Below are 72,089 nucleotides of genomic sequence, written 5' to 3'. Positions count from 1 at the left end.
TTGGAAAGGTAAAGTAGATGGAGATATACGGAAAAATTAGGAATAGAGTGGACCCCTTGATGAGTGGCATTTATGCCACGATTAAGGTTCATTTTGATGGTCATTTTCCCACATTTGCGGCTTGTTTTCATCCTTTTCTTTGAACTTAGTTCCCTTCCCTTTATGAATCTTCTTTCCTAAATTTTTCCCTCTTCTTACTCTTTACTTTGACCTCCATGCTTATGCTTTATAGGAACCACCGAGGTCTTCAAGAGGAGGAAGCTAAGCTCAAGGAAAGCTGAAGGAAGCAAGATTCAGGAGAGGTTCGGTCGAACCCCCTAAAGGTGTGGTCGAACCAGGGTGTGGTCGAACCTGCTCAGTGGTCCGGCCAAACAGTTTTGGCAGTTTCAAGTGGCATTTTGGCGAATTTGCAGGAGTGGCCGAACCTCAAAAGTTCGACTAGACCAAGATCAGGGAGGTTCGACCGAACCTACCCATGGTTCGGCCGAACCTACCCTATAGTCCGGCCGAACCTTCCCAGTGTTCGGTCGGACCACTCCTCTATTTCAGCTGGCTGTGTACGGACTGTATAAATCCCACTTTAGAACGTTTTGATGTAATTAGATTAACTTAGTTTTAATTTTCTGCATTTTTTAGCTTAATCTAGAGAGAGAAACACTATTAGTCTTCATTTGTAGAGAGAGAAAGTGTGGATTTCTTCATTGATGAACTTGGATTTTGAAGAAGAAGCTTGTTTAATCTTTTGTAGATCTTCAACTTCAATTAATGAGCAATCTCTTACTCTTTCTCTTTACTTTTGCATTTAATTTTTTTTGTTTACTTTGATTTTCCTTCTTGCTTATTAATCATTTTGATGCTTATTGATTTGGTGATTGATATTGTTTTCAACATGATTTGTGAGTAGTCATTTAGACAAGGGTGTGGGGATGGTGTAGTTGCTAATTGTTCATGCTTATAATATTGGGATTAAGTTAATTGTGATTAAAATCTTTGCATGCTTGATATTCTTTGATCTTCTTGCAAATGCACATTGTTGGTTGATTAAAGGTGAATCTTTGCTAACAAGTAACGGAAGTTGACTTAGTTAAGGTTCATCACTATCGATTTTTCTGTGATTGCACCTCCCAATATATGGTTCTAGTATGGAAACATAGAGGCTATGTTAGGAGAAACCGATTAACCCCGGAAGGCGGTTAGGTTGGACCTTATTTCGATATTCATGCATGTTTAGTTCACTATTACACTACTACATAAACGAGAAAATGCAACCCCTAAAAACCGTTACAATAGGGCCAAAAACCGTTGAAATAGACCTACTGCAACGGTTAGAGGACCGTTGCATTTGCAGCCATTGCACTAGGTCTAATGCAACGGTTCATTTAACCTAATGCAACGGTCCTATACCATCAACCATGAACCGTTGCATCAGAACCTAATGCAATGGTCCATGTAACCTAATGCAATGGCTATTTCAAACTCCTATATACCGTTGCAACAGATCTAATGAAATGGTCTTTTAGTTCTAGTGCAACACCCATAACATCCTATAGAACCGTTGCATCATCATCATCATCATCATCATCATTATTATTATTTTATTTGTTGTTTTTCGCTAAAATTGATAAGAAACCAATATATAAATATAAACTTAGATATTTATATTAATAAATGCTTGTTATATTACATTTTCATCCAAAAAAAACATTATTACAATGAGTCAATGAGTAAAGTAGGAGCATCTCAATTACAGAACAGTAGCAGCATCGAAGCTGACCAACAGCAACATAGAAGCACGAGCAGCAGCATCAATGAGGGTAAATTTCCATGGTAACAATCTTCCTCATCCCTGCATCATACATGTTTCTCAAGGCATTGGTCAACTCGTCACCATTATTGTAACTTGAGGAAAACGATGAGTACCCAAAGAGGAATTTGATGTAGTCATCCGTGCCCAAGGAAAGGTAGAATATTGAGGAGCTCATGAATTGGTGTGCTTCTTGTTCACCTAGTTTTAACTGCAGCAGTTGAATTGGATAGTCTCAAATGCTTGCCTTTCCTGCTGGTTAAGGGACAGGAAATTTGGGATGTTCGCAAATGGGAGGATAGTGGCTTGAGTTGATCTGTAGTTGATCCTGCTGAGAATGTTGGTGTGTCAGTCGTCTTGGCTGCATATACATGTCACTCAAATGTTACTTTAAGTATCGGAAACTACCAAAAAAATGAATTCAGATGAAGATTTCATGGTACAAAAGTACATACATTGAGACATTTAATGAGTTAACGAGTTATTAGACAGCATATCAAATGATCAACAAATCCAGAAACCAAATTTTACCAAAAAATCACAACTAAAGGTATTAGCACAAAATAAGAAGTCATTAGAAATATAAAGACCTTCTATACCAAAATAGAAATCACAATTTATTTATATATATTTTTTTTTTTAGAAATAACGTCAACAATTATAACAAAAGTGAACCTTTAATCAAAATATTACCAAATTCAATCAAAACTCAAAAAGGACAAATCACTATGTACTACAATACATTATCACCAATTTTTAATGTGAGATCTATTATTAAATCAGGAAAAAAAAAATTATGCATGCATGATCATTAAAAGAGTAAAAAAAACAGCAAATTTGCATAATTTAATTTCATCAAACCATCCAAAACAACAACTAAGACAGCATAGGCAAGGTGCATAAAGATGCATGAAACAGTCTGCAAAGTGGAGCAAAGAAAGAAACTACTAACAGTGCTTACATAATGCCCCCTCCCATTCAGCTCAAACAAATTCCATAATTTCCAGAATATGACTAAACCGTATGTAGTATATATCAATAATTCTTTTGTTCCAACACACTCCATTACTCAAAAATCTCCCTGGAGCCAAATGGGAGACAGATTGTAGGATAACTTAATTGAATTAGCATACTCTAGAGCCAGGTACCTGCTGACACTAGAGAAAGAAGAAAATGAAACCATGATTTTTCTACTAGTGTTCATTCTCATTCTAACCCAAACAAGTCATCAAGTATGAACACTAGCCAAAGAAAGGTATATAAGGTGTACATTAAATAGAATGGATATGGAACATCGCTCATCAAACCATACAGTTCTGTTCATTCACCTTATAAAAATCTAAAAAAAGAAAAGATCAAAGCCACTAATAATTAATAACTAATTAATTTATATAAGGGCTAATTAGTTCCAATAAGTACCTTATTAAAAAACAATCAATCAATCAATTAAAGCCTTAATCCCAAAAGTGGGGTCGGCTAACATGAAAATAAGAAATCCTATAAATTGAAATCACAACTACAATAAGTTCAAATAAGTTTTGACAAGTTTAGATAAAATTAGAAGCATTTATGTTCTTTTCACCTTACAAATATTAAATTAAATAGAAATAAGAAAAGTTTAAAGCCAATAAACTTAGGCCAATTGGTTCCAGTAAGCTGTTGCAACGTACCCTTGACTAAAAACACAACGTGATATGTAGAGATATTTGAAAAAACAGATGTAGAACAAGGAAGATTAACTATTGTCTAACTCTAAGTCTCTAAAATATTAACTCGTCATAAAGATTTGACAATGGTGCACACAAACAATTAAATATTGAAAGAAAAAATTCAAGCACGTACACCCAACTAGAAACCATCACAAAACCTTAAAAATCAGAAAAGTAACTGAAAGATAGAAACCTTAAAAATTAAAATTACTCAATGATTCAATCACATTCCTTTTAAAACTCATCATAATGTCTTACACAAGATTTCGTGAAAATTAAAAGTTAAGCAAAATACTAGCATGCAAAAAAGAATCCAAATTCAAGCATACATCACAATCATATAAAAATTAAAGACCTTATAATTAAACAAAATAAGAACATTAAAATTAAAAAATCAACAAATTTGCAAAGCTATAACAACCATAATTTTACCCCTCAAAAATGCAGAGCTATAACAAGGATTCCATCATTCTACTAATATCGAACTCATGGCATTACTTAACCCTTCAAATTTGCAGAACTAAAACAAGAATAATTTCAAAATTGCTGACAAATTAAAGTGAAATTACCACAATATTACAACACAAATTAAACTGCATAAGTATAACTTTACCCTAATTTCTTGTAGCTAGTGCAAATTCTGGGATTTTTCAATCTCAATCAAAATAGCTCTATGGAAATTCCCAAATACCAACTTCATGTTATTCAGAAAATTCAATTTTATACCTATTATTATACAACCAAAAAATTAACCATCAAAAGTGAAATCCAAAACCCTACAAAAACTTGAATTAATTGAAAAACGTTCTCGTGTAAAATTAACCAATTCTAGAAGTAATTAAGCAATAAAATTCTAGAAGTAATTGACGCAAAGCTAAATAAATCAGATACCTAACCTCAAATTTCTTATTTTTGGTTCAAATAGATTTGAATTTGTTGTTGTTGAAGACGCACACACATCGAAATGAATCGATTAAACGCACCTAGAAACCCTACCTTCATTGTTGTAGATTAAAGACAGATACGGCGGCGGCGACGATGGTTGTCCTCAGTTCGAATTGATGCTGGTTGTAGGAGGGTAGCGATGGTTGTCGTTGTAGATTCCCCACGTACTTCTGCGAAGAGAGAGTTAAAAAAAATTAAAGAAAGATCTAGAGAAGAATGAAAGAGAGAGTGGGGCGGAGGTGGATGCGGCGACGGTAGAGTAGAGAATGATATAGAGATCTATATGTGAGAAAGAGAAGGCAAGGCTGAAGGAGATAGATTAGATGAGAGAGGAGAGCTGGAGAGATGAGAAAGGAGAGAGAGTATACAAAGACGTGGCACATGCTAATGAGTTATACGGAGTAACTAATGCAACGTTCATTATAAAGCCGTTGCAATAGGCCGAAAATACGTTGCATATGAAGGCTACTGCAATGGTTATTTTAACACCCTTATGATAGGAAAATATTTTGCATTAGCTTTATCCGTTGCATTAGACCGTTGCGTAAGATTTAACCGTTGCATTTGACCGTTGCTTTTGCTCGTTTATGTTGTAGTGTAATTAATTTGCTTTTATGTTATTGCATGATCAAGAAGCACCTACATCTACCCATTTCCCTTGGTGTTTAGTTATATTTATTTTAACTCGTTTTATCTTTAGTTTAATCTCTTAGTCATTCCTATCCTTTGTCCCGAGATAGCTTAAAGTCTAGTGATGAATGCGGTGTATATGTGCTTCTCCCTGTGGTTCGACCCCTCTTCTTGCCATATACTTGTATTATGATAAGTCGAGTGTTATAAATTGTATTTGATTTAGGGGTAGTTGTCTAAGGACGCGATTATTCCTTTATCAAATTGGCGCCGTTGCCGGGGAGACGGCTTCCATTGCTATTTCATTGCTTGTTTGAGACTATCTCACCTTTTATTTGTTAGTGTTTGCTACTTTTGTTACTTGTCAGTGCTTACGTTCTTCTTAGCTTTGTTGTATGAACAGAGGACAAACCCGCTCAAGGTGTTTGATTCTCATCGATCAAGAGCTAGAGAGGTCTTTGTCCCTACTTCGAAGAGAAGCAAGAGCAAGGAGTAGAAATTCTCACACCCCGACGAGAGGAGTAAGAGAATTAGAAGATACTCCACCCTCTTCACCCTCAAGTGAAAAATTAGATAGCCCTTACTCATCATCGAGTCCGGAAATTAACCCTTTCTGAACCTATAAGTTCGAGAGTGAAGACGGTCCTAAAATGGGAGAGAATACACCTTTGAGTCGTCTTGGGGCTCCCAAAGCCTTTAGAGAACAAAGTGGGATCTTAACTCCTACTACTCAAGCCAACAATTTCGAAATCAAGCCCAATTTGATTTCTTTGATAGAGAGGAAACAATTCTCGGGTGGGAAATTTGGGAGTCCCCATGAACACTTAAAAGAGTTCGAGAAATATTGTGACACAGTAAAGGTCAATGGAGTGACTCAAGAGTATATTCGCCTCAAGATGTTTCCATTTTCTCTAATTGGGAGAGGACTAGAGCGGCTAGAGAAGGAGGTTCCCCCTAATTCCCTCACAACATGGGACCAAGTCACTACTGCTTTCTTGAGGAGATTCTGTAACCATAGGAAGACCGCCGAGGCTCGGTCTTCAATCCAAGGTTTTCGCCAAATGAGTGGTGAGTCTCTAAGTGCGGCATGGGAACGATACAAAGAACTTCAACGTCAATGCCCACACCATGGGATACCCAAGTATCAACTCATTCACACTTTCTATGGAGGTCTCACACCTCAAGGAAGAACAAGCCTAGACGCCGCGGCCGGCGGTCCACTCATGAACAAAGGAGAGGATGAAGTGGAGTGTATTATAGAGAAGGCCGCAAAGAACTATGATGATTGGTATGAAGGATAAAGGGATGCTACTTCTAGTAAGGGTGTTTATGCATTGGAGCAAGCCAACGCAATCAACAACCTCTCTACCCAAATCTCCAAAATGACCAAGCAAATGGATGAATTAATGAAAGAAAGGTCCAATCCTCATGGTAATACCTCCTTTTCAACCAAGGGAGGCAATGGTATGGATACTTCCTCCCCCTCTTATTACAATACAATGCCCTAAGGATGCATGTTTTATTCTAATTGTGAAACCTATGATCATGATACCTCTCATTGTGTATATCCTTGTGAAGTTCAACCCCTTCCCCATGAACATGATGATAATATGGAAAATGTCAATGTCATGAATTTCGCTCCTAGAATGGGGAATGTAGGGAACTTGAGGCCAAAATCCAATCAAATGGGGAATTGGAATCAAGGTGGAAACTGTGGTTGGAACCAAAGTGGTGGTGGTTATGATAACTAATACCATGGTGGGGGAGGCCCTTCCAATTTTAATGGAAGAGGCTACTCTAACCAAAGGGGGTATGGTAATCAAAACCAACAACCTAATTCTCGATACCATGACCATCAAAATCAAAATTTTAGTGATCAAGGTAACATGGGAAACAATCAACAAAGCAATGTTCCTAACCAAGGCATAGAAGGCAATAGGGGTCAATATGTTTCTAACTATGCCCAAACTAATAGGCCTCCGGGTTTCCATCAACCCCAACTTCCTCCACCTCAACAACCTCTTCAACTTGAAGCCCCTCCAAATGATCCCATGATGGCTAAGTTAGATGCTCTATTGAAAATGCGTGAGGAGGATCAAAAGAGGCATGAGGAGGAACAAAGGAGATATGAGGAGGATAAAAAGTGAACCAATGCTCATAAGAAAATGATTGAGACCCAAATTGCTCAACTTGCATCTATTCATCCCCTTCTTCTTCTTCTTCTTCTTCTTCTTCTTCTTCTTCTTCTTCTTCTTCTTCTTCTTCTTCTTCTTCTTCTTCTTCTTCTTCTTCTTCTCACATTCCAAGTCAAGGAGTCAACCCAAAACCTTTGTATGTCGTGACAACTAGGAGCGGGAAGGTAGTAGGGAGTGACCCTTTAGTTGAGGAAAAACCCCAAGAGGAGGTTGAGTTAGAGAATGAGGGTGAGAGAACCAATGAGCCATTAAGTGTTGAAAAGGAAAAGATGTTGAGGTGCCAAAGGAAAAAGAAGCCACCCCCTTTCCCCTAAATCGCCAACCTAGACAAGAGAAGCTACCCTTTCCACAACGATTCATGAGAGCTAAACTTGATGCCCAATTTGGGAAGTTTTTAGAAGTCATTAAGAATTTGCATGTTTCCGTTCCTTTTGTTGATGCTATGAAGCAAATGTCCCACTATTCCAAATTCTTGAAAGACCTTTTGAGTGGGAGAAGGGAGTGTGAAATAGTGAGCTTGACCGCCAATTGTAGCGCAATTCTTTCCAACAAACTTCCTACCAAATTGAAAGATCCGGGTGACTTCTCCATCCCTTGTTCTATTAACGGCATTGAGTTTGATAAAGTCTTGTGTGATTTAGGAGCAAGTGTGAGTCTCATGCCCTATTCCGTCTACCAAAAGCTTAGTGTAGGAACCTTCTCCCCCACTAACATAACTCTCCAACTAGCAGACCGTTCCATTAAAATCCCCACGGTCAAGGTTGAGGACATTCCCCTTAGGGTAGGAAAGTTCATATTCCCCGTGGATTTCTATGTGCTAGAGATGGATGAGGACGAGAGGATTCCTATAATTTTGGGTAGACCATTTCTAGCTACTTCTAGAGCTATCATCGATGTTAAGGAGGGTAAGATATCCTTGAAAATTGACAATGATTCCATTGAATTTGATTTGAATAGTGTCATGCAACAACCCTCCTCAAGTGGTGAATGCTTTAGAGTAGATGTTCTTGATACTGTGCTTAATGAATTTTCTTGCTCCCACTTGCATGCTACTAATGATCCTCTTGAAAGTGTGTTGTTGAATGAATCCATAGGTACTCAAAAAGAAGACATACATTTCTATGAGGATTTTCTTGAGGAAATCAAGAGGGAGTGCAAGGATGCGAGCATGGAAAAGGAGACTCCTTACATTCATGACCTCTTTCAAGTTGAAGAAAGAGAAGAGAGCCCCAATGGTAAGGGAGCACCAAAGGTAGAATTTAAACCTCTACTTTTGGGCTTGAGGAATACATTTCTTGGTTCCAATGAGTCTTTCCCCGTGATTGTCAATTCTAACCTAACGGAGCAGCAAACCTCCCTCTTGATCAATGTTTTGAGAAAACACAATAAGCTTTGGGTTATATCATTGATGATATCAAAGGAATAAGTCCATCTTTATGCATGCACAAAATTGTTCTAGAGGGAGATGCCAAACCCGTTAGATAAAGGTAAAGAAAGCTTAACCCTTCTATGCAAGAGGTTGTGCGGAAGGAAGTGGCTAAGCTTCTTGATGCGGGAACTATCTAACCAATTGCTCATAGTGATTAGGTATCTCCCGTACAAGTTGTGCCTAAGAAAGGGGGCATGACGGTAGTGAAAAATGATCATGATCAACTAGTGCCCACTAGGCTTGTTACCGGTTGGCGCATGTGTATTAACTATCGCCAACTTAACACAAGTACATGCAAAGATCATTTTCCACTACCGTTCATTGATCAAATGTTGGAAAGGCTTACAAAGCATTCCTTCTATTGTTCCTTTATGGTTACTCGGGATTTTTCCAAATCCCGATTGACCCCAAGGATCAAGAGAAGACGACCTTCACATGCCCCTACAGTACTTATGCGAATCGTATGATGCCTTTCGGGCTTTGTAATTCCCCCGCAACATTCCAACATTGCATGATGTCAATTTTAAGTGATATGATTGAGGATGAGATATAAGTCTTCATGGATGAATTCTTCGTTGGAGGAGCCACCTATGAACATTGTCTATCCAATTTATCTCGTTGCTTAGAAAGATGTGAGAGGGCCAACCTTGTGTTGAATTGGGAAAAGTGCCACTTTATGGTGGAAAGTGGGATTGTTCTTGGTCACAAAATTTCCCATGCCGGCATTGAGGTAGATAGAGACAAGGTAGAGGTCATTGAGAAACTTCCTCCCCCCACTAACGTGAGGGAAGTGAGATCCTTTCTTGGCTATGCCGGGTTATATCGGCGTTTTATAAAAGATTGTTCATTCATTGCTAAGCCTCTCACATCCCTATTGCAACAATATAAGGAGTTTGTATTTGATGATGCTTGTCAAGAGTCTTTTTGTAGGTTGAAAGAAGCCCTTTGCACCGCTCCTATTGTCCAAGGTCCGGATTGATCTCTTCCATTTGAGCTTATGTGCGATGCAAGCGACGAGGCTATTGGATCGGTTCTTGGGAAACGAAATGATGGGAAACTTCATGTCATACATTATTTGTCTAAAACTCTCAATGATGCCCAACGAAACTACACAACTACCGAAAAGGAGTTCCTAGAGGTTATTCACTCATTTGAGAAGTTTAGAACCTACCTCATTGGTTCTAGGACAATTTTGTATACCGACCACTCGGCTCTTAAATATTTGATAGGAAAGAAGGAAGCTAAACCGAGGTTGTTGAGATGGGTTTTAGTTCTCCAAGACTTTGGCTATGAGATAAGAGACAAGAAGGGAGCCGAGAATATGGTGGAAGATCACCTTTCAAGGTTGGGCGGTGCAAGGTTTCTAGATGATGGTTTGCCAACAGAAGATGCTCTAAGGGATGATGTGATATATGTCCTTCAGGTGAGGTCGGAGCCATGGTATGCGGATATTGTGAATTATTAAGCTTGTGGTGCCATACCTCCGGATTTCACTTCACAACAACGTCGAAGACTCAAGCATGAGGCAAAGAGATACATTTGGGATGATCCGATTTTGTTGAAGAGAGGGGTCGATGGTTTGTCGAGGAGATGCGCCCCCAATGACAAGTTTCAAAGTGTTCTCCATATGTGCCACTCTTCTCCTTGTGGTGGGCATATGAAAGCTCAAAAGACCGCCTCAAAGGTTCTACAATATATGCTCTTTTGGCCTTCTCTATTCAAGGATACTTGCATTTTTTTAAGACTTGTGATAGATGTCAACGGATGGGGAATATTTCTAGGAGGGATGAAATGCCGCAAAACCTCATCCTTGAGCTTGAAGTTTTTGATGTGTGGGCTATAGATTTCATGGGCCCTTTTATTTCTTCACATGGGAACAAGTATATTTTGGTTACCGTTGACTATGTCTTTAAGTGGGCGGAGGCCGTGGCTTCCCCTGCGAATGATTCTAAGGTAGTGGTTAATATTTTCAAGAAAGTGATTTTCCTAAGATTTGGTGTTCCAAGATCCACAATTAGCGATGGGGGGGTCACATTTCAATCATCACACCTTCGTTCGACTTCTTGATAGATATGGAGTGTCTCATAAGCGGGGGCTTGCTTACCACCCTCAAACGAGTGGTCAAGCGGAGATCACCAATAGGGAGCTCAAGGTGATCTTGAAGAAGGCGGTTTCTAGAACAAGAAAGGATTGGTCTTCTAAACTCATCGACTCTCTATGGGCATATAGGATTTCCTTCAAAACTCTAATAGGGAGCACATCCTATAAGCTTGTTTATGGGAAAAATTGTCACTTGCCCGTAGAGATGGAGCATCGAACCCATTGGGCGATCAAGCAAATCAAATTTGACCTCCATAGTGCGGGTGAACAAAGACTTCTCGAGCTACATGAGTTAGAGGAGTTGAGGATGAATACTTACGATAGCACAAGCATGTACAAGGCATGGACTAAGGCTTGGTGTAGACACCTAAAAATGTCTCCCCAAAACCAAACCCGATGATGAACAACCTTTCACCGCCATTATTGGTCGAGTTGAGTATTTAATCTTGGAGTGCTTAAATACATATTTCCATTTCATAAAACAACCGAATTTATATCCCATTTCCCCAAACCATAACTTATTTTCCTCTTTTCGTGCCTTTAAACCCAAAATAATTCATTTCGTGTCCTTTAAAATCATTCATTTCGTGTTCTTTTTATAAAAACGTATATTTCAGTTTATTTTGGTCCATAATCTGGGTCTAATAATTGAATATTTAAATGGGAATTTAAAAAAGCTTTCCAACGATATATTATAAACCCAAATCCGAGTTATAACGAATAAGTTATAGCCAAAATATTAAATTGAGCCCAAATCGAACCTAAGCCCACCTTACCTACGACCCAATGATCATGTGGAGGGTCCAAATGATTTAATCCAATTCCTAAATCAATTAGGATTAATTAGAAGCTTCTATAAGTTTCTAAAAGATCTTAATTATCCTTTTTGAAAAGATAAGATTAAAGAGTTTGAAATTGAATAAAACTTTTCTTTTTGAAAGACCTATTTTCTATCCGAACTGAAAGACATTCAAAGATAGACAGATATGATTTTCGTGCCTCATATTTTTTATCCAAATTTTATATGGTTGGATAACCCTTGAAATTATATTTCCAATGATATATTATAATATCAATTCCGAGCTATAACGGAAAAGATATGAATAAAATGTCAAACTGTATCCAAAACTGACACCGTCTTACTATTTCGGCTATATCTTTTGTTCTACAAAATATTTTAATCTGATTCTTATTGGGTAAGAAAGTATACTTCAAGATCTTTCCAACTATATCTTATTAACCTTATTCCGATTTCTGGATCAAAAGATATGATAAAAACAAATATTGCAAAAACTGCTGTCTATCGCAAGAGTTTTATCCGATTCGAATTCTTATCTTTTCTTGATTCTTCGACCCTTTTTTCTCTATAAATAGAGGTCATATCTCCCCTTTTTCAATCATCAACAAGCTTGATCATAAATTAATTCTCTTCTCCCTCTTTTTCCTAAATACTAGCCATCCTATTTTCTAAAAATACTTCCCCTAATTAAGCACTCCAAGGAGTTCATATAATACCCAAAGTTCTATACTTAAACCAAGGCGTGAAAGGTATAATTGACTGAGGTTTTGAACCAAATTAAACCTATATTTATTTAATTTAATTTCCATTTCATTTATATTTTTATTGAAGTTACTAACAATTTATCCATGATGTAGCAATTAAAAGGAACGCGCGGAATGTGAGTAATTAGTTAATTTAATTACTTATTATTTTTATATTGCTAGTATCATGACTAGGTTTATTTATTATTCGATTTGACTAATGATATTATTGTTAAATTGCTTCCAATATTAAATTTTATTCTATTATTTTTATGATCACCATATTGCATGTTTAAAGGGAATATGTAATTGAAAATCACGACTAATAAGATAATTTGGACAACCGGTTTAGGTTCCTTTTAATCTTGTTTCTTAATTCAAGTGATCACAAATATTTTAGAATTATATGTTGCATTAATATTCAACCAATTTAGACTAATAATAGTTTGGAGCAAATTGAATATTTCGTTTGTATGCCTTTGAGATCGCAGGAATCATTTTTCACTATAAGAATCGAGTAGAGGCCAATACGGGCGAATGTGACTCCATGACTCACTTCGTACCATCATCCCCGGTCCTGCTTTCGTGGTTCCGAACCATATGGAGTTAGTAATCTCATGGATTATGAATGGGGTGTAACCTTCACAGGCCAATCGTTATTGCCTTTGTTGTCCCTTATTCGTGGTTGCCTTTTTATGATCCTTGAACGGTTTACAAGTTCCTTAAAAACTTGTTGGAGGCTCCCTACTTTATTTGTCCCTAATCGTATTATGTCAATTCCCACTTCCTAAGAGTGCCAAGCATATTCACAACATGCTCTAACGTAGGCGCACTTCGAACGACGCCTACACTTGGCACGATGCTCAAATTGTCAAGAAGGAATTGGTCAAAGGCCAAAAATTCCTCCTATTCAACTCCCGCTTGAAGCTTTTCCCGGGCAAGCTTAGGTCAAGGTGGAGTGGGCCGTACATTATCACAGAGGTGTTCCCATATGGCGCTTATGAGATTTCCCAAGACGGGCATACTCCATTCAAAGTGAACGGTCACCGGCTCAAGCCCAACTACGAAGGATTTCCAAATGATGAACCAATTTATGTGACTCTTCTTGATATGCATCATCAATTTGACCCTCCTTGATTAGTTCAAGGAACGTCAAGCTAACGTCGTAAACCAAAAGCGCTTCCGGGAGGCAACCCGAGTCTCTAACCCTTTTCTACTCTCTTCTTTTCTTGATGCTTTATTATTTTTCTATCTACAATTTTGGATTGTTGGATTTTTGAGTTTTGATTGTGTTGGAATTTTTGGTATGCTTTTCCTCAACATGATGGTATGGTGTTTAGTGTGTGTTTTGAAGAGGGGTGTTTGTGCATATTTTGTTGCAAAATGAGCTTTTTTATAAAAATTAGGTGGTTCGACCAAACTCCTTGAAGGTTCGGTCGAACTTTATGAAAGGTCCACCCAAAATTTCTTGAGTTCGGTCGCACCTCCTCTGGAAGCTAAATCTGAAAACATTCTGCCACATCGGGTGTTCGACCGAACCTCAGTTCGCCCAAACATTGTTGAGTTCGGTCGCACCTCCTCTGGAATTAAAAGCTGGAAAGTTTCTACCCATTTTGTGAATTCAGCGTTAAAGAGCAAGTTCGACCGAACCTTGAGCCAGTTCGGCCGAACGATTTAAATGGTTCGACCGAACTTACCCATGGTTCAGCCAAACCATTTGCCATTTTTTAAAAAAAAAAAAAAAAAAAAAAAGAATTGCTGCTGCTATGTTATTGCTGCTATTTTCACGAGTTTGCTCACCCCATTTCGACACTCCCTCTTTCTATTATCCTCCTTCTCAATCTAAACCTCATTGTCATCCCCTCCTACAACCTCAAACCTCCATCAAAATCACTCTAATTTTCTCTTTTTCTCACTTATTTTCCATCCTCTACTCAATTTCTACAATCTCTACCAAAAATTCCACACAAAAATCCTATCTTTTCATTTTTCCCCAATTTCTAGGGTTTGAGTGCTTTGGTGTTTTTGGGTTTCTACTTACTTACAATCCATTGTGGTATGGTTTTCCTACCTTTTGCAAGTTCATTTCTTCAATTTCTCATAGTTTTACCATGTTTTTCATGTTTAAATATGAATTGTGGTATTCTTGAAATTGTTGGTAATAGCTTGTTTGATTCTTGTGGTTCTTTGGATTTACTTGTTGCAATTGATTGGTAATTGATAGAAGAACATGTTGTTATCATGATTATGCATGTATACCTTGGTTTTATTTTATCTCAATGTCTTTGCTTAAAAATGTTGATTTCATGCTAGTGTGTTCATGCTACCATTTGATGATTGAGAAATTCATGAGTTGGATGTTGTTGGAGATTGATTCTCGTTGTTTTTGGTTTGATTTTGATGGTTTGGTGAATGATTATCACGTAATTAGGGGACATCATGCTAAAATTCACCTAGACTTTGTTAGGACTTACATATGAATGTTGTTTTGGGTGTTTTTGTCCCTCGGGAGAGTTACAACACGAAGACTGATCCGGCGGGAGCTGTACCTGAAAAACAAACGGAGACACCAGTTGTTTGGTGCTCCGCCTCCGACGAACAAGTTATTAACTTGAAGGGAGAGAAAAAGGTGCGGAAATTTAGGTGGGTCTCTGCTCGAATTCCAAGCTCAGATATCTCTATCACAGGGACAGTTTGTAATAAATGGTAAAACGTGTCCTCCAAAAGAGGGGAGTCTCCCTATTTATAGGGTCCTCGGGATTGGTGCCCCTGATTAGGTCACTGAACCCTAATCATTGGTGGGCTGCGCCGCATTGCGACTTTCTCGGGATTTGGGCCTAAAGGCCACCATTCCTCCCAGGTTTCTGGGATGACACGTGTCAAGCAGGGATAGGTCCGACTTGGGCCATCCTAGGGCTGACACGTGTCATCCTCTGATTGGACCACGTGGCGGGGTAAAATTACCCTAAACATTTGCCCCTCACTGATGTGACGTGGCACGCTACGTGGCATCTGTGACACGCGTCACGCTCTAGTTGGTGGTAATTTTACCACCAAAGAGTAACCGTTCGCCTTCCGAGTAAATTACGGGAATGCCCCCGCATTTACCCTCTATATATAGCCGTTTACCCTCATCATTTTGTACGTTTACAGAAATTTTCAAGAGAGTCAACTTTGAGAGAGCAGAAGTCATCCGTTTGAGTCAAGCGCAAGCGAGACAACTCGTTCTTCGTCTACCCAGCCGGACCCGTCTAGATATCAAATCTAAAGGTACCGTCTCTGCCCCTCTCAGCTCTTTTTCTTGTTTCACCGCTTGTACATATTTCTTGCAATAAATGGATGCATCACCAACACACACGGCACAGCCTAGGTTAGAATTCAGCCGGTCACCAGGGACGGCTGAGTCTAGGATTGGGAGTGCCGTCTCGGGGTGTTGGGACCACCCTTTTTCTTGGATTCCGACCATTTATGTGTCTGTGCAGGACACAATGGCTCGAACTATGCAGACGGCTGTCGATCTGGATTACCAAAGCGAGGGCTCAGGCGGCCAAACGCCTGAGGGAGATGCGTCTGGTCAGAGAAACCAGACGGCTCTGGAGAGATCCCCTCCGTGTGCCCATTCGACTCCCGCAGACTCTTTTTTGGAAGAATGCGACCAAGGCGGCGATGAAGCTGTCTCAGCTCCTTTGCCACAGAATGAGGAGGAGACGGAGAGCGACAGCTCCGCCTCCACTTCTGAGAGTAGTGACGACTTGCCACTGCTTGAGGATAGCGAGGAGGAGGAGAGGAAGAAGTGGAGTGAGAAGGACGACCCCTTAAAAATTCACGTCTCTGCTAAGGACAGGAGACAAATGGAGGACAACTTGAAGAAGTTTACACAAATGCACCCGTTAGGAGACGGGTACAGAATTACAGTGCCGCCTGAGGATGGCACCATCGCCTGGGAAGACGTCAACAGAATGCCAACAGCTACTTCGACTGTTATGAGGCGGCGTTCAAGGCCGGTCTTCGCTTTCCCCTTCACCAGGCGGTGAAGGCAATCTTGAGAGGCTACGGCCTCGAAGGCTGGCAACTTACCCCCAATTCTTGGGCAAACATCTTGGGGTATGTTGCCGCCTACGAGTTCCAGGGGCTCCATCCTGGCTAGGAAGCTTTTGCTAAGATGCATTATCTTAGCCGAAGCCCAGGCGGCTGGAGGGCGTGGTACACTTTAACCACGTATCCCCAATACATGATGACCTTAGACAAGGTCTCCAAATTTGACGGATGGAAGCACAGGTTCTACCTGATGACGGCTCTCAGCAAGCGGGAGAACTATGAGTTCCGCCAGTTCAATAAGAAGCCCGACCTGATGGGCCGGAAGTGCGCTCTTCCCCGGATCCCAAATGAGGACTTTGACAAAATAATTGAGGCAGACTTTTTCGGCCTCACAGACGCGACCTTGTCAACCGGGGAAATAATAAAAGTCCCCAAGAACTGGATCCCTAAGAGCGCCTGGTTCAGGGACGAGTGCCTGCAGGCTAGGAAACATGTTTACCAAACATATGCGCCTGAGTTCACATCCGCCTGTAGTACTTTTGTATCAGAATTGATTGATGATATATTGACCAATCTTTTTCTTTTTGTAGAAGAATCTTTAAGCATGATGCAGTCGGAGAAGACACCCAAGCGGTCCTCTACAACCATCCGCAAGGAGCTTGCGGAAAAACATGAGGTTGCAGTCAAGGCCAAGGTAAAAAACGCTTGTCCCTTTCTTAGATTGGCCTAAAAGTTTACCTTCTCCGGATGCTAACTTTAACTTGGTTATTTTCACAGGGAGGAGAGGTAGGAAAAACGTTTGAGAAAGATCTCAAACGCGCCAGGGAGGACTCCGCCTCCACCCCTAACAAGACCAAAAAATCAGCCTCCACCCTATCTCCTGGCGCCTCAGCCGGGAACCAAAAGATGCGGATAGGGGGGCGAAACGAGAGGGTAAGAACGCATGGTGAACCCCTTATCAGCAACTGGGGGGTTCACCACGACTGCAAGCGGCTCTCTCTTGGCCGGCTCTGAAGGTAAGAACCCATTTGAATCCCCGCCTGAGCTGGGGTGGCCTTTGCGAGTGAAATCCCACTCCCAGCAGACATCATCCTCAGATGGTCGGCAACAGATAGGTGCTGCCTTAATTTCGCACTCATCACCTATTGATTATGGTGCAGATCAATCTCCCTGCTGGCCAGATGTCCAGAAGCATGCTAAAGCCATGCTGGAGGCGGTGAGCAAGAAGGACAAGAACGCTATCCCTGGGATAGAGACGTTCAACCTTGAACGCATCTTGTCCCTTCTGGCTGAGGTAAGATACTTAACAACTTTTTCCAGGTGTTTTACTCCGCCTGCAATACTAACTTGATACGCTTTTTTGCAGGCTATGCTGCGGGTAGACGGGCTCAAGCGTCCTTATTCCCACAAACGGGAAGAGGTAAAAAGGGCCAGAAGTCCGCCACAGACGCTGATAATGTTGCTTTATACTCCAATATCGTAAATGAACTTGAAACTAAAGCAATAATAATGAGACAGGCGTCTAAAATCCAGCAGCTGGAGGCGGATCTGAAAACGGCCAACCAGCGGGTGAGCGACGCTGAGACGGCTCAGAAGGGGGCGGAGGAAGCCAAGAAAAAGGCGGAGGAGAGCCTCAAGAAGTCTGAGGAGGCGCTCAAAAAGGCCCAAGCGGACTTTGGCACATTGCAAGGTGCTTCTGAAGAGAACACCAACTTGAAGACCAAGGTCGAGAAGCTGAAGAAGGATGCTGCTAAGGCTCAGATAAACTTTACAGCGACTCTGGAGGCGAAGCAAAACCGCCTGGTAGCTGAGAGCGATGTTGACAATGACGCCCGCATGAAGATCGCCTGGGCTGCCTTGTACCCAGAGCAGGATTATGTCATCTGGGCACTGGCTCACAGGTACGCCGAAGACGTGGTGTACTTGAGAGAGAAAGGTGAGCCAGAGCCTGAGTCCTTCGACGCCTGGGCTAACGCCCACAATGAGCTTCCCGTGCCTGAGCTACCTGGTCCTGGTGAAGTACAAGAGATTCCCTCGGATGATGAGGAGGACCAGGAGGATCCGCCTGTAGGACAGAAGTGATTTTTCAGCGGCGGTATGCCAACTCTCTTTTTCTTATTTTAGCTTTGCTTTTCCGGCCTGTGTGCCGAGTATTCTTGTATTTACCGGCTGAGGAGCCGGGTTAATCAACAATTTTCCTTTTCTTCCGGACGAGGTCCGGTTAACATTTGATCCACTACAACCGTTTGGTTGGGTGGACTTTTAATGAATGCTCCGACTGAGTCAGTTTTGGATTTCAATTTTTGCATTTTTTCGTATATGCCTGATTTTTGCTTAACTTATCAAAAGCCGACTATCCTTGCCCCTGGACGGCTGTGTGGTTGGTTTCAAATGGAGTTGGTTGATTGACTTGGGAACGTCTGATGCTGCAAAGAGCATGATACGTTTGTAAGTCAATCAATCACAATAGTGATTGCCCCAAACCAAGTGCACAGCCGTACACCAACAGGCGTTCCAGTCACTACCCAAACGGTTTTTCCCGTCTTGGTAGAGATTGCACAGCCATTGCACAACTCTTTTTCCCCAATTGGGATAGAAAGTGCAACTTTGGAATAAATAACCTGTGAGAAATTCAGCCGGTGACCGACTGATGCCTAGGGGCATCCGGTAATCGGTAACTTGGTCGTTCTTTACAGATCATTCTGGTCAGACGGCTATGAGTTAACCAATTCGGTCGTTCAATTTTTGTCGTCTGCATAGGTACGTAGAACCGACGAATAGTCTGTTCTCTTCGACGATTGCACCCGGAGGGGTGTCGTCAGACGCCTTTGTCCAGATTGGGACAGGCGGTTTTATAAAATAAGCAACCATCCGACCATTTTAGCCTTTGATCTTGTTTGAGACCGGTTGTATAGCCACTAAGCGTTTTTGTGCTTAGTTTTTAATCGGATCATTGTTACAACATTAAATTTACACTAAGTGTCGAACTTAGTTATTTTATTTTAAACAAATAAGCCCGTCTGGGTATTACCCAGACGGACAGACAATTATCAAATCATACCAAGTATCAAACCTAGTTAAATAAACAAAGGATCCATCTGAGTATTACCCAGGCGGTCAAGAAATTATAACCTTTACAAAGTATCAAACTTAGTTAGTGAAATGAAGAATCCGTCTGAGTATTACCCAGGCGGAACAACAAAATAATTTTGCAAACAAAGTCTGAATTCTCATTAATTGACTCACTGTTTACAAAGACTTACATTCTCAGAAGTAGTACTTTTTCAAATTGTCTACATTCCAATTTCTAGGCAGGCGCCTGCCGTCTAGAGTTTCCAGGCGGTAGGTGTCGTCTCTTACTTCTTCATAGATCTGGTAGGGGCCTTCCCAATTTGAAGTTAGCTTTCCTAGCTCATTAGCCCTACCGGTTGCCTCCATTTTCCGTAACTCTAAGTCGTCAAATTTCAAGGGACGCTTGTGTACTTTCTTGTTGTAGGCTCTAGTCATTCTCAGACGGTAAATCTCATGACGCAAGGCGGTATTGCCCCTGCGTTCTGGGAGTGAATCCAATGCCAGTCGCATTGCTTCCCAATTTACCTCTTTATCATATAGCATGACTCTGAGAGTCGGCTCGTAATGTTCAATGGCCAAGACGGCTTCAGCACCGTAAACCATGAGAAATGGGGTTTCACCGGTTGCCCCCTTTACTGTTGTCCGGATGGCCCATAGGACATGGTTTAACTCTTCTGCCCACAAGCCACCGGCTCTTTCAATTTTCTTTTTAATGTCGTCTGAGATTAGTTTGTTAAAGGCTTCAACTTGGCCGTTTTCTTAGGGTCGGCCGACTTGAGATCCCTTGATCTCCCAACCAAATTTTGAGCTGAGGCGTCTCAAACTGAGGACCATTATCGAACACCATAGACATAGGTACCCCATACCGTGTGATAATGTTCTTCCAGATGAAGGAAATTACGTCTAAGGTCTTGATGTTCTTAACCGCCTCAGCCTCCACCCACTTGGTGAAATAATCCACAGCCACATAGATGTAGCGCTTTCCGCTTGGAGCAGGCGTGTAAGGACCTAGAATGTCCATGCCCCATTTTGCAAACAGGATTGGGCTGTGGATGGCCGTCAAATCAGTAGCCGGGCGGTGAATAAGTTTGCCAAATTTTTCGCACTTGTCACATTTCTTCACCAACTCCTTGGCGTCTGCCTCAAGAGTAGGCCAAAAATAATGTCGTCTGGCTCTGACGGCTAGGGACCTGCCGCCTATGTGGGAGGCGCAGAATCCCGCGTGCAAGTCTTCGATAAATTCTTTCCCCTTTTCTGGGGTGACACACTTCAACAGGGGCTTCAGAAACCCCGCCTTGAAGAGTTATCCGTTTCTCAACTCAAAGCTCGCAGCTCGCTTCTTCAGGACGGCTGCCTCCTGTGGCAAATCAGGCAGCGTACCGTCTGAAAGATAGGCCCGGATGCCGTCCATCTAGGTAGAGGTTCGATCCAGAATTCTAATGGGATCTTCATAGATGCTTCTTTTTTCAAGAACTTCCCAGAAGACTATCCGAGGCGTATCATGGCAGGCGCAGGATGCCAGTTTTGACAACGCATCCGCCTGGTTATTTTCAGACCTAGGCACTTGATTCAGATGGAATTCCTCAAGTGCCCCAGCCTCTTCTTTGACATCCTGAAGATATTTGATCATAGCCGGATGAGTTGCCTCATATTTTCCCTCATACTGACTAACGACCAATTGTGAATCAGAGTAGGCGTCGATTTTCATGGTCCCTTCAGCCTTACACATACGTATACCGGCTAGCAGGGCTTCATATTCCGCCTCATTATTAGAGGCTTGAAACTTGAAGCGTAGTGCATACTCAAATATGTCCCCTTCCGGAGACTCGTAGATTACACCTGCACCACATCCGTTCTTTGTAGAGATCCCGTCTACATACACTTTCCAAACCTGATCGAGATTATCTGGAGCCACCGGTCGGGTCATTTCAACAATGAAGTCGGCAAATGCCTGACCTTTCACTGCCTTTCTTGGTTCGTAATTGATTTCAAGACTTTGCATTTCAATAGCCCATTTCAACATTCTCCCGGATGACTCCGAGGTAGACATTGGCCGCTTGAGTGGCTGGTCAGTGTAAATCACCACCGGATGGGCCTTTTTGAATGCCATATACAAAGCAAGGCCAAAATTTTCAACCATGGGGTACCGGAGTTCAGCATGTTTAAGAACATGGCTAATGAAGTAAACCGGGAGCTGAACGTCGTCTCGCTCAGCAAGGAGAACGACACTGAGAGCATGATCTGAGACGGCTAGATACATGTACAACGTCTCCCTAGGCAAGGGACTGACCATCCTGGGTAGAGAATGTAGATGTTCTTTTAACTTCTGGAATGACGTCTCAGCATCATCCCCCCATTCAAACCTGGTCTTCTTCCTGATTGCTTGAAAGAAGTAAAGGCATTTGTCGCCTGACCGGCTGAGGAACCTCCCCAAGGCGGCCAGACAACCGGTTAGTCTCTGAACTTCCTTGACAAAACAGAGTGACTTCATGTCAATCACCGCCTGTATCTTTTAGAGGTTAGCCTCTATCCCCCTTTGATCAATTAGGAATCCGAGAAACTTCCCAGACTCAACACCAAAGACGCATTTCTTGGGGTTTAACATGACCTTATGCCGCCTGAGGGTGGTAAATTTTTCTCGAAGATCAGCAAGGTGATCCGCCTGCTGCTGGGATTTGACTATCATGTCATCAATATACGCCTCCACATTTCTCCCAATTTGATTAATGAAAACCGTATTAATCATCCGTTGAAAAGTGGCAGGCGCGTTTTTCAAGCCAAACGGCATCACAGTATAACAGACTAACCCCAAATTAGTGACGAAGGTCGTCTTCTCTTGATCTTTCTTCCAAAGGGGTATCTGATGGAAACCAGAGTAGGCATCCATAAAGCTCATCAAGGCGTGACCGGCTGTAGAGTCGACCAGACTGTTGATCTTTGGAAGCGGGTAACTATCCTTTGGACACGCCTTGTTGAGGTCAGTGTAATCAACACACATGCGCCAGGTTCCATTCGGTTTCTTAACAAGGACCACATTGGCCACCTAGTCGGGAAAATTACAAGGCCGAATAAACCTGGCGTCTAGCAGCTTTTTGACTTCGGCAGCTGCCGCCTGACTTCTTTCCTCGCCGTGGTTTCTTTTCTTTTGTCGGATGGGCTTCTTTTTGGGGTCCACAGCGAGTTTGTCGACAGCGAGATCCGAGCTAACGACTGGCATCTCTTCCACTTCAAAGGCAAAAATTTCTTTGAATTCTTTTAGCAGAAGGTGCAAGCCTGCACTGAAAGTAGCATGAGCAACCGTCTCAACCTTTACAGTACGCTCTGCACGGCTGTCATCCAGAGCGAGATCAATGTTTTCACCAGCCGGTTGGGGACGGAGCTCGTTTTACCGTTCACCGGTCAGTGATTGCTATTTTTTCTCTTTCTTCAGCTCCACCAGCAGAGGTGCTTTTCTTTTCTTTTCTTTTCTCGGCATCCTTGACATTGTCAAGGTCTATTGGTTCCTGGCTGCCTGGGGCCACATTATCTTTGACGGCTGAGAGATAGTACTCCCGGGCCGTCTTCTGATCCCCATTCAAGGAACCAACAGAGCCGTCATCCCTCTCATACTTGATGAGCATGAGAGACGGAATGATTACCGCCTTGGCTTTGTTGAGAGTTGGCCGTCGAAGGATAATGTTGTAGGCGGTCAACTCCTCAACGACCAAGAATCTGACGACAATAAGTCGTCCCTGGCCTTTCTCTCCCAGCCGGATGGGCAAGTCAATTCTCCCGGCTGGGTAGACCATCCCACCCCCAAAACCAACCAGGGGGTGGGTGACCGGATGCATGCTGCTGACATTGTATTTTAGCTTTTGCAGGCACCGGAGGCTGATGATGTCTGATGAGCTACCAGTGTCAATAAGGATTCGTCCAACTAGCTGGTTGGCAACCTTACATTCAATGACAACCGGGTCATCATGCGGACGGCGAACGCTACCCCTGACTTTCTCAGTGATCAAGACATCTGGGAAGGAGGAGCTTGCAGACGCCTGCTCATCATCATCTTTGTCCATCTTTCGAAGATGGCTCTTGGTGTCCCGGATGGTAGGGCCACCACATGAGAACCCGCCTGCTATTTTGTAGACCGGCTCCTTGTCGGTATCCGAACTACTAGCAGGCTTTGGGGTAGTCTTGGAGGACTGACCCTTGTTCTTCTTCTTTGCCCCAGCTGGGGACTTAGAAATGTAGGAATTTAACATCCCCTTGTCAGCAAGACGGTCCAACGCCCATTGAAGGCTGAAGCAATCGTTGGTGTCATGGCCAACTTCCTCATGGTATTGGCAGAATTTGCTCTTGTTCCTTGATTGAATGGAACTTTTCATTGGATTCGGCTTCTCAAGGGACATCCGGTCCTTCATTTCCATGAGGATGGAGTTGCAGTCCTTGTTAAACTCGTACTTAGGGACGTACGGTTTAAACTCTTTCTTTTTCTTCTGGGACGGCTGGTCAGCGTCATTAACCTCCCAGATTTCTTTTCTTTTCTTACTCTATTCTTTATTTTTGGCCGGCTGAGCAGGCCGGCTGTCTTTTTGCTTGTGGGACTTCTTGGAGTCCGACTGGTTACCAGGCGAGCAGAGGTCGGTTGCTTGAATGTAGCTTTCCGCCTCTCTTAGGGCCGCCTGTAAAGTGAAAGCCCCTTTTCTGACTAGGTAGAACTTAAAGGTTGACCCGTCTCTCAGACCCTTAAAAAAGTCTATGAAATCTACCTCATTAGACAGTCCTTGAATCTCAATTCTGATCAAATTGAACCGCCTGACATAGGAGCGCAGCCCTTCTCTCTCTCCCTGCTTAACGGTGCTCAAGTCAAGACTTGTTTTCTTAGCAGGGATGTTCATTGAGAGTTGGAAGCAAACAGGAAGGCGAGCTTCCTGAAACTGTCAATTGACCCGGCTGGCAAGTTGCCAAACCATTGTTGGGCAATGCCCTTCAATGTAGCCGGGAAGCATCGACACCAAGTGGCATCATCCAACCCCTGTAAGTACATGAGGTTAGTGTATGCCATGAGGTGATCTTCCGGGTTGGTGGTACCATCGTAGGTACCTACCAATACATTCTTAACCTTGGCCGGTTGTGCCGCCTCGGTTATCTCCCGAGTGAACGCAGAAGGTTGTTCACCCAGACGAAGCAGACGGAGCTGCCAGTCCAGTGGCTGGACATTTTGATATGCCGCCTAACCTCCGAAGAGAGCCAGCTGCATGAAGTGAGGGGGATACTGACAGTAGACCTGAGTAGGTACATACGGTACAGTTCCAATCATCTGAGGGCCAGAATGGACGGTATTTCCGCCTGTCTGACTCTCATGCAGGGAGAGTTCATTTCCTGCAGAGGTGTTGTTGAAGCTGTCAGGAAAGTTCGACGTGGAAGCCGACTCAAACAGCTGCTGATTTCTCTTCCGGTTGATGATTTCCCGGGCATCAAGAGATGATTTTTTACTTCCCACCGGCTGTTGAGTCCGGCGGGTATTATTGGTATTCCTCTTAGGAAGAAGAATTTTGGACCAATCAATGGTCCCGGCTGCCTTCTCCTTTTGATGAGGAGTTGGCTGCCAATCTTTGACTGACTTCCCCTTTTTCAGAGGAGTCTTCTTGGCCGTCTGACCCCTACTTGGGCCAGCCCGGCTCTAACTGATCAGTTTTTTAATTTCACCCTTGAAACTTGTCATGAATCTCATGAGTTCGTCTCGAGTGACAGGTGCTGATCCAGCTACCGTATGGGTTTCCCCTTCCGGCTGCCCAGGGGGTCGATTTGTACCCGCCTGGGAGGCACCCCGCTCCAGAGTGTCTCTGGGCCGGATGCACTTGATTTTGAGAGAGCCATCATCGGCTGTAAAGGTTTCGACCTGAGGATCTTCATCCTCCTGGTCTGTAAAGACTTCTGGGTCATCGCCCAGACGGTTAGGGGGTGGTATAGACTCTTGAACCATATTCGAGGTACTCTCCTCACAGACGGCGCCAAATGTTTTGGGTGTTTTTGTCCCTCGGGAGAGTTACAACACGAAGACTGATCCGGTGGGAGCTGTACCTGCAAAACAAACGGAGACACCAGTTTGTTGGTGCTCCGCCTCCGACGAACAAGTTAGTAACTTGAAATGAGAGAAAAAGGTGTGGAAATTTAGGTGGGTCTCTGCTCGGATTCCAAGCTCAGATATCTCTATCACAGGGACAGTTTGTAATAAATGGTTAAACGTGTCCTCCAAAAGAGGGGAATCTCCCTATTTATAGGGTCCTTGGGATTGGTTCCCCTGATTAGGTCACTGAACCCTAATCATTGGTGAGTTGCGCCGCATTGCGGCTTTCTCGGGATTTGGGCCTAAAGGCCGCCATTCCTCCCAGGTTTCTGGGATGACACGTGTCAAGTAGGGATAGGTCCGACTTGGGCCATCCTGGGGCTGACACGTGTCATCCTCTGATTGGACCACGTGGCGGGGTAAAATTACCCTAAACAAATGTTATAGGATTTCTTTCCCATGCCTTGGTTTAAATGTGTCCATTTATGCCTTGAATTGTATTATTGTTATCCTCTACATCTATTTCACAACTCAAGGCAACTACTTTCATGCATACAGTTTTACCGTGGCTAGCTTCTTATGTCTTCTCTTATCAAATTGTCCTAATAATAGCTCTTGGTAATTTTGTAGAATCATAGTATTTGGCAAGAGAAAGTCAAAGAGGAAGAGAGTGGGTGAATCTTCATCAACGAGTTTCCCGCCCCCTCCCGACATAAATGATCATAGCATAATTGCTCCGAATGAGCACTTTTGGGACGTCTACAAAACCCTCATCAATCGTCCCATCCGTTCAACAAGGTTTTTTTGTCCTACAACGTTGCAAAATCTCGATATCTTGGAGGAGGTAGTCCGACTAGCATAAAATTTTGGATGGGGTGACTTCATCTACCTCCACGCTCACACCTATGAGCGAGTGACATTGGAATTCCTTGCCTCTCTCCGCAAGGAAGTCATAGAGCCGGAATTGAACGATGAGGAACCTCAACTTGTGATACATTTTCGCATGTTTAATGAGGATCACTCCCTCACCAAGAGTGATCTAAACGAGATCTTCCATTGGCATGCGACCGGGCTAGATCATCCTTGCGAGATGACTTCCACTCACGGCATCCCCTACAACGAGCAAGAGTGGTGAAGGAGCATATCCTCCAGGGATAGTTTCCAAACTAACGTCTCTAAGGTCAACAACATCATCCACATAGCCATGAGATACTTTGCTCAGCTTCTCCAATATGTCGTGTTCTTCAAAGAAAACCTCGGCTCAATGGTTAAGGATGACGTAGCTTGCCTATTTTTGGCCGAAAACCCTCAGCGCTCAAGTTCCAATGCTCCTCCACCTTCATCTAAAGGCTTTTGGATACTCGAAACAACCGTCTTGGTGACAACATTTTTATGGGAGGCATGATCACTATCATTGCCCTTTCCTTGAAGAATGGAGCTTACAAGAAACAAATAGAAATGCTCCCCTTTGTGCACCAAACCCGAGAGGAAGTCACCGACGAGTTTCCTCCCTATTCTCTCTCCCTTAGTGCTCTCCGTCACAACCGCTTCATCAACTACTCCACAAGCAAGCGCAAATTTATCCTCTTAGTAGATAAAGAGGTAGAATGGTGTGTCCTTCCGGACCCCTCTCTCACAACGGTGGACCACTTCACTCCTCTTAAATGGAAGATCCCCCAGCAGCACTTCCCCGATGAATTGAGAATAACCCGAGCCCGGGGTGCAGTTCATCATCCTCCACCGGTCCACCGCCCGGAGCAAAGCGTTCCCCCCCCCCCCCCCCTTAGCGGGGGAGGTGAGGCATCTTCCTCTTCTTCCTTTCCTCCTTTTGATATGAATGTCCTCCGTAGTACCCTCGAGTATATTCGCCGTCATAACCAAGCTTCCATTGAACAATGGGGGTACTACGGGAGGATGAATTATGATAATCTTGTACAAGCGGCATCCAAGCGCCTTATGTTAACTATCCCTACCAGCCTCCTCAAGAGGGTCCGGTAAACCATTAGGGGCCCTATGACCCCAACAACCCCACCCCCAATGACTACCCCTGTTGTGAGGATAACATCAACCCTACCCAAAGTATTGGCTCCCCACCATACAACCCATATCGCTCGGGTGGGTGTGATCCGGCTTATGATCCGGCTTCCACATCAACCCCAATATCCTTTCGATGGTGGTTGGGGTGGCCATGGAGGGCCATGGGTGGCCCTATGTGCATTTCAACCAACCCTTCCACCCATTTATGGATACTCCCGGGTTTGATTTTGAAAACCCCCCTCAACCTAGAGGGCAAGGAGATCGGAACCCATGATGAGGGTTCCCTTCCTCCCCCCGGAACTTCTAACTTTTAACTTTTGCTCGAGACGTGCAAAAGACTAGTGCGGGGGAGGATGTTTCTCTTGGTTGGTTGAAATGTACATAGGAGGGTAGTGTGGTAGGGTAGTGGCTTGTACATGCAGAGGACTACTGAGGATAGTGGCCTTGTTGTAGTTGATGTTGTTGTGATGATGATGTTATGATGATGATGGTGATGTGATGATGATGATGATGTGATGGTGATGATGGTGATGTTTTGATGATGTTTGTATGATGATTTTTGATGATTTTTTATGATTCTTGAGTTTTGTGTAGGCGAAGTTGCGCTCAAAGAAAAATCCAAAATTCCCGACAATCCAAGTTCCCGACAATCCAAACTTTGTAGATAACTTTTTATTCATTTTTCTTTTTATTTATAACTTTAGTTTTTTTCTTTGGTTTCTAACTTTTTCTTGTTTTGTCATAGTTTGTTTTGTTTTGGCTCACTTTTCTTGAAGCTTGAAAGCGGAGACGAAGAAAGTTAAGGAGCAACACGAGCTCCCTTGGTGAGATTGTATGAATTATCTTGTCTTCCATTTCAAGAGATGTTTGGTGAGACCTTTCCCCTCTTTTATTTTCTCTTTCTTTAAGTGTTTAGTCTAGGTTTAGCTTAGGAAGAAGTTGAATGGTTCGAGGATGTTTGCTTTTGAATCTATGGAACCTGGGATTGTTGATGTTGTTATCGAACGATCACTTGTATAACGATTGGGATCTACTTGGATTACATGCCTCGTTTGTGAACCTTTTTAATTTCTTCCTCTTTCTTTTGTTTTGTTTTTCTTCTTTTTCGTGACAAACATGACTATGACAAGTTGAAATGATTTTTGATGTGGAATTTGCTCATTCATTTGGTTGTGTATGCCTTTTATGATGTTGCATCTTTGAATGCTTATCTTCCTAATTGATGAGGGTTTACACGGTTTGAGAATGCTTAGGGTTGAGTCAGAAACATTGTAAGCTAAGGTAGCCCGGTTTAGAACTTTTGAGGACATTTGAACCCCTAGTTCACAGGAAAGTGGTAAGATGGAGTTGCTCTCTATAGTGGATAGGATTCCCTCTAGTTAGTATTTGCTTATTTCTTATCCGATGTGAGCGTCATTTGTTCTAGCCTTCATCATTCTTGTCAGCGGAATTTTGGATCCTTAACTATGCATGTCTTAATCTTTGTATTGGTATCTAGCTCCCGAGATCGCGAACAAACAACTCTAGAGGAGGAAGAGGGCATTTCTTCTCATTTTTCTTTGTTTTCTTTGTGTTTTTTTACAAATTTGGTTTTCATTTTTGTATCCACCTACTTTCTAACCAATTTGAGCCTTATTTCCCTTTCTTGACTTAGCCATATTAAAAACCTATCGGCCTATGTTCTACCGACCCTTGTAGTTAGTGAAGCATTGGCTTGTGAGGTTCGAGTTTGAGAGTGTTGGTTTTGAGCAAGAAAGTTGTGTAAATAGGTTCAAGTAAGGTTATGAAAGTTGGTTATGAAAAGAATATGCAAAAAGTTTGTGAAGAAGGTTGCAACACATGAAAACCAAGTGAAGTTGGAAAAGAAAAAAATGATGAAAAAATGAAATGAAAAGAAAAAAATGATGAAAAAAAAAAGATGAAAGAAATGAAAAGGGATGAAGCAATGTTGTGAGGTTTGTATTGGAGGTTGTAATTTGAGGTTAGGTTCCATTCTTAAGTTGTTCTTGAGAGATGGCCACCCTTTTGCTTCACTTAGGATTTGCCACCAAAATTTTCAAATTGATTCCCAACCTTAACCCCTAGCCATGACATTACAACCCTAGTTAAGACCCTTGGACTTGGAGGAGCGTGGTCAAAGAACGGTGGAGGGAGATAGATTTCAACTCTATGGAGAGATTATGCATAGTTGAGATGTCGGGATGACCTTATGATTCCACATAGAAATATCTTTTTCCGGTTCCCTCGAAGAATCATGAGGAGCTAACTAGGGGATGAATTGAAACTAGTGGAGAGAACTTGGGCCGTCTTGGTTGGGGCTAAGGCGGAGAGTGAGATCATTAGTTCTCTATGCTTAGCTTAGGTTTGTCTCTTTCAACACCGAGCATCTTATAACGTGTTTTCCCTCATTGAATTGAGAACGGTGAGTATTCTTTGGTGCATGTCTTTTCGTTTGAGTTCAAATGGAGCATTTTCTACCTAAGTGCTTAAGTGGTTTTCCTTAACCCTTGTCATGTTATGTTTGTTGTGACTTTCTCTTTGTTTTGGCATTCCTTGCTCGAGGACTAGCAAGAGGCAAGTGTGGGGGAAGTTGATGAGTGGCATTTATGCCACGATTAAGGTTCATTTTTATGGTCATTTCCCCACATTTTCGGCTTGTTTGCATCCTTTTCTTTGCACTTAGTTCCCTTTCCCTTTATGCATCTTCTTTCCTATATTTTGCCCCTCTTCTTACTCTTTACTTTGACCTCCATGCTTATGCTTTGTAGGAACCACCGAGGTCTTTAAGAGGAGGAAGCTAAGCTCAAGGAAAGCTGAAGGAGGCAAGATTCAGGAGAGGTTCTGTCGAACCCCCTAAAGGTGTGGTCGAACCAGGGTGTGGTCGAACCTGCTCAGTGGTCCGGCCAAACAGTTTTGGCAGTTTCAAGTGGCATTTTGGCGAATTTGCAGGAGTGGCCGAACCTCAAAAGTTCGACCAGACCAGGATCAGGGAGGTTCAACCGAACCTACCCATGGTTTGGCCGAACCTACCTTGTAGTCCGGCCGAACCTTCCCAGTGTTCGGTCGGACCACTCCTCTATTTCAGCTGGCTGTGTACGGACTATATAAGTCCCACTTTAGAATGTTTTGATGTAATTAGATTAACTTAGTTTTAATTTTCTGCATTTTTTAGCTTAATCTAGAGAGAGAAACACTATTAGTCTTCATTTGCAGAGAGAGAATGTGTAGATTTCTTCATTGATGAACTTGGATTTTGAAGAAGAAGCTTATTTAATCTTTTGTAGATCTTCAACTTCAATTAATGAGCAATCTCTTACTCTTTCTCTTTACTTTTGCATTTAATTTTTTTTGTTTACTTTAATTTTCCTTCTTGCTTATTAATCATGTTGATGCTTATTTATTTGGTGATTGATATTGTTTTCAACATGATTTGTGAGTAGTCACTTAGCCAAGGGTGTGGGGATGGTGTAGTTGCTATTTGTTCATGCTTATAGTATTGGGATTAAGTTAATTGTGATTAAAATCTTTGCATGCTTGATATTCTTTGATCTTCTTGCAAGTGCACATTGTTGGTTGATTAAAGGTGAATCTTTGCTAACAAGGAACGGAAGTTGACTTAGTTAAGGTTCATCACTATCGATTGTTCTTTGATTGCACCTCCCAATATATGGTTCTAGTGTGGAAACATAGAGGCTACGTTAGGAGAAATCGATTAACCCCGGAAGGCGGTTAGATTGGACCTTATATCGATAATCATGCATGTTTAGTTCACTATTAATTTGCTTTTATGTTATTGCATGATCAAACGGCACCTACATCTACCCGTTTCCCTTGGTGTTTAGTTATATTGATTTTAACTCGTTTTATCTTTAGTTTAATCTCTTAGTCATTCCTATCCTTTGTCCCGAGATAGCTTAAAGTCTAGTGATGAATGCGGTGTTTATGTGCTTCTCCTTGTGGTTAGACCCCTCTTCTTGCCATATACTTGTGTTAGGATAAGTCGAGTGTTATAAATTGTATTTGATTTAGGTTTAGATGTCTAACGACGCGATTATTCCTTATCACCCCTAATTCAAATGACGGAAAGAACGACTCATGCATGAACCTAAGACATAATCATGATGTACAAAGTGTGTGAATACTTGTGAGTGTAGGTGATATGCTCAAGGCTCGTGTCATGACCATGGAACTAGATTATGTAACTAAACTCAAACAAAGACTAAGTTAACACTTCACGTATGCGCACTAAACTAGACATGTTGTAGTATTTTAGTCATAACCTTTTATCTGTGACTTCAACTTGGACGAAACCAACGCCAAATGAAAAATAAAACTCGGATTTATCCTAATTAGTTTAGGAATGAGATTAAACCTTTGGACCCTCCACATGATCATTGGGTCGTAGGTAAAATCCGGTTTGGGCCCAGTTTAGTATTTTGGCCATAACTTCCTCATTATTCACTGGTATTGGGCTTATAATATATCGTAGGGAAGGTCTTTTCAAGCCCCATCCAACTACACCATTAATGGACCATTATCATGGCCGAACTAAACTGAAATAGACGTTTTCATAATAGAGTAAGAAAATAAATATTTTCGAAAACCGAAAGAGAGATATTTTAATAAATTCGGCCACACCACTAGACTTTTGACACTTCACCTCATTCGATAATCAAATGACATGAAAGTTATTCATCACTGAATTTGGTTTTTGGGAAGACACAATTAGGTGTTACAGTTACGCAGTTAACCTTTTACCCACATAGTACTTAATAAACTAATTAATAATCAGTTTAAAAATTAAAAAGACATACATCATAAATTCATTAAAATCAACACTACAATAGTTTAAAGTTATTTGTTTAGCAAAAGATACTCCAAGAGTTTAAAGCTAGTAGTTGTAGCAACACAACTATGCATGAGAATTGTTCCAAATTAACTGCCAACTTTTAATTTACAAAGATTAAAAATTTTAATTTTTTTTCCAATGTTACCGCAAAAAATTACCATTATCTATTAATGGTGCCAAGGCAATTTACAAAATTACACGTTTTTAATAAATATATTCATCTTTTACTACTTAATTAACAATGCTTTTTCTGCATGGCTGGCCACGCCGTGTGGTAGGGGTTACCTATTCATGAGTTATTTAGGGGTTACTCATTCGGTCAAGCGTTACTCAGTCGATTAACGTGTTTTTGCCGGGTTACTTAGTCGATCAGGGGTTACTTATTCCACATTTACTCAATCAATTAGTGCGTTTTTTGTGTGATAGTAACTCTTGATCGACCGAGTAACTCTTGAATAAGTAACCTTAAAATAAGTAACCTTGACCAAACAAGTAACCCTGACCAAACAAGTAACCTTTGAATAAGTGACCCCAACACATGGTGTGGCCAGCCACATAAAAAAAATATTGTGCTGAATTATTAATAGGTTAAGCGTATCAGGTTCGAGTTAACGGGTTGTCGTCCTATCAACTAATACAATCGGGTTAAGCATGTCAATTTCGGGTTGCCCGTTTAATGTCATGTCAAGTTCGTGTCTATCCCATTATGTAAACGAGTCGAGAATTTTTTACACAAACCCGCTTATTTCGTGTCGGGTTATTGTGTTTCGTTTCAGTTTTAACAACCTAGAAATTAGTTTGAGGAAATAAAATAGAGTAAAGGGATTAGGACCATTGGTTATTAGGATATTATTAAAAAAAATTTAGAGAAAATCATATTACTTCGTATGTCCTTAAATATAGTTCCTATTTGACTTATTTGGGGGTAAAACTTTATAAACTTTGATTATTAATTTTCGTAAGTTTATAAAAGATATATGTTTCTATGCAATCTTGTTTTTGGTGTTTATCAAATTGTATATTTAATTATCAAGTTTTTATAATATTTACGTGTATAAAAATAGAGATAAAAACATTTTAAGACACGTCTTGGAGAATATGAAAAGTCAAACGAGAACTTATTTAGGGACAAAGAGAGTAAAATATAGAAAAAAGTTAATAAAAATAAAATATTTTCTTTATTTAAACACGACCAAAAAGAAATACATTTCATATATTAAACACGAAGGAAGTATAATTTAAAGGTTAAGTTTAACAACAGTGGCTAGGTTGTACAATTATGAATGTTAAAGAATAATTATGTGGAGATGGTAGCTAATTAAAGTTTAATTTTATAATGTTTAAATTTTCTTTTGTTTTTTAAAAAAAAGTCAACCAAACAAGTCCTTAATGAATTTTTCAAATTAAAATGTGTTCCAGGACTTACATTTATCAGTCACATATCATTATATCAACGATCAAGATTTATTTGTGAAGGTAATCAACTATAGCTTAAATGTAGTCGACTACTCATAACCATTGGGATTTGAGGTGATACCAAGAATAATATAATACTGCAAATTATTTTGCAAAATTTATACACATCTATCATTAGTTTCATTCATTAACAAAACTACATTTAACATGTATTCTATTTTTCCGAAAACCTGTAGTGTAAATAATATACAAAAATTAATATACATGAATAATACTTGGGCTATAAGCCCTGCTCTATTACTGTTAAATGACAATTGTTTCTCTCACCATCCTTTTGTCAGGTCGACTTAAAAAATAAAGTTGTCACCCCCAACACATCTGGAAACATGAATTGCTTTGTTTCTGTAAAGCCCTGTAGTTCCACATAAAAATGTGTTAATAGCCAGACATTATAAACATGATGACGAGGAGAGGCGTGAAGATGTACGTAGTCTTATACCTAGTCAGTCAAGGTAACGTAGGAATGATACAGATACGGGATACAACATACAGAAACAGCAAGAACAGAAACAATGGAAATAGCTGAAAAATGAACAGGCCATTTTGAGTGACCTAAAGGAAAAAAATTAACTTGCAAATGTTTGAAGTCAAAGCATAATTCAAAATTCAACTGGTATGCTACTAATTTTAAGCACAGAAATATGACTGGGGTACACTGTAAGTCTCACAGTTTGTATCCTTAAGGACATGTACAATTTAACACTTCACCAGGTACACAACAGCTAAGGAATAATATATACAAGCTCTTTCAATCCAATGAAAGCTGAAGGTACCTGGTGAGGCACATGAAGCCACAGGGACCTTAGTAAATTACCAGACCTAAACACAGCAAAAATAATAATAGGACTTTGGATTACCAAAACAGCAGGGTCACCAAATGAATTTTCCTATCACTCAAGGACACTAGGTAATACCCGGAAAAAAAAAAAAACAAAAATAAGTATAATAATATTATCAGTCAACGAATCTAGGAAATGTATCTGTGCAAGATTCTCCATGCAGACTAGGTTGAAATGTTAAGACTGTATAGACTAATGAATATACTAGATTGTGGTATTTGTGGACATAAGATGCTGCTTGATATGGACAGACTCATGTCAAACATTTCATACATGCATGTCTTGTTCACAAAACATCTGGAGAAATAAAAATAACAAATTTCGCACACAAATTATTTTACCAAGCTTACCGTGGCAAATTACTTGGGTCTGTTCTACAACTAAGTGGAATTATGTTTTTAAGCAGGCGGTAAGGATCGACGACATGTTGGACATTCCATTTTTATGTCCATCCACCTCTGTAAACATCCAGAATGGAAGAAATGATCACAAGGGGTCACCTGCAAAACGAAAATCCTTCTTTTGTTATGCCCATTCATAAATATGTAAACACCTTGACTCAACTGAACATAAACTTTACCATGCAGTCATTAGAGTGCTCAGAGAGATCAATGGCAGTCATGCAAATGACACAATCAGTGGTACGATTTGTATCTTGACTGAAACGTCTATAGTAACTGTACTTCTCAGGTAGGATCTGTCGTCACATAGAAAGTATTCTGATCAAACTAGTAAGCATGAATTACAAATAATTATAAAGACAAAATAATAAAACCCAAATTAGAAACTAATCCCAAGATGTAGAAAATCATCAAATGTCCAGTACCAATCTCCATCCTCACTATGATAATATTTTCAAAGACATGATCACTCCATGGAGCTGCAGAAAGTAGGAGATGTGAGCTATATGAAAATTATTTGTGGAACATTTGACACTCCACTGTTTTTTTTTTTTTTTAAATAAAACCACATTTTTATTTCAGAAATTCCCAAAATAATAAGCTAATTTCTTAATTTAGGGACCTAAACAAATAGTCCAGTTTCTAAAGTAAGAAAAAAAAAAATTATATATATATATATATATATATATATATATATATATATATCCCAAGTTATCATTATATCTTTGTCTCAAAAATCTGAAAGGGGGTGGTGATGTAAAATTGAACTAGAAAATTGTTTTTGCAATGGTCCTAAAAATGACCTCCAATGAAATATTGCATTCTTTTGGGTAGACAACACAGAAACTTTCCCTTTACAACATGGCAGGTCAATTTGCAATGTACTGAAGAATCAGTTCTAATTTACCAACGTCAAACAGAAGATTGTAGATTGGCACTTTGCTGAAAGTAATAATCTTTCTATTGCTTGACCTATGGTGGCTTTAGAGGTGACTTATTGTGTTGCCTTATAGAGAGCTGCTAAAATTCCAAAATATATGTTATAGGATCTCTGCAATTCAATTCAGAAATGCAAGGAAAATTTGGTTCTACAGCAGTCACTAAATCAGTCAAACAGAACAAAATTTCATACATGTGTTTGTAGGGTTGTACCTCTAAAGAGTCTGGTAAGCAGAGTCTAGGACTAGAGGGTGATGGCGGATAAAGTATTCATATCAAATTTTGGTTTTTGTTTGGCTCTTTGCCTTGAGATAATTGCACTTGCAAGAGTTTTAGATCTAGTGTGGCAGCTTGGTTTTAAATAGGTATAGTTAAGATGGATAGGGACAATGCAATTAGATTATGAATCATGGAAAACCATTGCTGAGAAGGGAAGAATGGACTATCTTGACAAAACAATCTTTCTGAGAAGCCAACAAAGCTGATGATTGGTTGGCTAGAAAAAAAGAGTTGTGCAACAGAGAATTCTACTCCTCATCGGCAAACACTTTTGTGCTGAGGTTCTACTCCTGAACTAGCAAAGATTATTGAAGAAGGCTTTGCTCCTCATTCACAACAAAAACAGCGAAAACAAGAGTCGGATCAAATGCATAAAATGGTTCATAATGCACCACAACATATTCTGGGCCTAGTCTATTATTAGATTAATCAAGATAAAGAGAAACATATGCTAGCACAATTCATCAAAAACAATAATTTTGTAACAAAAGAACAATATATATTTCAAGTTTTTGAGCACATAGAAGTCAAATGACTCAACTAGGTAGTATATTATTTATATCTAATAATTTGACACAGAGATTGTAAACGTAGGAATTTCCAGGCCAAAGCTAAATCAGAATTCAGCAGAACCAATTACTATAAGTACTAATCCAGCTTAAAAATGGAAATTATCATTGAATTGAATCAGAAATGCAGCCTAAGATACTGCCTGCTCCCTGTTAACAGGTGGTTTTTCTTTCATTATACTCCTTTGCTATTGGGAAAGGGAAGAGTTGAAATTGATAGGTATTTGGGCTATCTTGATCTACAGAAAGGAATGTCACCTAACATATATGCACAAAAGGACTCGCAGAAATCACCACATAAAAAATAGATGTGTATCAAACCTGACGGGGTATAAAACATCGTGAACCAAGGTAGTGTTGAAGTAGAAGGACCAGAGCCTGAAGCCCCATGAATGAGCACAAGCATATACACCAGTTCTTATCAGGCCCAATTCGCATAAAGTTGTTAGGGCAGCCAAATACATACAATGGAATTGCTAATCGAGTAATGGTCATGCCTAAGATGTAATGTGGGTGAAGTGGTTTTCTTGAATCACGAATGACGTTGGTAACAATTTGAGGTATCCAAAAAGAATACATAAGCAGAAGGATAACTCGCAGAAAATTATGGAATTCGTACATAATCAGAATGCCTCCCAACAATATACCATCTGCAAACAATGTATGAAAATTGAATTAGCCATCAAAAGCTGACCAACATCGACAACATATTCATACAATTCCCCTCCCCCTCTCCCTATCACCAAGAGAGAGAGAGAGAGAGAGAGAGAGAGAGAATAGTAGTAGTAGTAGCAATAAAATATTACTCCCTCAGTCCCTTTTTGTTTGCTCCATGGACCACTTGTTTGTGAGAGCTTTATGAGTCATATGTAGGGGTGTACATAAACAGGACCGGACCTGAAAACCGACCTGAACCGGACCTGTTGGGACCGGACCTGTAGATTCAGGTCCGGTCCCGGTCCTTGAAATTCAAGGTTTCCGGTTCCGGTCCGGATCAGGTCCAAAACCGGGGTTTTCAGGTCCGGACCTGAAACCCGGATTTTTTATATAATATATATATAAAAAAAATATAAAAGCCTAAAAAACCTAATACTTCAACTATTCAGCAACGCCTCTTCTCCTCTCACCTTTTCTCTTATCCTTTCTGATTCTCAGTATCCCCTCTTCCTCTCTAATTCTCAATCTCCCCTCTTCCTCTCTGATTCTCAATCTCACCCTTTCTTTCTGGTTCTCAACGACTCCTCTTCCTCTCCTCTTCTCTCTTCCTGGCTCCAGCATCGTGGGATTGGAGCACCGTCGTCCAACATCGAGGCCCCGTCGTCCACCATCTGCCGTCACCAGAGTTTGTTTATACTTTAGTTTTAGTTGAATATAGGTTAGTATGTAGATCTAGTTTTATTTTTCACATAATTTACGATTATAATTATCTTTTTAATGAAATTGTAATGTAAAATTATAAATTTTGTAATTTAAGTTTGTAGATCTATTTTTTCGAAATTTCTGTTTTTTTTTTTCTCGGATTTTCTGACAATTTATGTATAATTTGTTTTTTGCGATTTTTTTGTTCGTTTTTTTGTTTTTTGTTCGGATGTTGGATGTATGTGTGGAATCGATTTGGGTTTTTTTCTTTTTCTTTTGTTTTTCTGGGTTGTGGGTGCGGTGGATGCCTGACGGTGGTGGGTTTTTTTTTCAATTTTTTCGTTTTTCTGGGTTATGGGTGGATATCAATGGGTCTGGGTTGTTGGGGTTATGGTGTCTGGGTTAAGGGGGTTAAGGTGGTTAAGGGGTGAGTTGGGGTAGGTGGTAGAAGGAAAGAAGCTTGTGGTGGTGGGCTGTGCGTAGGGGTGTATGTATTAGTGGTGGTGGGTTGTTCGTAGGAGGTTGTTGATGATAGTTTTTAGTCAAAACTTGGCTTGAATAAAGAAAAAAAAAGGGAAAATACAAATTCAGGTCTGTTCAGGTCTAAACCCGGACCGAACCTGAATTTTCAGGTCTGACCCGAAACCGGACCTGTTGATTCAGGTCCGGTCTCCGGTCCTCAAAATTCTCTAATTCAGGTCCCCGGTCCAAACAGGTCCGGTCCAGGTCCGGTCCGGTTTTGGACCGGTGTACACCCCTAGTCATATGGGGCAAAAAACAAGGGACAGAGGGAGTAAATACTAGGATACATGCAAGGTATAACTATAAAAGGGAATTAGAAGATTAACATTCTCGGGTGCAAGCCATTACGAATTACACACACAGCTATACCCCACAATAACTACTACAAAATAAATTCTGGAAATAAAACTGAAAGTGAACACCATACTAGTTACAGGCATGCAAAAAAGGGGATAAAAATACACATACAAGCACACACACAAAAAAAACCTATGTCTGGATCAAATAGAAACGCAGGATAAACAGATACTTCAGGACAATCTGAAGCCAAATTTAGGCATGCCTGACAGAAATAGAACAGATAGTTAACACCGTACTAGCTACGGCAGAATAAAGGTAAAGATACAAGACCAACTAAAGGGAAACTGTAAAAGCCCTATATCAGAAACTTGGAGAACATCATTTGCCAAAAGTGGAAGCAAATTAAGGGAAAGGATAGAAAGCAACAGAAGCTGCTGGAAATTAGAAAAAGCAAGATAGCACATAGTATTCAGACTTCAAAGATGAACAAGGTCAGGGTCAAAAGCAAAGCAATGCAAAAAATCAACCTTTTTAAGCTTATTTCTCAAGAATAAGTTTCTTTTAAATAAAATAACAATAAAAATATTTATTATTTTTTTAAAAAAAAGGAAAAACTCAACAATGTACAGTATGAAAAAAGACACTCACAAAATCGGCTGTACAGTAGTGATAGTTCACGTCTCATGGCTTCCCAGCCTTCGCCACTGTTTGCCGGTCTACTTGCCTTCCATATTGCCAAGAGATAACGCATCTCAAATATAGAGAACACAACAAACTTGAAGAAGGCAGCAGTTGCAAAAGCATTAAACAGGGATTCTGAGTGCACAAGGAAAACAGAGTTAAAATCTTAAACACAACGAAAAATATTAACAACACTCGTGATGAATTTTAGGTTGATAGCATACCACAAAATCGCAAAAGAATAAAATACAAAATAACAATCACAATCGCTTTATAACATTGAATTAAGATATAAAGACTAACAGCATACAAGAGGAGTATACAACGAGATTCCATCACATGAATTTTAGGTTGATAGCATACCAAAAGATTGCATTCTTTATGACATTGTCCTCTTTTCAAGAGGAGTATACTGGAAGGCATAAATCGTGAATCATGTGATTGCTGTTAGTCTTTATATGCTTAATTCAGTGTTACATGAAAAGCATACATTGAATTAAGCATATAAAGACTAACACCAATCACATGATTCACAATTTATGCCTTCCATCATTGTATACTCCTCTTGAAAAGAGAACAATGTCATAAAGAATGCAATCTAAAACCATGACTGGAAAAGTGTTAGCTGCTTTGACAACATCCTGCTGACATGGGACACAGTTCAGCATAATACATCCAGATAATTAAATGAAGTATTTTAACTTTTCATGATTTTTAATGTAGTCAAATAATGATTTGAATTTCTAGCCAACACAAGCATGAATCCCACTCCCACATGAAAATAGTTGGGGCAGCCAAGAAAGTAGAGGAAGGAAAGCAATGGGAATCCAATGTATAAAAAATTAAAAAGGCTCAAGGCGCAATGAGGTGATGAAGCTCCTGATGCGCCTATTTGAAGTGAGGTGCACCATGTAACACAATTAAGGAAATTTGCATATGTGTGACTCAGGTGCACCTACTTATATGTGCCTCACCTAGAGCAAAAAAGGGCGCTCTACCCTAACCGCCTAGCTCCTCAGTGCCTAGGCGCACCTTTTTATACACTGGGAAATCAGAAGCAAATGATCAACAATCAGCAGCTGTAACTAGTAGCCATGGAAGAAAAGTTGTGTCGACTTCACACTTATTCGCCTTATCAATTTATATTATATATATATATATATATATATATATATATATATATATATATATATATATATATATATATATATATTTTTGGGGGGGGGGGGATAACAAAGTTAGCCCAAACCTCTCATAAATGTGCCCACACTCATTTCACAAGAACCAAAGAGCCAGATCCAAATTAGGTTCGCCCAAACTAGTTAAAAATTCGTCCAAACCAGCCCTTCATTCAAGCACACTTCTTTAAAGCCTTGGAAATTTGGGGGTTTTGCCTAATCAACCAAACCCAAAAAAAATTTAAAATTTGCCGGATGTACAATGTTTTATTGTCAATTAATTGTAAAGTTACCCTAATATGATCAAAAGTTACCCAAATATTCATAAAAGATACCTAAATTTTTATTGATTAAGTTTCCCTCTTTACAGGAGAAAAAATAAATCCGAGTGTGTTAATGTTAGTGTTAGTATATCATCCTTATACTCCCTCCGTTATGAGTTACTCGCAACAAAGGACACTTTTGCGGTTCCCAATTCAAAAGATGTTAAACATAGTTAATGAAAAATAAGGGCATATACTTAGCTAAACTTTTAAAAAATCGGGTGTACAATAATTATTGTACATCCATTATAAAGATAGCTTAAAGTGATTAAAAGTTACCTCTGAAATGAATAAAAATTACACCAATATGCGTAAAAGTAACCCAATTCAAATAAAAATTATCAACACTTTATTAGTAAAGAATCACATTTTAAATGGCTAAAAATCAATTATTAATGATTGAATGTAATTAAATTACCTTTATAAAACTTTTCTTGTTATCTATATATATAAAAATTGAATTATGTTTAAAGTTACCCAAAAACAATCAAAAAGTTACCCTAAAATTAGCTAAAAGTTACCCTTATACAGCTCGATGTACCTAATATTAGTGTAAACCGGATGTATACAAAAGTTTTTGATATACTTAAGCATTAATCCAACCCAAAAAATAAAATAAAAAAATTCAAAATTCACACCCCCACAACCGTCAAGCACCATGAATTCACGAACTACCACCACTATTACCACCACCTATCACCACCACCTAGCAGCACGAAACCACCCAGCAGCGCGAACCCACCACCATCACAAGATTCGAAGCCACCACAAGATAGATTTGAACCCACCACCACAAGATTCGAACCACAATCCACCACCACCAGATTCGAACCACAATCCACCACCACCAGATTCGAACCCACTAACCACCACCACCAGATTCGAACCCACTAACCACCACCCACGAACCCAAAACACTACAAACCACAACCCACGAACCCAGATTCAAGCCCACACACCCATAACCAAAAACCCACAAACCCATAACCAAAAACCCACAACCTACAAACCCTAACCCTAACCAACGGACCAGCGAACCCACGAAGCCAACGAACCCCCAGAAAACTAGGAGAATGGAGTTAGAGGAGAGAAAAAAATAATGGGGATGAGGAAGAAGATGAATAAATTTAATGATGATGATGATGAAATTTAACGATGAAGGTGGTTGGGAACTTTGGATGATGATGAATATAGATGGAGGATGAATGATTTTGGTGGAAATGATTAAGTTAATCAATGATTAGGTTTAAGGTAATAAGATAAAATCGGTAGTTTAATTAGGATGTTTAAAAAAAAAATTAAGGCTCATTTGGTCAATTTACACAAAACAACTTACCAAAAAAGGAAAGAAAAAAGTTTGTTGCAAGTAATGTGTACCGGCCATTTTTAATAATTGTTGCGAGTAATTCGTAACGGAGGGAGTAATACTTATCCCGCGGTCTATTTAAATTTAAATTATCACGATTAAAGTTACCCTAAATTTTTATAAACATTACCCTTAGTTTGTTTAACTTTTACCTTAAAATTGTTCAATGTACACTACAATAAAGTTATTGTACACCTGTTACACACAAAAACTTTTGAACGAACAAACCCATAGTTCACTAGATTTTAACCCTAAATTCGGTAAAACCTACCCTCTGTTCATACAAACTTTCTTTACAAGATACTACTTAAACCTTATGACTTCCCTTGTCATAAAGTTTTTTGGATCTTTATTATTTGTCAGATTAATTTTGCCACATCGCTTGACATGAGCCACAATAATTGAGAGTATTACTAGGATTGGTGATGATGCAATTACAGGCATTGATTCTGAGCTGCAAGAATTTAACAAGAGAGCAACTGAGGTGGAGCAGAATGAGCTGGAAAGTAATGGCAAGGGAGCAGCTGAAAAAGAAAGAAGAAAAGGACTGGCAGCTGTCGGAGAGAAGGGGATAAGCACTGAAGAATAATTCTAAGGATAATATTGAAAACTGTAATTTGTTTGCTAGCTAAATTATTCTATTTTCTAGTCGTTATGTTAATTTGTCTTTTGTAAGCTGAGCTCAGCAGTAGTCCTCAAGGCTATATAAGCCAAAACTATTGTAAGAATTAGTCATGCTTAATGAATGAATGAAATCCTCTCCTCTTTTCTCTAAATATTTGCTAGGAATTAGCATGGTTTCTAACCAGATTACAGCTCTAAATATGGCAGAAATTAGGGAAGAACAATGATGACTATATTGATAATAGGCGAATTACACTGATAGAAGGATAATTCCACTTTTGAGAGGTGGATTCTCTCCTAATATGAGCTTTCGAGAGGCTCACTCTCTCCCAATGACATAACCTCAACAATATTCAACATGATGATTCTTCCTCCTAATGAGGTCTATTTATAGAAAATACCCCTAACAAACCTCTAGCTTACTCCCCAAGTTACTACTAATAGACTATGACTAATGTGCCCTTCCCCTAAATATTGATTCCTTGCATTACCCGCCGCTCAAACTTTCACCTTGTCCTCAAGGTGGTTTATAATCGGAACTGGATTCCCGGCCTCTGACCCAGCTCTTAAATAAGACAAAGGCGAGAGAAAACTGCACTAAGAATTCCTGATCATTGTTGAAAATTCGTGCTCCCTCTTGTGAACCTTCTATGGCAGGAAAATCTGAATACTTTATCAGCATGTCATGAGAGCAGAGCATTGAATTTTGGGTAGAGTTGGTCTTCGTGGACTTGGGATTTGTTGGCTGTGGGTAGGGGAAATTGCAATGAACAATTTGGGTGATGAATTTGGGTTTTAAAACTGATGTTGGATGGATGGGCCTAAATTTACCAAACCCAACATCGGAAGAGTTTAATTTGTAAGTCACTCCAAAGGATGATAGGTTGGGCTTTAAATGAGTAAGCCCATTCATTCTCAGAAACCCACTATGGCAATCTATTCTGTCTGAAGCACGTGAGAGCTGGCTGATAAATTTTGCAATATCTTCAAGGTGTATTACTATAATACCCTTACTAGAACTTTTCATTTTTGACTTCCTCTCCAAGCCAACAAAAGATCCACTCAAGCTTCTCCCAAACTCTTCTCTTTCTAAAGATTTCTGGAAACCACCAAGCAACCACCCTTGAAGTTTTCCACCAGCGAATCCGCCGCTCACAAAGAGCCTTCTACCGACCAAGCCACCGCCGGAAAACCCGCTAGAGAAATCACCATTCCTCACCCCACTACTCAAAACAACGTTCATACTTTCTGGCCCACACTCACTGCTCCAACAACCTACCACACCACCTGTCTTGCCGGCATAAAAACCAGGGCCACCACCAGACCCGCTTCCTCCAGCACCACCTCGCTCAAACACTCCTCCTAGCGATTTCCTTTCGAGACAATTACATTTCTCACTCGAACTATTGCCGGCGACACCCCCTTGAGCACTGCCATTCCGTCCTCCAAATCTTCCGGTGGTGAAACCATCTTCACCACCGCTGAGACCTCCTTGGTAAAACACTCAAAAATTTTCCAGATCCATTTGTCTCAGCACCACAGACCAAGCTTCCGGACTTATAAGTCCACCGCCTGAGTGCTCCACCATCGCGCTACCGGAGAAGGTGCGAACCACGGAGTAAAAGTACCGGACAGATCTGGAAATTTCCAGTACCTCCACCTTCTTGTCCTCCTGTGATGGAGGTTCCTCCTCACCACATGACCACTCGGAGCTGGCTGACTCACAAACCTGATGTTCATCTTCCTCGAAGTCTTCGTGAAGTACTCCTGACCCTAATTTGATTCGAGAAATTGCATCCTCAAAAATTTTCTCTATGTATTATGGCACAATCGATCTGTAATTTCATCAATTTTTGCCTCGAGCTTTGACTGTGAGAACACGTCAGAGAACTCCATGTTCGCCGGACTTCCAGCAAGGTCACCGGAGACCCGAACTGCTCTGATACCATTTGCTAGGAATTAGCATGGTTTCTAACCAGATTACAGCTCTAAATATGGCAGAAATTAGGGAAGAACAATGATGACTATATTGATAATAGGCGAATTACACTGATAGAAGGATAATTCCACTTTTGAGAGGTGGATTCTCTCCTAATATGAGCTTTCGAGAGGCTCACTCTCTCCCAATGACATAACCTCAACAATATTCAACATGATGATTCTTCCTCCTAATGAGGTCTATTTATAGAAAATACCCCTAACAAACCTCTAGCTTATTCCCCAAGTTACTACTAATAGACTATGACTAATGTGCCCTTCCCCTAAATATTGATTCCTTGCACTATTCTCTCTCTCAAAACTCTCTATTGGTGTTCAATCAATTATTTCCACCAAAATCGCCCTGCTTTCTTTTGGCTGGTTTTCTGGTATAATTGCCAAGTCTCCACTTTGCTGTGCAAAATAGACTTGATTATTCTATTGCTATCATTGGTATCAGAGCAGTCCTTTCCTCAGCCTATCCTTCACTATGCCTATGACAAGATCATCATCTGATTCTGCTAATCTGGAAATGTTGAAATGAAGAAGCTAGAGCAGACTATGAAGACTCTGCTGCAGGACCAGGGTAAGAAACTGGATAATCCCTGCAAACAAAACATTATAAATATTGATAAAAATTGTAAGTCTATTTCTGAGCTTAATGACTTACTGTTGGGATTATCTGTGCAAATAACAAAATTAGTCTCCGATAATACTCATAAATCTGGCCCTAAACTATATTAATCAATGATCAGGATTCTGAACCCCCTCCCAAACACTCTCATTACTCTGTTAACTAAGGTAGAGTCTCCCAAGTTCAATGGCTCAGATCTGAAGTCATGGATTTTTAAGTGTAACCAACTTGCTGCTATTCACCTTGAGGATAAAGCATTGCTCTGGCATCAAACTTACATCCAGAGAAAAAACCAAATCTTGCTCAAATGGGAAGATTATGTAAAGGACATAACAGCTAGTTTTGGGGATCTCTATGATGAGTTGATGACCCTATGGCAGACCTTAAGGCTCTAAAACAATATGGCAGTGTACATGAATATCATGATTCCTATTAGCTAGTAGAATAGAGTTATCTGAGCCTTATTTACTTCGTTGTTACCTAGCTAGGCTGGAAGATGACATTCAACTTGCTGTAAGAATGTTCAACCCCACCACCCTTCAACAAGCTCTATGTTTGGCTAAGTTGCAGGAGGCTGCTAGTAAAGCTAGGAAACCCAAACTACCTACCCCACCTCAAAAACAACCACCCCTCCTTACCAACTCCACCCTACACATTGAAATCAGCCACACCAGCATTCAAACCACTTAGCTAGATTCCCCCTTATACACCTAAAACCTTCACAAACCCAGCCACTACTTCAAGAACACCAAACACAAACAGGAGAACCCTTACCCAGAGTTTAATGATAAGAGAGCCAAAGACCAGTGTTTCTGGTGTGATGAGAAATATGAACCAGGACACAAGTGCAAGGGAAAGAAGCCACAGCTATACCATATTGAAGTAGAGGAGTTGGAGGAAGATGATGAAGTGGCAAGAAGCCACAGCTATACCATATCGAAGTAGAGGAGTTGGAGGAAGATGATGAAGTGGTTGAGGTACAAGTGTGCTCGCATCTCTATCCAGGCTATGGATGGGGTTACCTCCTTCCAAACTATGAGGATGGAGGGAATCATGGAAAAAAGATGTGACTTCTATTAGACAGTGGGAGCACACACAACTTTATAGATGCTAATAAAGCATTAAAACTTGACTGCAAGGTGGAGAATATCACACCCCTCTGGCAACCAAATCAAATGTGAACAGATAATTCATGGATTCAAATGGAGGATGCAAGGAATTGAATTCTTATGTTTTCTTGCTACCCTTAAGTGGTAGTGACTTCATGCTTGACATTCACTGGTTTTCTCAGTTAGGCCCTGTGCTCTAGGATTTTGGTAAGCTCACCATGGAGTTTAAATATGGTGGCAAGAAGGAGAAACTCAGGGGATCACCACCCAAAAAGCTGGAAAATTGTCCAGCCTCAGAACTGCAGAAGCTCATGGCCAGAGCACCAATTTAGATCCCATGCTCCTATCTCTTTGGGACCAGTTAGGAGTGGTTTTTCAACCCTTTCAGGGGTTACCACCATCAAGAGAAGGGCTTGACCATGTTATCCCATTGAAGGAGGGGACAGATGCCATCAACTTGAGAGCTTATAGGTATCCGGCTATGCAAAAGAATGTGATTGAGGAAATGGTGCAGGAGCTACTGGAGCAAGGTGTCATCAGACCTAGCAACAATCTATTTGTTGCCCCAATAGTTTTGGTGAAGAAGGATGGAGGATGGAGGATGTGTGTGGATTATAGACACCTCAATAAGGCCACTATAAAGGATAGATTCCCTATCCCTCTCATCGAGGAATTATTGGATGAATTGCAAGGCACCAAATTATTCTCCAAAATTGATCTCAAGTCTGGTTATCATCAGATTAGAATGAACCCAAGTGACATACAAAAGACTGCTTTTAAGACTCACTCTGGTCACTTTGAGTACTTGGTAATGCCATTTGGCCTAACCAATGCTCCCTCTACCTTCCAAGCCTCGATGAATCAGCTCTTTAAACCACTTTTAAGAAAGTGTGTCCTTGTGTTTTTTTTATGACATCTTGGTCTATAGTCCAACCTGGGATGATCATCTCAAGGACTTGGAAGCTGTCCTAGAAATAATGAGAGACAACCACCTACATGCCAATCATAAAAGATTATGGCACAATTTGTAGACCTCTCACTTCACTCTTGGAAAAGGATAATTTCACTTGGACTGAAGAAGCTGAAAACTCTTTCAACCAGCTCAAGACAGTCATCACCACCACCCCCCAGTCCTTGCTATGCCAGATAAATATGCAATTATCAGCATATGAGAGAGAGCTCCTGGGTGTGGTGTTTGCAGTGAGGAAGTGGCAACATTATTTGTTATCCCAACCTTTCATAATTAGAACAGATCAACAAAGTCTTAAATATCTGCTAGAGCACAAATTGGCAACTCCTTTTTCAACAAAAGTGGTTGTCTAAACTCACAAGATTTGTTGTGATTACACTGTTGAGTATAAATCCGGTGCCGAGAACAGGGCAGCTGATGCTCTATCCAGGATCCCTGGGTATCAACCGAATGTCATGGTTGTATCTAGTGTGCACTCTGGTAAAACAATGTTGGGAGAAGGAAGAGAGCTTACAGACAATCATTTTAGAATTGCAACAAAATGTTAATTCTCACAAGCACTTCTCTTGGGATAATCAATGTCTAAGGAGAAAAGGGAAGCTGGTGGTAGGTGGGCATTCTGGGATAGAAGCTACCTATCAGAGGGTCAAAAGCTTGTTTTACTGGAATGGTATGAAGGGAGATGTCAGGTCTTATGTGAGAAGGTGTGCAGTGTGTCAAAGATGTAAATATGATCCTCAAGTGAGGCCATATGGGATGATGTAACAATGGATTTCATAGAGGGTGTGCCAATTCATTTGGCAAAGAAGTGATTATGGTTGTCATTGATAGATTGAGTAAATATGCTCACTTTGTGGCACTTTCACACCCTTTTTCTGCCATGATAGTAGCCCAAGCATACCTAGACAACATTTTTAAGCTCCATGGGTTCCCTAAATCCATCATTTCTGACAGGGATAAAGTTTTTATAAGCCTATTCTGGTCTGAGTTCATGCAGTTACAGGGTGTGCAGCACAGAAGGTGAACCCTCAAACAGATGAGGTTCTTAATAGGTGCCTGGAAACCTATCTAAGATGCATGTGCTTCGAAAAGCCTCATGAGTGGTCAAAGTGGTTGTCCCTAGCTGAATTCTGGTACAACACTAATTACCATACTGCAAGTAAGAAGACCCCTTTTGAAATTCTGTACAACACTGCCCCACCCTTGCATAGACCATATCTTGCAGGGTCATGTATGGTGGACACTGTAGAAGTCTACAACAAAGGGATACAACTCTGAGAATGCTGAAAGAGAGCTTACACAAGGCACAACAGTTAGCTGATAAGCACAGAGAGGAGCTTTGAAGTAGGAGACTAGGTCTATCTTAAGCTACAACCCTATAGACAGACTACAGTGTAGCAGAGGAGCAATGAAAAGCTCTCTCCAAGGTTCTATGGTCCCTATCTAATCATTAAAAAGATAGGACAGGTTGCTTACACCTTACAGCTACCACCTACTTCCAGAATCCATCCAACCTTCCATGTCTCTCTGCTTAAGAAACACTATGGGACAACCCTATGTACCCACCCATTCCCAATTTGCCACAAACACAACCCCCCAAAAAGGTCCCTAGTGCTATGTTAGACAAACGCACTGTGAAGAAACGCAACCATGCAGTAATTCAATGGTTAATCCAGTGGGATCAGCTGCCAATAGAAGAAGCTACTTGAGAAGATGCTGCTTGGATAGAGGAGCAGTATCCAGATTTTGATCCTTAGGGTCAAGGATCTCTTGATTGGGGAGTATTGATGCAATTACAGGCATTGATTCTGAGCTGCAAGAAGTTAACAAGAGAGTAGCTGAGGTGGAGCAGAATGATCTGGAAAGTGATGGCAAGGGAGCAGCTAAAAAAGAGGGAAGAAAAGGACTGGCAGCTGTCCAAGAGAAGGGGATAAGCACTGAAATAGAGGAGAATAATCCTGAGGATAATATTGAAAGCTGTAATTTGTTTGCTAGCTAAATTATTCTATTTTCTAGTCGTTATGTTAATTTGTCTTTTGTAAGCTGAGCTCAGCAGTAGTCCTCATGGCTATATAAGCCAAAACTATTGTAAGAATTAGTCATGCTTAATGAATGAATGAAATCCTCTCCTCTTTTCTCTGACTACTCTCTCTCAAAACTCTCTATTGGTGTTCAATCAATTATTTCCACCAAAACCGCCCTGATTCTTTTGGCTGGTTTTCTGGTATAATTGCCAAGTCTCCATTTTGCTGTGCAAAATAGACTTGATTATTCTATTGCTATCAGGTGACCTCTTGAAAGACCTCATGTACCCGACCCCACTTATGGGATTAAGGCTTTCAATCAGAAAAAGAAGAGAAGTTAGAGAAACGAAATTAAATAAGGCTACTTTTGAATACCATAAGATTAATGAAAACTTCTTTAGTAATCCCCCCTCCCCTTTTTCTTTTCTCATTCAGAATCTTAACAATGCAAATGGAAATAAATAATTTTAATGATTTTTCTACTCCATATACTTTAAAGAGTAATCACGTGGGATCTACTTAGATTTGTCTTGAATTTTAATTTCCAAATATACATTGTAATGCAAAATAACTTATATAACAAGAAATATTAATTCTAATCGCACGGGGAAAACCTAGTAAATTTTTATAAAAATTTATTACAAAAAGTCCCAATTTTGCCCAATTTATTTTTAATAATCCAATTTTACATTATTATCTAATAATGCAAACATTTAAAGGTTTGCTTTGTTTGGGGTTTGACAAATTGATGGTCGGTTTAATGGGCTACCTTGCCACGTGTCGCTTTATAGTTGGTCTAATTGTTTTTTTTTTCCTCTGCTCCCCTTCCTCATGGCAGCCATGGTCACCTCTCTCTCCTTCCCTTCCATGGCAGTCATGGCTGCCTACCTCCCTAACGCCACCCCCGAAACCATCCCAAAGCCCTTTCCCTCCTGAAACTACCCCCTTCCCCAACCCAGAAACCACCCCAAACCCTTTCCCCCACCCCTAAAACGACAAAACACGTCCCTTTATTTCCCTCACCTCCTGGCACCCCTCAAACCACCCCTCCCTTGTCCCTTCCCCCCGAAACCACCCACTGCCAATCAATGGAAGGACAGCTCAAAATTACCTTCATTGGAGGTGAAATCCCCCCAAAAAAATTAAAAAAATTAAATAAAATTAAAAAAAAAAAATTAAAAAAAAAAAAAAAAAAAAAAAATTAGAGGAAGAGTGGTGGGATGGGGGAAGAGGTGAAATTTATATATAAACAAAATTTCACCCCTTCAATTTCTTAATCGTAATTCAAATAAAATCTAGTGAGTTCCTCCATAGTCTTCATTTTCAATCTGTATTAAAATTGTTAAAATAATTATTAGATAATTTGTTTGACTTCTAGTTGTTTGTACAATAGATGATAATCTGTATGTCATGCCTCTACTATCCCAGTATCCCCTATTGGTTGATATAAGTTTCACATACCCTGAGCTAATCTAAACTTAGCATGGCTGCACCTGATTCTTTATCGGATGAGCTATTTTCAAGTTGAAAACAATACACTTTCAGAATACCTAACACACTACTACAGCTCCCTATTTGTTTAAGCTTAGAAGAACAGGAAAATGAATCAAACAAATAAATAAAAAAATTCTTTTACTCTACAGTCCTCCACATTCCAGAAATCCCGGATGAGCTATTTTCAAGGTGAAAACAACACACTTTCAGAATACCTAACAGACTACTACAGCTCTGTATTTGTTTAAGCTTATAAGAACAGGTAAATGACTCAAACGAATAAATAAAAAATCCTTTTACTCTACAGTCCTCCACATTCCAGAAATCACAAGCACCTCATTAAGCACTGCTATGATTAAGTGGAAATTAACTTACCTACTAGTATTCCAGCTGTCAGATGTAGAAGACAGAAATAAGCATCCATAATAGCCTGTTGACCAATCATTAATATAGAAACTTTGGCAGCTCCCTGACAAGATCAATTATGACATTATACTCAAAGAGCTAGCACACATCAACTCACAGTTGCGAAAGTAAAATCAAAAAAATAATAATAATAATAATAATAATAAATAAAAAATTGATCTTACAGATTGGGTATTGCTATGCTCCATTTGTCTAATCAGTAAAAGAACTTGGAGAAAAGACACCTGACGCATGATATAGTCAAGGGAACCAAACCATACAAGTGAAAATAATAGATGCAGGGCACAGACAGATGACAAGAAAATCAAATTAAACAAGGATACAAAGGTAACCATCAGTGTATAGTTGACAGCTTTGTTGTAATAGACCTCTATATTGACAGAGGTAGCATTCAGCAATAATGGAGAAAAGCAGTCTCCATCTTCGTCTGCTGATGGAGATTCCATTAATCCCTCTATATGATACCGATCATGATCTCCATCTACAAGTAGACACCAAACAATTCGGAAGCTCCATAAAAGTGACATCAACAATATCTAAACTGTACACATAGGACTATAAATAACCCCTAGTGGACACCGTTAACAACTGAAGAACTAGAGAGGGAAAGAAAGTTAAGATGACATGCAAAACAAAATCATAATAATGAGGGCCACTACACATGCATTTGCAGGACAGTAGAAAGCTCATTCGTCTGGTATAAAAATAAAAACAATCAACATGGTGATACAATTATTTAGAGTAGAAGAAGTTTAACAACAAATAGTAGGAAGAGTGGAAGAAACACCAATTTGAATTTTTACAAAGATGCACATCTTGATTCAAACTATTAGATTTATAATTCAGATATCATCATACTTTGAGCTTTACATTGTGAAAAAACGTCAATAAATGAATCAGATAAATCAAATAATACCACCATTTCATTAAGATGTTAACACTCTTCGGTCTCCACTTTCGTCTATTTCTTAAGGAAATTTTGTCAGAAAAATCCTTAAGCAACTTTTTTGTCAAAAAAACCTTTTAAATGTTTTTGACAAGCTAAAACCTGATTCCAATTTTTTTTTTGATAAAGACCACCAGCCCCAGCTTTCCGACGTTAACTGTGTCTTTGTTGCGTTGACTCACCATTTCTGGTGTTAACCAACCCCAATTTTTGTTTCTTATTTCCACCCCCTTCCCCCCCCCCTCTCTACTCTATTCCTCCCACTCATTTGAACTCGTCACCATTTCATCAAATATCCATCATCTCTCATTCAAAGTGTCATTGATTTCGAGCAATTAAGTTCCTTTATTTTACTTTATTAAAAATTAAAGTCTTTCATAATTGAATTCGACCAAAGTGATTGTTAATGTCTAGTGTAATTTATGCATAGTTCATTGAGTTTAATGTTTTCAAAAATTTGGGTCTCTTACCACCTTTTTTTTTATAATAATAAAAAAAAATGCGATAATGACAATTGATTTTGTGAATCATGCAACAATCATGGTTCCATTTAAGTATTTGAGAAGTGAGTTGCGGTGATCCTGAGAGGACTACCCATGGCACCATGGTAGAGTAGGCTGCAGATGAGAAAGAGTAATACACCATGGTAGAGTAGGCTGCAGATGAGAAAGAGTAATAGGGAAAAGGTGGGGATTAGGGCAAAAAAAAGGGGTTGAGAATAAGAAAAAAAAATGGCATGTGTCCTGCACATGGGGAGTTATCGCAGGATTTAAGCTAGTAAATGTCGAAAAGTTGGGGTTGGTTGTCTTCAACAAAATAAATTTTGAATCGGCAATTACCTTGCCAAAAAAAAATTAAAGTTTTTCCTGATAAAAATATTGCTTTAAAAGGTTTTTATAGACAAAATTTCCATTTTATAGAGTTGTTTCTAACACTTGCATTTTATTCCAAACATTTTGGAAATGTTATTTTTTTTATTATAATTTTTTTTTGACAAATATATTCCCAAGCCTACCATGACTTACGCACTTACACACAACCTACCTCAAAATCTTTTTTTCAAGTAATTATCAATCAGGTTTCATCTAACTCCCTCCGTCCCCAAAAAATTCAGAAACAGATTGAGAGAGAAAGTGGGTATGAGTACAACCAAAAAAAATTTTATCCAACATTTCTTGCAAAAAATTGGGTGTACGCAACGAGTGTGAGGACGTATTGGGGACTGCTAAATTGCCTAAATATTTTTATGGTCGTCCACCTTCACAAACTTGAAAATTCATCCCAAAACAAAATAAAGGAAAACATTACTTGGCATTGGCGGATCCGGGGGGTACATAGAGGTATAGCTGTACCCCCATTCCTGAAGAGAGAGAAAAAAAAAAAAAAAAAAAAAAAAAAAACAACAACAACTAATAACAAAAGAGACGGCCTGTCTACAATATTGGGTCTCTTAGATATTGTTAAGTAATTGGCTAAAGCAACAAATCAACCTTGCCTTATTTGTGTTTAATCCAAAGAGACCGCATGTTTAAGAAAATGGTCTCTTAGGTTTTATTTTTAATTTTTACACGTCAGGTTAGTACTTTTCGATCAAAGACAGCTGTTTTCACAAATAACTGGTCTCTTACGTAGTCTCTTTTTTTATACCAATGAACACATTTAGTACTCAATTATAATTTATAGGCATTGCAGATTGAAATGGTATATTATCTCAAAATTTAGTTACGAAAAAATTATTGTATGCACTCCATAATTTATTTTGTAATTTTATTTTATTATTTCTTTATTATCAAACTTAATTTTGTACCCTCATTCCCCAGATCCTAGATCCGCCACTGTTACAACATATCTAGGTTAAGGCAATATTCGTTCCACATAGCTTCTTTCTCCAAAATAGAGTGTTCCAAAGTAGGGTTTGAAAAGAAAAAGTAAGAAAGAGTGTTTTAAGTAAGATTTTATAAGAAATCATGTAGGATGTGAGATTTGTGTAAGAAAAAGTTTTCCTAAACAAAACAAAGCAAAAGTGTAGCCAGCAAAAGGAACGGACAAAAGTAGAGCACATAACATAACACCAATGGAAAATCAACAAAAAGCTTAGAGAGAGAGGAGAGAGAGAAGATATCACTTAAATCCTTGTATATTATTAAAAAAATAGAAAATAAAAATAAAATCCTAGAACCAAAAGTTTTTAAATTTAAACAAAAGAGGAAAAAAAAAAACAAAAACTTTTTTGTTTGGTTAATTAATCATAAAAATTTACTTCCTTTGTTTCTTTTATTTTCAACACAACCATTGGGCATACTTTTTAAGGAGATGATTAAAGTATGTAAATAAGTGACTTTATCATAATATTTTAACATTGAGAATAGAGAAGGGTTAGGAACTACGTGTATAAATTATTTACATTACCTAATCTCTTCCTCAAAGTGCATGCAATGAAGGTGTGTTGCACTGTTGCAAATAAAGGAAAACAGAGGAAGTTGGTGACACTAATGAAACATCAGGGCATCAATGCGAATAGAACTTGAATATAAATGCTCATACGTTTAGAATTCACAATATGGCCTCAACATTTTAGCCTACATCTGAATTATCTTACATGAAGTCAAATGATGTTAAATAACTTAAGGTTGTTTAGATCCAAAGCTCCTAATTTCATATGATACTTCTTAATAGTTTTTGCTTTATTCACGTACAAAAACTATCATGAGTATACAAGGGTTCCAATACTGAGGAATATATGCACATGTCATCTTAATTATGGTGGTTGAAAAATCTAATTATTTGGCGAAATAGCAATAGCAATAAACAATCGCAACTGGTGAACCTATAAGAGAAAGAACACAGCTAAGTGATTTCCACATTAAACGGAAAAGGACAGAAGAATAAAGAAAGGTAAACAAATATTGAAAAGAAAGATGTCTAAAATAAATCAGATACCATTGTGCAAGGCAGCAACACGTGAAACTTGAGCTGCAATTTCAATGTTGCAGTGTTTCTCTATGTCATGAACTTGAGCTGCAAATTGGAAATGAACATACACAATCAAAATATCAACAAGTGTCAGTATGCATACAGCCATACGCAACACAAGTGATAAATAAGAGAAAGGCTAATTACATTTTTTTCTTCTCCAAATTTTATCACGTGGTGAATCTTGAAATACTTGTGAGGAGAAAACTCCAAGCTGCTCAACATTTAAACAAAAAAAAAATGTTCAGTTCTGATAAAAACAATCTTACCCCAATAGACAGCAATCAATAGCAGCAGTGGCAACAACAACAATTGCCACTCAACATTAATTATGTTATTAACAATTCTAGTCATCCATTACCAAACGCAATAACTCCAACATAGGGTTCTCACTTGGTAAATCTAAAAGCCCTTTGGAAAATAAGGTTTTGTTCACTTAACCTTATAATTGCTGAGCTAAAATTATTTTTACTAAAATTAAACTACTTTTACTGAATTTATATTTCATATTATTTTTACTGATTAAAACTTATTTTTAATGATTCTTGATTATATTTGTTCTTTAAAGTTACTGATTTATACAGATGAAAACATATTTTTACTAAACTGAACTTACTTTTGCTGAATTTGATTTATTTTTACTGAACTTAAATTATTTTTACAGAATATGATATTGAATGAGGTGAGAGAGCTAGCCCTAAGTTAAAAACTCCACCAAGGAGGACAAAAAATGATATAATTTTTTATACACAAGCAAAAAACACAGTTGCACACTTTATGGCAAAGTTTTTAGATATTCAAGTTTGCAAAGAATTTTGTACATCAAATTTAATTTTTAGAAACTCCTGAATCAGAAATTTATCCCTTCCATCATAAATACTCCCACAAGATAAATGAGCCTAGATTAGATCCACCTTTCAGCTTTAAGAATATGAAACTCCCGACAAAAGCAAAGGCAAGATCCCTTTTTTTATTATTTTTTTGAGGGAAATAAAGGCAAGATCCCTAAAAAGGCCATATCTGACAATCAACATCTAGCCACTCATCCCAAATAATAATATGAAACAAAAACAATGAGATTGTAAATTTAGAGAAAGGATATGAAGGTACCAAATGATATGGATTAGATAACAGGTAGTCTTCTTCTGGGCCAAACTCACCATCTTTTCCACTGCACAAGAAACCGTTAGAATTTTTTTAAGGTTACAAGACATATTACCCATGGGATTCTATTCTTTTTACAGTTATACATCCACAACATATATCAGTGGTGGAGCTGAGAGAAAAGCATGTCTAAATTGATCTCTGAAGTGCATTCACATAGAATATACAGATCCAGTAACAGCATAGATAGATACCTGTTTGCCACCATTCTTAGTTGCCTAAATGGCCAGATATATACACCTTCTACCCGAATTTGAGCACCACCTCCTTCATGATCATCATCAAAAGCATCATGAAATATAATAACTCCCTGCAAATAGAGTTAACGCTTGAGTAATCAGCAAAATGATGACAAGTAGAAGACTGTAAAAACATTCACAAAAAATCATTATACCATCTCATATCCAGAACTTGATTGATCAGCTCCTACTGTTTTCTAAAGCTTATGGTTAAATGCATTTCAGTAAGGGGGAACTAAACATGTAAAGAAAAAAAAAAGTGCAGCACTAATATTCTTCCTCCGTTCACTTTTTGTTGCAACATTTTGACTAAAAGTGCGTGAGCTTTTTATTTAACTGTTGTAGCTAAATGTGCAAGGAAGAGGTTATAATTTTTCTTTGAACATCAAATAAAAATTGTGAATAAAATTTGTAGAAATAGTAAGGAACAAGACCTCCAACAATTCAAGTAAAACAGCCACTATCAAGTACCCAGTTAACATACCAAGGAAGTAAAACCTCTGACAACAAGGAGTTAATAAGAACATTGCGTTAAACCCCCTCCCCCACCAACCAGCCACCCTTGTTGGCGCCTAACCCAGCCTCCCTTGCCGGCCGACACCCCTCTTCCACCCCTGCTGTCGCCCCTTCTCTCCACTAGCCAATCTCTCTCTCTCTCTCCGCTGCATCATTCTCCTACTGCTCATCAGTAACTTCTCCTATCTTCAATGGCATTGACGTCAGCAGCGGTGATGTCGAAAGATAGTAACTTCCGGGAGGAGTCGATGGACCAATTAGCCAATTTGAGCACTGAAGACATCATTAGGGCTGATTCAAATCCATAAGGTTTCTTTTTTTCTCTTTTTTTCTCTGTTTTTAGCTTGACAATGGCGGAATTTCGATTTAGGGTTTGAAGCTTTGTAAATTGGTTAATGAGGAACTTGATGCGTTTAATTGATCTTTTGTTAAACATAAATAGAAGAACCATTTTGAAGAAAACAATATAATCACTCCATCCTTTTATGTTCTACTCACTTAACGTAAATTAGGATAACCCTAAATAATAAAGAGTGTGGAAAAGTGTAATTATTGTGAGGTGTAAGGGGTAAAAGTAGTAAAACAATAAAAGGGATAACCCTAAATAGAGTAAGGAAAGTGTTTAGAGCAAAAAAGAAATGGACCAAAACGGAAATTGAGTAGAAGTGTAGAACAATAGAGAACGGAAAAATTACTTTAAATACATATATTCATTGCAATTTAATTTTTTATATTTGTCAACTAGGGCCCAATTTTTTTATCTCAACCATATGCCTGCCTCCTAAATGCCTGATAATGGCCAAGAAATATAACAATCTTGTCATAAAAGTTAATGATAGTAGGTGTGGAAAAAAGAGATAAATAAAATGAAAGATTGAGAAAAAAGTCCCCCCCCCCCTCCTTTTAGCATAAAGGAAGCAACCATTGGAATAGGCACATAAACCCTAAAGCATCAGCAAGCAATCTACTATTTATGCATTACATCAGCAAAGTAAGAAAAATTACAAGTTAGCTGGGTTTAAAATCAGCATTAAAGCTTTGAGTTTCACTAACTCACACTTAAATCCATAACAAATGGCTGGCGCCTATGAAATCCAGTAGTTTATTGCCTGTACAAGTCTCCAGAATAAGTAACAGAAAAGGAATAACAGATGAAAGCGAGAGCGATTTCTCACTTCACAAGGAAAGAGCCAGAACTTCAAAAATTGTGCACATTTCTTTAAAAAAACCCCAACAACAGTTACACTGTAATAATATATAGAGCAAGGAGGACAAAATATCATTATTTTTCCTGTCATCATTCACCTGTTAACTATTCACAAAGTTATTTAGATTTGTATCCCATATGTACATAATCACTAGTTGAAGTATGCAGATTTAATTTTTCAATTTCACAGGCTCACATGTTCATGAGGTCCATTAGATGAATCAAACGTGTTCATCAGGTGTACATTTACAAACACGTTTACAAAAATGTCAGCTTCATTAGGTAAAACATTCAATTTTATCAACAAATAAGTGCAAGAATACTAAAACTGCATCCAAGTGCTGAAGTATGTGATAAAGCAATTGGTAAAGATCATCGCAATTCGAGGACGAGTTCGAGGATGGCCATGCTATACCATTGAAAAATGTACCATCTACTGGTTTAGTTCACCATGATACTGAAAAAATAATTTCTACATAAATTCATCAATTTTATCGATGATGACAATGGTGTCATTAAAGAGAAGTAGTGGAAGTATCAAACTTTCAACCTAAAGCTGATACTCCCTCAGTCCTACTTTAGTCTTCACCCTTCCCTGTTACATCTGTCCCAATTTTATTTCATACCAATTACTATTTTATTACCTCTTTGCACCCACTACCAAAAGTTAGGGTCTCACACCCCATGGATCTTGGATTTGACAGTACACGAAATCTCACAATATAACACCACGCAGAGATTAGTGTAAAGATTAAATTCAGATGGAGGGAGTAGTTGTTGGTCCAAGACGAAATTGCATGTAACTAAAGGCACGTTCAACTTGAAGTTACTCTATGACAATAAGTCAATAACAAGGTAACAATTGACATTTAGAGGGTACCTGAAAATGATAGGGAAGGAAATGAGAAGCAGAAAGTTGCATGAGCAGATGAATTTGGAGTATAACTTTTGTACCAGAACAGGTTTTTCTGGTTGGTTAATGGCCTTGCTGCCTACAGTCAGACTGCACAAAATGGAATAGGTCCTGAGAAAATATCTAATTTAGGGAAGGGTGGAGGAGACCCACCAGGCCACCATAACTTGTTCTATCATTTCTGTGAATGCTACTCTAATTCTTTCAGCCTGGTAATTTTTCGTATCTTTCCAGAGTAAACAATTCCTTTGTATCTCTCCTATCGATTAAAAAGGAAAGCACCTGTCACCTCTTAGCCCATAAAGATGCCAACAAAATCACCCTAACCACAAAATCTCAGGATATGCAGCTACTCCCTTAAAAAAATTATGACCATTCCTCTCCGGCCAAATACTCCACAGAAATGCCATCATACCTCCATAGCAATTTGTTCTCTTTCTCCCTTATAAGTTCCAATTCCCACAAACAAAACTTGTGGTCATTCTATAATAATATAAGAAAAATCCAATTTCTCCATATGCAAAAAAAAAGAGATTTCTTTCAAAGATTGCTCAAACCAACTAATACTTCCTCTGTTTCTTTATACTTGCAACACACACTTTTCATGGTATTTAAGAAAAGTGGGGCTCATATGATTTAATTCAATTAAAATGAGGGTGAAAAATGGTTATGAGAATAATTTAGTGGGCCATGAGATTAAAATAAAGGAAATAGTACAACTTTTAACAAAAACAACTTTCTAATTTTAGTGTGTTGCAAGCATTATGACATTTCCATTTTAGGGAAGTGTTGCAAGTATAAATAAACGGAGGAAGTATAAGAAAACCAACCCTAGCCTCTACTTATACAGTACATCATTCGTGTGGATCCTACCTCTGAAAGTGAGTGTTCACACAAAATGTCTCGCCATTAAAGCCTTTAAAGAAACTTAAGCTTAATATACGAAGTCGAAAGATGGACCAATATAACAAAAAAATGGCTTAAGGAGCATTAAAGGCAATAGGGATTTCCCTGCACCCTTGGCGTGCCTAAGTGTGCCTAATGCACTTGAATCTGGGATCACTTAATTATCAATTAAAGTAATTATGGAAAATCATTTGCACGTCTCTAGCTAAGCCTCAGACACACCTCATCAAATTCACCACACCTACACTTGAAGAGGTGCATAGCCTTGACCGTCTAGCGCCTAGGAAAGCCTATTTGTACATTGGCATGAACAGTTATTCAAGCTGTAGCAATTTTTCTTAGAATCTTGAGGTAAATTCAGGAACAATGAAAAGAAAGTAAAAGAAGAAGCTTCTCTGTGGCAGTTGCAAATTGCAACACCTGATTACATATGGCAAGCAAGTAATGGTGGTCTTTGGAGCCATAAGTACCTACATTGAACAAAATATACAACTATACTTGTTAAAACTTAATAATGCCAAGGAAAGTTACAGTTAAAGGAGTGGTTTATTTCATCGAAGTAATTTTTAGTGTAGATAGGACTGATGTCATAGGGCAATGAGTCCTAAGCTTCATTGATTGTAGTTTTGGAAATACTACACCATATAACTTTTACACTTGCTCATCAAATACTTCCTCAATTCTTTTAATTATTACTCATGTGCAACACCTAGGGGATGCGCGGAATTTTAGGAATCCATGTGATGAAGAAAGAGATAGAGAGAAAGAAATGAACCTGCACTAATGAAAGTAAGAGAGAGGTATAGGGTAATCATACACAAAGAAAGAAATATTAGCAACAAATACTAGACTTCTATAAAAGAAACATGTTACAAGATTAAAAGCACAGGGAAGTTAAAAAACATGGTCAGACTTTTTACCTGAACATAATGTACACCAGTTATTTTTGTTGGGGTACTCATCAACTCAATTACAGAGTTTCCATCCGATCTCTTAAAATCCGGAAATCTAGATGAGAAATTTGCAGACTCCAAAAAATTCCAACTACCTGAATGCCAGAAGAGCATCACATATGTCACACACACCAAAAAAAAAAGGATTTTTTTGAAAATAACACCACAAATTTTACAAAAAACGGATTATAACACCACAATTTTTCGAATTTGTATCATAACACCACAAGAAAATCCAAAAATTGGATTTCACCACCATGTAACGGATTCTTGGATGGAATCCGTTAGTGGGGTCCGTACAAGACACGTGTCAAGTGGCTAGTGGTTTAAATAAATATTAAAAAAAAAAAAACCTAACCTAGCCATCCCACCACCTCTGCACCACCTGCCTCAACCGCCAACCGTCGCCGGTATCCACTACCCCAACAAAATCCGACGAAACCGAAACCTTTGACCGTCGATCAACCACTTCGCCCCCTCTCCCTCCCCGAAAACCACCTTAAGCCCTCCAAACCACCGCAAAAACCATCCCTAACCGCCGCAAAATCCACCCCCGTTTCCCGATCTGCCGCAAAATCCACACCCATTTCCCCAATTTTGCGAAATCGGCGGCCGAAATCGACCAATCGAGGGCTGTCATGGTCGATTTCGGCCGTTTTGAGGGTGAAAGGTAAGGGTTTTCGTGGTTGGTGTTTGCTTTGATAGGTGGTTAATTGTGGTGGGTATGCGGTGATTTGTGGCGATTAAGCAGGGTTAGGGTGGTTTTCGGGGAGGGGGGAGAAGGGAAGGGGAATTTCGCCGGGTTTCAGGGGTGCAGGTGACACCGTCGGCTTAGGTTTGGCATTGGCGCGGCTGGAGAAGGTGGTGCTGGTGGTGGGGTTGGGTGGGTTTAGGTTAGGGTTTTTTTTTTTAATTTTTCTTTTTTTTTTAAACCAATGTCCTATCGACACGTGTTCATCGTGGGTTCCTTTAACGGATTCCATCCAAAAATCAGTTAGATGGTGGTGAAATCAATTTTTTTGATTTTTCTTTGGTGTTATGATACAAATTCGAAAAATTGTGGTGTTATAATCCGTTTTTTGTAAAATTTGTGGTGTTATTTTCAAAAAAATCCAAAAAAAAATTAAAAAAAAAAGGGGGAAGAAGGAAAAAGAATGATGAAAAATCCAATTGTTTAGTCTGCACAAGGGCTAGTCACATCATAACTGATACTCTTGTAGAAAGTAATGTCCGATATGCTTTTTTCAGAAAACACTGTACTACTTTCTTGTAATCCCAACATTAAAATAATGAACATATATAAATTCTATCTTTACATTTAATTTCCAAGCTACCTAATCCACCGAGTGTCCCAACCCCCATGTGTAATTTCAAACAACATAGCAGTTGGCAAGTTATTTCAATAAAAAAGCTGATACAAAATGCAGTATGCAGAACGCTGTCTCTAGGGAATTCAGTAGAATATACTGGGGGAAGGAGGCGGGAGGCTAGCATTAATGATTGTAATTTGAAACGTAAACAATTAAATTGAAGCATTGAATAGCTGAGATCTGAAATTTTTTAATTCCAAAACAAAGTTTATATCCAAAAATTCAAGTATACTAAAACTTAACCATTGGAAAATAAGGCCCTATTCACTTCATCTTATTTTTGCTGAATTGAAATTATTTTTGCTAAAGTGAAATTAATTTTACTGAACTGAAATTATTTTTGCTAAATTGAAATTAATTTTACTGATTTTCTATTATATTTCTTCTTTAAGTTTACTGAAATTATTTTTACTGAACTTAAATTATTTTTGCTGAACTGAAATTAATTTTAGTGAATACTATTTTAATATTATTTTTTTAAGGTGAAGTGAAAAGGGCCTAAGACTACCAAAGACAGAATATGCAAGATGGAGCTTAATGATGAATTTATGTTGCTAAACACTAAATTTGAAATTAAGTGCAACTAAGTGGGGCTTTCACAAAAAGGAAGCGATCAGAAAGGGAAACATTCCACAAATGGGGATGAAAGAAATGGGTCGCAATTCAAGGATCTGAGCCACATTCCAAGTTACGTTGGTATATATAAAACAAGTACTAAAAATACAAGTATGCATAAGAGGAAATTGCTTATTAGACAAGGGAATACAATTAAAAACCACTTGACTCGTATTTGAGTGGAATATTACAAACCTTTGTAGGTTCCACTAATGTTCCAGCTAGAAAAGGGTGCCTTATTGCTGTCTTCTTTTTTGACAAAGAGCCACTGAAAAAGTAACATCGACAATCAATAGTTAAACACATGATTAGAGACGCACAGCAGAACTTTCTAATTAGGAATGTAAAGGTGTGACCGTGTGAGGCTGCATAAGCATAAATTGGCAGCACGTAAACAAACTACAGTAACCAATAAAATTTACAAAAGCATTAGCTGCTTTCTAAGATTTTAATTAGAGTAGTGCAGCAGAACTTTCTAGTCAGAAATGTTAAGGTATAAAGCCGCATAAGCATAAATTGTCTGCACACAAGCAAACTACAGTAAGCAATAAAGTGTACAGAAGCTAGCTAGCTTGCTTTCTATAACTTTTACTAGAGTAGCAGATTAGAAATCGAAGGCAGCATAGCCAATACCAGTAATTGATCTCTAAAAACTATACAAAAACCAAGCCCTTCTTATTAAAACTTACATTTATTCTAATATTACTATCTTTACAAAAATATTTTGATGTTTCTTTAACGGAGATTAAAATGCACCTCATATACAAAAGGTCACCTTGCGCCTTACACCTAGGGCCCTAGGCTCCTAGAATCCTTTACGCCTGGTACAATTTGAAACTAAGTGTTACTAAACATTTATTCCTCTGGATAAATCCAAATCTCAATTGCATCAAATGTAGCAAAGTATCTTAATAGTCAATAATTATTGCCTAAGGCATGATCTTACTGTGTGTCCTGAGCTCTAACCCGCCTTATTTATTGGATAGATTAAATTGTACACACTCAAACAAATGGATTATCCCCCCGCTGAAGAGTTACAAAATAGACAACTTATTTATCATAGGAACTCTAATTAAGTGTTTTATCTCCCTAACACAATTCAAACAAATGGAACATCCCTATATCACAGATTCCTCACCTGAAGATTAACATAAATAGACCATGTTATTATTATGGGAACTCCAATCAAATGTATTATCTTCCCTAAATAGATCATCTCTATTTCTACTCTCTAAACCCCTTCCAGAATGAAAGTACCTTCTTAGACTTTAAGTCGGCCAAAGTTTGTCAATTTTTCTAACACTTGCAAGCCATATAATTCCTCATATAACCAAATAACACGAACTACTAATCCACTTTACCCGACTTATGAAAGTCAAGCTTAGATGTGTGAAGGCACTGCTGCTAAAGTCATTAGAAAGTCTTAGGTGAGACATATTTAATGATGCGAACTGAGATTTGATGGTGCAGTGGGCACTATATGGCAAGCTGAGGCACATGAAGATGAGTGGCTGCATACCGCATTAATATCATTTGATTCATGTCTGCAACTAGGTTTTACCTCACAAATTATTATTATTTTCTAGAAAGTGCTCTTTACTTCAAACACGCTGCACCTCACTCTAGTGCTTTTCGCCAAGGCTTTAGGACCTGAGCACAACTCCAGTGATGGCTTTCTGTATAGTAGATGGAAGAGCTTGTCTGAACATCAAAGAATATAGAAGTTCTCGGTTTACCTCAAATTAAGAAATATAGCTAAATGCAAGAGCTTGTTTGACAAAAGCAGTCATTCATGTTACATGTTTTGTGACTCACCATTAGAGAACATGATGGCCAAAAATGGCGTGACTGGAAATGTTGATGTGACAAGTCAAGCTACACATGGTTATACCTAACCATCGAAGATGCCTTAAGTGCATTCAAAGGCTTAATTTCCACCAAAAAAATTTGATTGTTCATAGTGGGAAATTTCTAATGTATAACTAAGATACATCTAATGCCAAAACTTGAAATAAATCATTTTTTATCAAAAAGTAAAAAAGGAAAACAGCCATTAGAATGACACACATTTCAATGAAAAAGATTTGTCAAGATGCGATTTTGACAGCAATGCACGAATCATTTAATATACAATATTCATCTTGATACATACTCATCCTATATTGTTGTTTCTACTCACTTTGAATTGTAGTCTCTATTCATTTTGTTCTACTCACTTACCCCTTATCCATCTTACCCCCATTGCCCCACAATAATCACTTTTTTTCACAAAGTCTCTCTTACTTTATTCATCTTTTTCTTACGCCCACCCACCCACCTTTTACATTCTCTCTATCACATTATCCTACTTCATTTTACACTCACTCACTCTTTCTTCAATATTTTCATATAATGTGCATATACAATAATTAAGTAGAACAGAGAGTGTATGGTATGTAATCCATTGTACACAATATGCAGATTACTACAAACCATATTCATCATATTACTAGTATATGTAATAGAGAAATGCAAAAATAAGTTTTCCTCAGATATACTTAGACACACCCCCATTCATAACATACAAGTATATTGCAATGGCAACCAACTTGAAGTTTAGTCAGGAAGTAAGACTAAATCATCATTAGTCCATAACATAATAAGCGTTGGTTTAACACCATAAGACATACTAATTTGCTTATAAAGTTATAAACACAATGAAAATTTAAGCAAATTTGCTTACTTTCACTGAAAATAACATATTATATATTTGATATGACAATAACATTCACATAATTTCAAACAAGTACTTCTATGAAATTCAAAAACTGAACTATATAAGACTAACCTCATCTCCCCAAGACCTGGCTCGTTCTCTCAAGGGTCTCAAACTCGTCGCCGGTCCAAAAAGGGAAAAAACCACCAATAATCCCAATAAAACTTTGGCAACAAACCCTAATTTCCACTTTCTTCGAAAACCCAACATACCCAATTCGAAATTCAAGCATTCCGCCATGAAATTGGTCCTCAGAATCGGAAAATCGGAACGATTCCGACTCCCCAACTTGGCTGCTGATTACAAAAAATGAAGCAAAAGGGAGAACAACCCATAAAGCAAAATGAATAATATTGCTTAAAAATGGAGTCAACTAACCGAAACCATAGAAAAAAGACGTGCGATTTCGAGAGCTCAACTAACGAATTTAAGCAATCAGCTATGAATTAATTTAATATATTAATTAAAGGATTATTAAACAAATGATCCGACAAGAAGAGGAAACTTCACCGGTAGGTTGAGGATGAACTGTAAACTAAAGAAAATGATTAAAGTGTGGGATAATTTGGTGAAATTATGAAGAATCTTAAAACCAAGGTGATGTTTTGTTTAGCTGGTGGGAGTGGATGTTGCTGGTTTGCGTTGGGTTGTTGTTTGTGTAGGTGTCCAGAGTATGGGAGAGAGAAGAGGAAAGAATGGAGGAGGTCAACTGGATTATACAAGTCTTACTTGACAGTATAAGCTTAAATCGAGCATCAAAATAATCAATGTATAAATAAAAATACGGCTATTTCACCAAATGTCATTAAGCACTTTAAAAATTCACCAAATGTCATCGGATTTTTCAGAATTTACCAAATGTCACCGAGTTTTTAAAAAATTCACCGGGTGCCATTAATGACTAACGGCAGTTAACTTCGTTAGTCATTAAGGCTAATTATGCCACGTGGTGGCTTATGATTGGTTGCTTATTAAATTAGTAAATTATTTACTTAATAAAAAACTTTAAAAAAATATATATAAAAAAAAAAAAACACCCACCCACCATGACCCAGCCCGACCACCGTCTATCACTGCCACCACCATATCCCCACCTCCAACCAGTCCCCACCGCGGCGGCGACCCAGCCCTGAACAATCGAGTCGGCGACCCAGCCTTGAACAACCGCGCCGCCGGCGACCCAGAGTAGCCAGCCCACGCCGACAACGCACCCAGCCAATTCGCAAACTCACCTTCTCCCTCGAAAATCCCTCCCCTCACCACCGTCGACGACCAAAGCCCCCTCCCCACGTCGGAGAACCCAAATCACTTCATCCCCTCCGAGCTTCACCCTTTCAACCACCACGCTGGAACCCTAAATTAAAATCCCCAAAAATCGAAATCTAGGGTTTCGACACCTTAAACCCCAATATCGATTTCCCTAAATTCGTAACCCCCTCCACTCTATCCCTCCAACTCCGACGAATCCAAACCACCTCTTTCCCTCCCATCTCCACCCCTGAACCACCTTGCTTAAAATCGAAAACCAAATTTGGTTTTCGATTTTGGAGATTTCGTTTTTGGGGTTTTATTAGGGTGTCGAGGATGGGTGTTTAGGGGGGGAGTGGATGCAGATGGTAGGGGGCATAGGGTTAGGGGGAAGGGTGGTCGCCGACGATGTTGGTCGCCGGTGGGGGTGGAGGCAAGGGGTTGGGCTGGCGTAGGGGCGGTGGTGCGGTGGGAAGAGTGGTTGGGGTTCATTTTTTTTAATTATAATTTTTTTGATAAATAAAATAATAATAAAATGAACCAATTAGAATATGCCACATGGCATAATTAGCCTTAATGACTAACGGAGTTAACTAATGTTAGTCATTAATGGCACTCGGTGAATTTTTTAAAAACTCGGTGGCATTTGGTGAATTCTGAAAAGTCCGATGGCATTTGGTGAATTTTTAAAGTACTTAATGGCATTTGGTGAAATAGCCGATAAAAATAAATCATATCATATCATATAACTAATATATAAAGCTAAACTTTTAGCCAGGTGACGAGACAGCGACACTTGGCGTTCCAACTTTTTGCCAAGTGTCGTGCCACGTAGGATAGAGTTATATAAAATTCAATTTGTAGTATAATAAAGTTAGTTTAGAATTTTATTTTCAATCAACTTTGGATATAATTTTAGGATAAAATTGTTAATTTAGAGTTTTATTTTTGATAAAGTACCAATATTTCATATGTACAAATTGAATTATAATTTTATTCAAAAAATAATTAGATTATAACTCTCATAAATTATCATATAAATTTATTTTTTGTATCATAATATTTTTTTAGAGCGAAAGAATTAGTTCAAAATGTACCACATTCATGGGTTATAATACATTCTAATCAATTAAAATAATATAATTCACAATCTAATATAATTTTATTATTGTGTGTAGACCTGTTAATCAGGTCGGGTCACGAGTCATTTCAGACAGGGTCAAGAAATGTTTTTCACCAATATTATTATTATTAGTCATTACATGTCTACAAGTTTAAATCGTTACAAAAATACGTCAATTGCTAACTAATTTTATATCAATGATATATTTTAAAATTTGACATATAGATTAAAATATATCTTAAAATTTAATAAACAACCCGGGCATCGCACGGTCACAAAACTAGTAAATAAATATAACTAAAGAAATAACCGCTGACATCATCATTTACAAGTGTCAACTTCTCATACAAAATTTTTGCCCGAAAATTTTGGTAACATTATCTTTTTTTTTTCAAAATAAATTTTTTTTTGGAATTAATAAATTAATTGCACATTTCCTAAAACTTTTTATGCTAAAATTGACTAACTACACAATTTTTCCATGGATTAGATTAGAAGTTAGTGGCTGGAATATTTCATTTTTCTGGAAACATTTTATCTCCTCCTACTGTATACATTTATAGTGTTATTTTTGGTGTTTCTATTCCTTACTAGTTCTTAAAAAAAATAAAAAATTAATGAAAGATAAACTAGCAAATTAATGCTAACATATAATAAATAAGTTTTAAATTTTATTTAAATTACGAAGCATATAGTATAATATGTGATTATAATACTCTATATTTAAGATCATATCTTTCGTTATAGCTTAATTTCATCTAATAAGAAGACACACGATTCATGAGTGTTTTTCTTAAATATGTATTTGTAGACACCCATTTGTGTCTCCCCAAAACCAAACCCGGTGATGAGTACCTTTCACGTCGAATCATAATCGAATGAAGTGAAAGTGTGGAAAGTCTAGTGTTACGGATAGTTTTAATTTCTTTTCTTTTCTCTCTATTTTTGAAAACCTATTTTAAGAAAACAGTCAATCAAATTTGTTTGGTCCATAGTATGGATCCAATAATGGTGTAGTTGGATGAGGCTTCAAAAGAGCTTTCCAATGATATATTATAAGCCCAATTCCGATGAATAATGAGGAAGTTATGGCCAAATTACTAAACTGGGCCCGGTTTGAGCCTTATATGCGGCCCAATGATCTAGATGATGGCCTAATATGGATTTATCATTCCTAATGCAATTTGGAATGGTTTTAGTCTTCTAGATTCTTCTACAAGGTTCTTTTCATTCCTAATTCAATTAGCATTGATAAATTGACTTTTGTTGACTTTTTGGAGTTTTAATCATAATAAAAGAGTGTTTTTAAGGAAAATACGATTTTGTCCTTCTGTACGGCCAAGTTTTATCTGAATTTAGAAAACGCGTGAAAAAATTAATTAGCGCCTAACGCCAGACATTAGCGCCTGGCGCTAATGGTCAGCGCCTGGCGCCTGGCGCTAATGGTCAGCGCCTGGCGCCTGGCGCCTGGCGCTAATGGTCAGCGCCTGACGCTAACTTGTTTTTTCTTCGTCGAAACTCTGATTTGTTTTTCTACCTTTTTGGCTGATTTTCTCTAAAAATAGCCTTCTAAAATCTCCATTTTTCATCATCTACAATCATTAATAATCATCAATTCTCTCTAATTCTCTAATATTCTCTAGTTTTCTTGTTCTCTAGTTTTTAAGAATTCTTTTCTCTCTAATTTTATACAAAATTCCGCATTCACAAGACCAAGAAACACCTAGCATCGTTCGAAGTTGTCTTCGCCTAGATGTGAAAGGTTTTAATTTCTGAGGGTTGGGTTCCTAATCTTTATTTCAATTGTTTAATTTAATTGTTAGTTTATTATTTTCCTTGAAGTTACTAACGCGTGTATTTTGTTATTAGAAAGAGGTACGAGGCATCCAAGTAAGTGCTTTAATGGTTTTTAATTAATATTATGATGTAGAAATCATGCTTAGGTTGTTATTATGATTCCTAGCGTCATGTTAGGGTGTTTTGTTCTTCCTAGTATCATGTTTAGGGTAACTTTAATATCAAATATGACAATTGTGATGCTTTCTATATTCTTTCCTAATAGCATGTTAGTATCATGTTAGGGTTAAATATTTGATCTTTGATGTTTAGTAACATGCTAGGATTTGTTATTAATCTTGTTAGTATCATGCATCGGATCTTGCTATTATTATGCTTTAACATGAACATGTTTATTTCTATTATTATAATTATAATTATTTTGATTATTATTATGTTGCTTGATATATATTTTATTATTTTTATTGCTTGATCACGCCTTTTATGCATGTTTAAAGGGAATTGGTACTTGTAATCACGCTTAATAAGATAATTAATAATCTTGTTAGGGTTAATTTGATTATAATTCAAGTGATCGTCAATAATAGATTTATTTGTGCATTAATATTCAACCAACATAGATAAAAAAAGTTTAGGGTTAAACCTATTGATTGCATGTTAGTCAAAAAGCACACATGAATACGATCAGAATGAAGTAGAGGCCTATTATTAGGGCAGATTCAATCTCTTTTAGGTTAGATTTGTACCTTCATCCCCGAACTACCAGTCATGGTTCCAGACCTATTAGAGTTGACGATCTCTTGGATCGTTAAGGGGTGTAACCTTCACCTCGTGAACGGTTTACAAGTTCCTAAAACTTGTTGGCGACTCTTTTGCTCTATCTTCTTTCCCTTTGGACGCCACCGTACTTTAGTATATGATCACAGTGGGGTTCAAGCTAGGGATAATGCTTGAAATATTCCCTACAGTATTACATACAAATAAATAAGAAAAACAAATATTAAATCGTGTATCGCACGAGACTAACCTAGTATTCAACAATACTCTCTCCGTTTTTCTTAATGCACTAGTAGTAAACTAAAAATTACCCATGAACGAAATATAATCTTTGAATAACTTTAATTTATGGATAGTTTTAACTAAAGCTGTCAATTCGGGTAAACGGGTCAGGTTTGAGTTGAGTTAGTGTGAGTCGGGTCACCTCGGGTCGGGTCAATACGGGTTAATGTCATAAAATATGCGGGTCGAGTTCGGGTTGGGTCATGCTTGAGTCGGGTCATGTCGGGTCATACATCTTATCGGGTGTGGGTCGGGTCAGGTGAAAAATAGTTCGGGTTAAATTCGGGTCTTTATGGGTTTAAACGAGTTAGGGTCGTTCTCGGGTTCAAGTTGGGTTCGGGCAAGTCAATTATTTACGGGTTATAATCATGTCGGGTTATTCTGGGGTTCAAGTCGGGTTCGATTCAAGTCAATAA

At 38.8% G+C, this 72,089-nt stretch overlaps 2 protein-coding genes across 4 annotated transcripts; one reads left to right on the top strand and one right to left on the bottom strand.

The window, feature by feature from the left end:
• The first annotated feature begins 7,641 nt into the window (after nucleotides 1-7,641).
• Nucleotides 7,642-8,709, top strand: LOC110693534. The gene has a single exon (XM_021870660.1). It carries the CDS (start codon nucleotides 7,642-7,644, stop codon nucleotides 8,707-8,709), a length of 1,068 nt encoding a protein of 355 aa, XP_021726352.1.
• Nucleotides 8,710-33,886: 25,177 nt separating this feature from the next.
• On the bottom strand, nucleotides 33,887-67,180 carry LOC110694040 (transmembrane E3 ubiquitin-protein ligase 1-like). Of its 3 annotated transcripts, XM_021871204.1 has the most exons (16): nucleotides 66,519-67,180; nucleotides 63,887-63,959; nucleotides 61,674-61,801; nucleotides 57,167-57,282; nucleotides 56,919-56,979; nucleotides 55,956-56,022; nucleotides 55,776-55,853; nucleotides 55,245-55,286; nucleotides 52,213-52,370; nucleotides 52,054-52,113; nucleotides 51,839-51,932; nucleotides 39,732-39,899; nucleotides 37,224-37,552; nucleotides 35,295-35,411; nucleotides 35,065-35,214; nucleotides 33,887-34,227 (listed from the first exon to the last, which is right to left on the bottom strand). In XM_021871204.1, exons 1-15 carry the CDS (start codon nucleotides 66,684-66,686, stop codon nucleotides 35,113-35,115), a joined length of 1,761 nt encoding a protein of 586 aa, XP_021726896.1. In that variant the 5' UTR covers nucleotides 66,687-67,180; the 3' UTR covers nucleotides 33,887-34,227; nucleotides 35,065-35,112. The 3 variants fall into 3 exon arrangements, with proteins under 3 accessions (XP_021726896.1, XP_021726903.1, XP_021726908.1); XM_021871211.1 differs by lacking the exon at nucleotides 55,245-55,286 and having other exon boundaries at nucleotides 66,519-66,686; XM_021871216.1 differs by lacking the exons at nucleotides 61,674-61,801; nucleotides 63,887-63,959; nucleotides 66,519-67,180 and adding an exon at nucleotides 58,785-58,842.
• Between the last annotated feature and the right edge of the window lie 4,909 nt (nucleotides 67,181-72,089).

This window comes from Chenopodium quinoa, unplaced genomic scaffold, assembly GCF_001683475.1.
Source record: "Chenopodium quinoa cultivar QQ74 unplaced genomic scaffold, ASM168347v1, whole genome shotgun sequence".
Lineage (NCBI taxonomy): Eukaryota > Viridiplantae > Streptophyta > Magnoliopsida > Caryophyllales > Amaranthaceae > Chenopodium > Chenopodium quinoa.
This window is presented reverse-complemented; position numbering and strand designations above follow the sequence as displayed.

Bases quoted from the DNA above. Each gene is read 5' to 3' on its own strand.
- LOC110693534 (XM_021870660.1), top strand. From the start codon at position 7,642: ATGAGAGCTAAACTTGATGCCCAATTTGGGAAGTTTTTAGAAGTCATT.
- LOC110694040 (XM_021871204.1), bottom strand. From the start codon at position 66,686: ATGGCGGAATGCTTGAATTTCGAATTGGGTATGTTGGGTTTTCGAAGA. The intron at 61,802-63,886 runs GTTTGTAATATT...TCTGGCATTCAG, and splicing joins CATTAGTGGAACCTACAAAG to GTAGTTGGAATTTTTTGGAG. The intron at 51,933-52,053 runs GTAAGATCAATT...TGATCTTGTCAG, and splicing joins AGCATAGCAATACCCAATCT to GGAGCTGCCAAAGTTTCTAT.